Here is a 67,094-nt window from a genome sequence, read left to right as displayed (position 1 = left end):
CACTAGCCACCAGTCAAAGTGGACAAATGCTCCGAGAACCTAAAGCCCCCACATTCCCTCTGAGTCAGTTGGCTGTAATTAGTCATTAACAGTACGTTTGAGTGGGATAGAATTTGTGCCACAAAGGACGACGTCAACTAAAGAGGAACCTGCGTGATAATCCTCTCGGTCTTGTAGAGGGGTCATGTGTTTTTTAAGACTTAAAGCGGCTATAATCAATACGTTTATATTAACAATGTATCAAATGACAATGAGAACACAAATGCAGGAACTTTCCCCCCAGAACTAAGAACTTTTTGAGGAACTCATTGCATTTTGACTGCAGGAACCAGCGTCTAAATCAAGTTCTGGGGGCATTTTTACCCCCCAAAAAGGAAAGTAAAGTTAGTCTCTGCTGTCGGCTTCCTGACTCAGAAAAAAAGGGAAAAGAGAGAGAGTATATATGCAGCAGTAAATAATGTCACAGTGAGACGAAACCCAACGACAGTTTATTTTTTTTCTAAGGTTTAATTTTTTTCCGCTGTGTTTACTGCTGTGACCAGCAGCAGCCCCTCGTCCCATATCGTGTTGCTTCTTCATATGTTGGCAGACTAATTTGCCTAATCTTCGCAGGTCTTTAGACCGCGGTGGAAACGCAGACAACAGTGAGCTGAAGGAACCTTTTAGTTCCTTGAAGGGACTAAAAGTCCCGTGGAAACTTTTGGTGGAAACCCGGCTAATGTGACAAGGTGAAAGCTGCCGCTCATAGTGATGAACCTACGGAGAATTGTCATCTGAACCTGCAGCTCCTCTCAGCTCTACAGAGCTCTGTCTTGAGTTTCAGCTCATTGTTCAGCTGTCCGGCCCACACCTCTACTGTTTTAGTTCACTCTCACTGCTCTCTAGCGTCGCTTTCAGCCGCAGCAGCAGTAGCAGCAGCAGCAGCGGGCAGCTGTTTTCAGTGAAAAAGCTCTTAAGTCCCACTGACCCAGTCAGCAAATAGCTGGTGAACATAATGGAGCATTTAGCAGCTAAAGAACCAGATATTTCCTTCGGGTGTTAGTAGAGACCAAAAACCGAGCTAAAAGAGAGTGAATGTTGGACATACATGTGCCAGAAACCCAACTCCAAATGAAAGCTAATGTCACTGGGTGGTATGCCGCATGCGCGAGAGGCGACACAGTTCCATGCACGTCTCTGTATGTCTGTTTGTTTTAAGTATTGTTTAAGTACTTGTTTTAGGAGTCGTAATGTTTGACCGTGTTTCAGACAGATGAACGTGGAGGTTAAAGATGAAGTCGGCTCCAGTGCTTTTGCTGCTGTTTTTTTGTCACTTTTTTGACCGAACGTGCCAAACTTGCTGCGGGGCACATCACATACACAAACAGCGGCTCGGAACTTCGGCTCACCTACACTCGGGATGTTTTAATCAATCTAAGACCCTCCGCAACACGTCTATGCTACGATGACACAAAACTGTTTCCACCTTAAAGCAAGGAAACGCGGCAAGAAAGGTGGGCTCCGGGAGCGGACTAAAAAGGCAGCCTTATAGACGACCACTTTCATCTATTATGCTCGGCAATGTTCAGAGCATAAGAAATAAGGCAGACGAGCTGCAGGCTTGCACCCAACACCTCTCTGACTACCGACAATCCTGCCTTATCTGCCTGACTGAAACCTGGCTCACGGAGACGGATCCTGACTCAGCGGTCGACCTGGAGGGCTACACCCTCGTGAGGAGGGACAGAAACCTGAACTCCGGGAAAAGTAAGGGCGGTGGAGTGTGTGTGTTTGTCAACAATAAGTACTCTTAACCAGCGCATATTACAACCAAACATCAAGTTTGCACAAAGGACATTGAATTACTGGCACTTAGCCTAAGGCCTTATGACCTGCCTCGCGATATACACCAAATAAAGTGGTGGACACACTGCCCGCATGAGACGCGCGTGCCGGCTGCGTGGCATGTTGTTTTTTTATTTCGGCGTCCATGTTAACAGGTTAGAGTGGACACACTGCCCGCATGAGACGTGTGTCTCACGTGCGTCTATTTTATAGAATAGAAAGCTCGCCTATTTTACACGCGAGCCGCTCGCGTCTCGGCTGCGTGTCCCAGCAGCAACAGACAGTGAAGGTGATCTATTGACAGTATATGGACATCATATCAGTTACATAATACAGTTTACATGTCTAGACATCTGTAGAATATGTCACAGACAGTGAAGGTGATCTATTTACTGTATATTAACTTCATACCAGCAAGACGTTACTACAGTTTCGAGGTTTATCTGTAGAATATGTTACGGAGATGAAAAAAAGTAAAGTTAAGTAAACTTGTTTTTAAATCAACACTTCCTGCTTTCATTTAAAAATAAAAGCCCTCTGGCGTTTTTTTCTATAGACAGAATCCCTTCATTTGTTAACACGTGGCTTTTATTCTGAAATATGAATAGTCAGTGCTGTGGAACACGCAGTCACTTTGAGAGCGCCAAGAATTGATAAAGTTTGGGGTTTAAATCAACACTTCCTGCTTTCATTTCGAAATAAAAGCCCTAAAGCGGGTTTTCTTTGCACAGAATTCCTTCATTTGTTAACACAAGGCTTTTATTCTGAAATATGTGCCGGACAGTGATGTATGCATCATAAATGAATACAGTAAGGAGTTTTAATTGTGGATTATTACTATTATTTACTATTTACCACACGTTTCTGAACCTTTCTCTGTCTAAAATAAATATAAATTATATTTATCATGAAGTTAAATGGCCATTAAAAGGCAAGCTCTATGCAGAAAGAAAGGGCTGACAGCAGCAACAGTAACACAGCTGACAGGCAGCCGACACGCAGCCAACAAGCGTCTAGTGTGAACACCAGACTCCTGCATCACGCAGCCGCGACGCAGCCGCGACGCAGACGCCACGCGCTCCCGATGCGGGTAGTGTGCCCACGGCTTAAGACTTTTTGTTGTTTGCATTGCTCCCTCTGCGGACAATTAGGCGGCTGCCGCTGTCATACATGACCTAGTATCCCAAGCTGAGGCAGAGGCTCCCGACTCGGCCAAATTCATTTTGGGGGACTTCAATCTCTGCAGCTTGAAGGACCATTTACCAACGTTTCAGCAGTTTGTCACCTGCCCCTCCTGCAATGAAGCTTGCCTTGACCATTGCTATGGAAACATACAGGATGCCTTCTATCCTAAGGCACTGCCTGGTCTGGGGAGCTCGGATCACAACATGGTCAGGCTGATGCCCGCCTATAAGCCCCGCTTACGGCGAGCGAAGCCTAAAAAGGTGGAGGTTAAAAGCTGGACCCCCGCTGCGAACGAGCCCTTCCAGGATTGCCTGGAGTGCACGGACTGGGACGTTGTGACAGGACAGGACTGATAACATAGATGACTCAGCGCTCGCTATCTCAGGATACATCAAATTCTGCGAGGACATGAGTATTCCCAAAAAAGACTATCAAGGTCTTTTCGAACAACAAGCCTCGGGTGACCCCAGAGTTAAAGCAAATTCTTAATGAGAAAAAGTGCCTGTTTAGGTTGGCTGGAAGCAAAGAGGAAAAGAAGTTAGTACAGAAAAAGGTTAAAAGCAAGACTATTGAGTGCAAGACAGCATATAAACATAAATTAGAGGGTTTCTTTAAAGAGGACGCCAGGAAAGCATGGCAAGGGCTACAAACAATCACAGGATATAAGCCTAAGAGTCACAGGATGATGGTTGATAATGACCTCGATATGGCACATAGTATTTTGTTGTATTTTTTTTGTGGGGATGTGTGTGTGTGTGTGTGTGTGTGTGCATGGGAGTGTGCAGGATCCTGGGAGTGTGTGAGGTTTTATATGTTTTTTTATTCGACGCGTATGACAAAATGAATTTCTCCTTGCGGGATAATAAAGTTGACCTTTGACCTTTGACCTTTGACTCCGTAATTGCTGGATGTGTAACAGGGTGATAATAAATCAATGTTGTGTTCACAACTTCTGCTGCTACCCACAAGTGGCAAAAACCCCCCAAAAAAAACAGTTATTTGCAGGTTTAATTCCAGTTGCCTCAAATAACGTACAGCAGGGGTTCTCAAACGTTTTGGGACCAGGGACCCCTTAAAGGGGAGGAAATATTCCAAGAACCCCCTCAAAATCATAACACCGATTAAGCATAAAGCTTACTACTATTTGTACTTTTAGTTCACCTTGAACACTTCAGACCTGTTTGATAGTGATAGACAGAAACACATTCCAATTTGAATCATGTTCAGATAAGATGAGATCATCCTTTCTTAGTCCCGCCGTGGGGAAATTTGCAATGTTATTTAATATTAATACCACATATACCTTTAAACAGAGGGGTGATTTTATCCAAATTGCATTAGGACTGAACTTGACAGCATGTGCAGCCTACATTTTATGTAATTAATCTTGAGCTGTGTGTCACGATCATATCAGAGTTTCTGTTGGCCCAAAGCTGGGTCGGAGTAATGGACACCATATGCTTGTTTTGTTGGTGCAAATGATCCCCATCTGTAGATATGTACTTTTTAATGATGCAGCACATTTTTATAATTTATAGCTAATTATTTTGCGGACCCTCGGAGTGAAAGTTTCCTGGAAAAGCACCATTTGGAACTAATTAGGTCAAATAAAGACAGTAACTCCAATCTCTATGGACAAACATCTACAGTAAAGCATAGGTTCAACATATAGCCTACGAAGAATACATTTTCGAGGGCGGGGGCACGAAATGTGTCAGTATGGTAAGATAATGGTGAAGTAATGAGGGTTTAATAGGAACTTCTCAGTATGATGTACCCTTTGACTTAAAGGAATAGTTCAGGTGTTTTGAAGTGTGGTTGTATGAGGTCCTTATCCATAGTCAGTGTATTACCTACAGTAGATGGCGATCGGCATGCCCCTAGTTTGGAGAAACAGACAGGAGTACCAGCACAGGAGCAAAGCAATGTACTGCTGTGGACGGGGCCAGCAGCAAAACATATTTTAGACACCTAAAATAATCAATATCAGTTTAAGTATACGGAGAACTGAACTGAAAGTGCAATTTATCTATACCGTTTTTGTCAATGGAGTCTGGCTGCTTTGATAAGAGAGCATATATAAGTTTCACTTTCAGTTCAGCAGTTTGATTCGATTTTTCTTTCATAAACGGATATTAAAAAACAAAAAATGTGTGGTTATTTGATTTTTGTTTTAAAATACAAAATTAATATTGAAATACAAGGCGTTTTTCTTCATCAGGGTCAAACAGGGATGAACTAAACTTAAAAAAGGGTTGATTTTCATTTTTTATTTCTAAAAACAAAAAATAAAATCACTAAAAGTCAGAAACAAAGGAAACTCCTGTTTTTTTTTTATATTCTGCTACCGGAAGTTGCCATTTACAAAGTAAGAGCGCGTATGAGGACGGTGCTGTGACATGTCTTCTTCCCTGAGACACACTCTCTTAATGTTTCAAAAAACTACTTACTGATCCATGTCCATCACCTTCAGTCACACGGCAGCACCGTGCTTCTTTTTCTCTCATACACAGCACTGTCCTCATACGCGCTCCTACTTTGTAAATGGCAACTTCCGGTCGCAGAAACTAAAAAAAAAGAGCGTTTTTTTTGTTTCTGTCTTCCAGTGATTTTATTTTTTGTTTTTAAAAATAAAAAATGAAAATCAAACCGTTTTTTTTTAAGTTTAGTTCATCCATTTTTGACCTTGATAAAGAAAAACGCCTTATATTTCGTTATTTTTTGTATTTAAAAAAAAGAAAATCAAATAACCACACATTTTTTTGTTTTTTTAATATCCGTTTGTGAGAGGAAAATTGAATGATCAAAAGATACACTGACCGGTCATGCACGCCTGGAAGAAAATTGAAAACATTTTAAAGTTTAATGCATCAATCTGGAGCACTTTGAGAGTAAAACTACGAGGCCATGAAGAACTTGGTGCTCTGGGAAACAATTTAATCATAAAGGTTGTCTGGTTGTGAATGCTGATGGCGAGAAGTCACACAGCATAAACATGGTAAACAAGACGTCGCTGCAGACCACTGAGGACAGTCCGCCATGGTTGACAGTTGCACCGGGAATCCCCACATGGAGAGAGAGGGCGTACTGCGTACCGAGAACTCCTTGGCTCCGGGCAGCGGCGAGGTCCGGGCGAGGGGTGCTACAAAACTCACGGTCTCACCTTTTCAAGCATACCTTGTTCACGGTGCACCGGACGATATGCCCGGCGAAGGTCAGCCTACGAGTTGAGAAGGGTACAAATATTTTCGTTTCATTGTGAATCCGTAGCGGGCTGGACGTCAGATCACTGTGATTTCATTTGAATTAGGCTACACGATGGTTGATTGTGACTGGATAAAGATCACAGCAGACTCTGCGCCGCCGATTGCATAACGTGGATAAATATGTCATTCAGTGTTTTTTTTGATTGGGCAACAACCTTGCGTTTAGACATGTATTGTCAAAGAAAAAGAAAAAAAAATAGACTTGAAGCGCAAACAAAGGCTTCAGTTCAGGTTGCGGTTACATCTGTGAGACACGGCTGAGATGAAGCCGTTCACACATCTGCTGCACAGATTCAAATTATAGGTTTATCTGTGGAGTAAAAAACACCCTCCGATCTTGAATGTTGTGAATACAATGATGAAAAGATTCCAAAGAAAAATCAGTCACCGCCATGCCATTAGTTTTGGTCCTCTTGGGGAGCTGGTCTGGAGCTAGTCAGGAGCGACTCATGGAGAAAGAAGCCAGCATGTGATATCGAATAATTACACAGTAATTTATTCATGTTTCCCAGTCTGTTCCCAAGTAATACTCATCATTCCTTCCTGTGAGTAACCTGGTTTTTAAAGTTCAGGTAAAATGTAATGTTCTGATCCACGATTCCCGGGAACTTGACACACAGACCTGTAAAATAAAGCGTTACCAAAATCTGTGGCGCCACAACATGTTACGCAACCGTATGATCAAGGACTGTAAAATGTGTTTCAACTAGTCCTAACTAATCCCATTTCAGGCTAAAATGAAGAAGAGAAAGAAAGCTTTCATTATGGTATATTACCATATTTTACTCAAAAGTACTTTCTTCAACTTTTTAAATAATCTGATATTCAATTACAACAGTGCTTTAAATACTTAAAGGTCCCATATCGTGCTCATTTTCAGGTTCATACTTGTATTTTGTGTTTCTACTAGAACATGTTAACATGCTGTAATGTTAAAAAAACAACTGTATTTACCTCATGCTGTCTGTCTGAATATACCTGTATTTACCCTGTCTGAAACGCTCCGTTTTAGTGCATTTCAACAGAATTGCGTTGCTAGGCAACAGCTTGCGTCCACGTTTACTTCCTGTCAGCTGATGTTATTTACATACACTGCAACCAGGAATAAACTGGGACACATTTAGAATGTTTATGTTTAAAACTTTGTAATGATCTATATATTGTATATTTGTGACATCACAAATGGACAGAAATCCTAACGGCTTGTTTCAAAAGCACAATTTCTGAATATCTGAAAATCTCACTTTTTACAATAAGTCCATTGGAACCATGGGACCTTTAAGGTAGAGCATTTAAGTGCAAAATCCAACCTGAGCTGACCCCGAGTCTGTGAGGTCCAGCTGAATCCTGTTGGGTTTGGGAAACACACTTTTAGTAATGACAGACATATACAATACATCCCATTGGACTTGCAATATAAATAAGAACTCTTTTGCCATTCATTTCTCAAAGGATAACCCACAGTATTTTATTGTCAAATGAGAATTATCTTGATTGCACCTTCACAATTGAAATCAGTGCAAAAACATTTACCTTTCAAGTCACTGTCAACGCCTAATGCCACCTGGCATTAAAATGTGTTTAGGGTGAATGGATTGTAATCGGATAGCGCTTGACATGACGGTACAGGTGGAAATGCACCCGAAAACACATCGAGGACGGATTGTGATCCGATCGGCCAAATCACCTCCGGTGGCGGTCAGGGACGCGCTGTGACCATATTGAACAACAGTGTAAATGCAGTCGTGTTTTCAATCCAGATACAACTATGTGGGCGAAAATACCTAATGCTGGGGCTGGTCCAAGTATGTTTTTTTGGGCCCCGGAGCTTACGTACCTTAAAGTTTTGGGGCTGATGTGTCCGCGCATGCAGCCGTCCTCTCAGCCCTTTCAGACACAGTGATCGGATCTCAATGTGGAGACTGGAGACACATATAAATACCAGGTGTAAATGTAATCAGGTTAAATCATATCTACATTAGGGCTGTCAATATTAACGCGATAACGCCTTAAAGCAAATTAGTTTTATTGCAAGTAATTTCTTCAACGCATTAACGCGATTTTTAGGTTGTAGCGGGTCAGTTTTAAAGCTAGGGGGAAAACTGGCATGGCCATTTTCAAAGGGGTCCCTTGACCTCGGACCTCCAGATATGTGAATGAAAATGGGTTCTATGGGTACCCACGAGTCTCCCCTTCACAGACATGCCCACTTTATGATAATCACATGCAGTTTTGGGGCAAGCCATAGTCAAGTCAGCACACTGACACACTGACAGCTGTTGTTGCCTGTTGGGCTGCAGTTTGCCATGTTATGATTTGAGCATATTTTTTATGCTAAATGCAGTACCTGTGAGGGTTTCTGGACAATATCTGTAATTTTTTTGTGTTGTTCATTGATTTCCAATAATAAATATATACATACATTTGCATAAAGCAAGCATATTTACCCACTCCCATGTTGATAAGAGGATTAAATACTTGACAAAGTGGCAAAGTGGCAAAAACCCCCCAAAAAAAACAGTTATTTGCAGGTTTAATTCCAGTTGCCTCAAATAACGTACAGCAGGGGTTCTCAAACGTTTTGGGACCAGGGACCCCTTAAAGGGGAGGAAATATTCCAAGAACCCCCTCAAAATCATAACACCGATTAAGCATAAAGCTTACTACTATTTGTACTTTTAGTTCACCTTGAACACTTCAGACCTGTTTGATAGTGATAGACAGAAACACATTCCAATTTGAATCATGTTCAGATAAGATGAGATCATCCTTTCTTAGTCCCGCCGTGGGGAAATTTGCAATGTTATTTAATATTAATACCACATATACCTTTAAACAGAGGGGTGATTTTATCCAAATTGCATTAGGACTGAACTTGACAGCATGTGCAGCCTACATTTTATGTAATTAATCTTGAGCTGTGTGTCACGATCATATCAGAGTTTCTGTTGGCCCAAAGCTGGGTCGGAGTAATGGACACCATATGCTTGTTTTGTTGGTGCAAATGATCCCCATCTGTAGATATGTACTTTTTAATGATGCAGCACATTTTTATAATTTATAGCTAATTATTTTGCGGACCCTCGGAGTGAAAGTTTCCTGGAAAAGCACCATTTGGAACTAATTAGGTCAAATAAAGACAGTAACTCCAATCTCTATGGACAAACATCTACAGTAAAGCATAGGTTCAACATATAGCCTACGAAGAATACATTTTCGAGGGCGGGGGCACGAAATGTGTCAGTATGGTAAGATAATGGTGAAGTAATGAGGGTTTAATAGGAACTTCTCAGTATGATGTACCCTTTGACTTAAAGGAATAGTTCAGGTGTTTTGAAGTGTGGTTGTATGAGGTCCTTATCCATAGTCAGTGTATTACCTACAGTAGATGGCGATCGGCATGCCCCTAGTTTGGAGAAACAGACAGGAGTACCAGCACAGGAGCAAAGCAATGTACTGCTGTGGACGGGGCCAGCAGCAAAACATATTTTAGACACCTAAAATAATCAATATCAGTTTAAGTATACGGAGAACTGAACTGAAAGTGCAATTTATCTATACCGTTTTTGTCAATGGAGTCTGGCTGCTTTGATAAGAGAGCATATATAAGTTTCACTTTCAGTTCAGCAGTTTGATTCGATTTTTCTTTCATAAACGGATATTAAAAAACAAAAAATGTGTGGTTATTTGATTTTTGTTTTAAAATACAAAATTAATATTGAAATACAAGGCGTTTTTCTTCATCAGGGTCAAACAGGGATGAACTAAACTTAAAAAAGGGTTGATTTTCATTTTTTATTTCTAAAAACAAAAAATAAAATCACTAAAAGTCAGAAACAAAGGAAACTCCTGTTTTTTTTTTATATTCTGCTACCGGAAGTTGCCATTTACAAAGTAAGAGCGCGTATGAGGACGGTGCTGTGACATGTCTTCTTCCCTGAGACACACTCTCTTAATGTTTCAAAAAACTACTTACTGATCCATGTCCATCACCTTCAGTCACACGGCAGCACCGTGCTTCTTTTTCTCTCATACACAGCACTGTCCTCATACGCGCTCCTACTTTGTAAATGGCAACTTCCGGTCGCAGAAACTAAAAAAAAAGAGCGTTTTTTTTGTTTCTGTCTTCCAGTGATTTTATTTTTTGTTTTTAAAAATAAAAAATGAAAATCAAACCGTTTTTTTTTAAGTTTAGTTCATCCATTTTTGACCTTGATAAAGAAAAACGCCTTATATTTCGTTATTTTTTGTATTTAAAAAAAAGAAAATCAAATAACCACACATTTTTTTGTTTTTTTAATATCCGTTTGTGAGAGGAAAATTGAATGATCAAAAGATACACTGACCGGTCATGCACGCCTGGAAGAAAATTGAAAACATTTTAAAGTTTAATGCATCAATCTGGAGCACTTTGAGAGTAAAACTACGAGGCCATGAAGAACTTGGTGCTCTGGGAAACAATTTAATCATAAAGGTTGTCTGGTTGTGAATGCTGATGGCGAGAAGTCACACAGCATAAACATGGTAAACAAGACGTCGCTGCAGACCACTGAGGACAGTCCGCCATGGTTGACAGTTGCACCGGGAATCCCCACATGGAGAGAGAGGGCGTACTGCGTACCGAGAACTCCTTGGCTCCGGGCAGCGGCGAGGTCCGGGCGAGGGGTGCTACAAAACTCACGGTCTCACCTTTTCAAGCATACCTTGTTCACGGTGCACCGGACGATATGCCCGGCGAAGGTCAGCCTACGAGTTGAGAAGGGTACAAATATTTTCGTTTCATTGTGAATCCGTAGCGGGCTGGACGTCAGATCACTGTGATTTCATTTGAATTAGGCTACACGATGGTTGATTGTGACTGGATAAAGATCACAGCAGACTCTGCGCCGCCGATTGCATAACGTGGATAAATATGTCATTCAGTGTTTTTTTTGATTGGGCAACAACCTTGCGTTTAGACATGTATTGTCAAAGAAAAAGAAAAAAAAATAGACTTGAAGCGCAAACAAAGGCTTCAGTTCAGGTTGCGGTTACATCTGTGAGACACGGCTGAGATGAAGCCGTTCACACATCTGCTGCACAGATTCAAATTATAGGTTTATCTGTGGAGTAAAAAACACCCTCCGATCTTGAATGTTGTGAATACAATGATGAAAAGATTCCAAAGAAAAATCAGTCACCGCCATGCCATTAGTTTTGGTCCTCTTGGGGAGCTGGTCTGGAGCTAGTCAGGAGCGACTCATGGAGAAAGAAGCCAGCATGTGATATCGAATAATTACACAGTAATTTATTCATGTTTCCCAGTCTGTTCCCAAGTAATACTCATCATTCCTTCCTGTGAGTAACCTGGTTTTTAAAGTTCAGGTAAAATGTAATGTTCTGATCCACGATTCCCGGGAACTTGACACACAGACCTGTAAAATAAAGCGTTACCAAAATCTGTGGCGCCACAACATGTTACGCAACCGTATGATCAAGGACTGTAAAATGTGTTTCAACTAGTCCTAACTAATCCCATTTCAGGCTAAAATGAAGAAGAGAAAGAAAGCTTTCATTATGGTATATTACCATATTTTACTCAAAAGTACTTTCTTCAACTTTTTAAATAATCTGATATTCAATTACAACAGTGCTTTAAATACTTAAAGGTCCCATATCGTGCTCATTTTCAGGTTCATACTTGTATTTTGTGTTTCTACTAGAACATGTTAACATGCTGTAATGTTAAAAAAACAACTGTATTTACCTCATGCTGTCTGTCTGAATATACCTGTATTTACCCTGTCTGAAACGCTCCGTTTTAGTGCATTTCAACAGAATTGCGTTGCTAGGCAACAGCTTGCGTCCACGTTTACTTCCTGTCAGCTGATGTTATTTACATACACTGCAACCAGGAATAAACTGGGACACATTTAGAATGTTTATGTTTAAAACTTTGTAATGATCTATATATTGTATATTTGTGACATCACAAATGGACAGAAATCCTAACGGCTTGTTTCAAAAGCACAATTTCTGAATATCTGAAAATCTCACTTTTTACAATAAGTCCATTGGAACCATGGGACCTTTAAGGTAGAGCATTTAAGTGCAAAATCCAACCTGAGCTGACCCCGAGTCTGTGAGGTCCAGCTGAATCCTGTTGGGTTTGGGAAACACACTTTTAGTAATGACAGACATATACAATACATCCCATTGGACTTGCAATATAAATAAGAACTCTTTTGCCATTCATTTCTCAAAGGATAACCCACAGTATTTTATTGTCAAATGAGAATTATCTTGATTGCACCTTCACAATTGAAATCAGTGCAAAAACATTTACCTTTCAAGTCACTGTCAACGCCTAATGCCACCTGGCATTAAAATGTGTTTAGGGTGAATGGATTGTAATCGGATAGCGCTTGACATGACGGTACAGGTGGAAATGCACCCGAAAACACATCGAGGACGGATTGTGATCCGATCGGCCAAATCACCTCCGGTGGCGGTCAGGGACGCGCTGTGACCATATTGAACAACAGTGTAAATGCAGTCGTGTTTTCAATCCAGATACAACTATGTGGGCGAAAATACCTAATGCTGGGGCTGGTCCAAGTATGTTTTTTTGGGCCCCGGAGCTTACGTACCTTAAAGTTTTGGGGCTGATGTGTCCGCGCATGCAGCCGTCCTCTCAGCCCTTTCAGACACAGTGATCGGATCTCAATGTGGAGACTGGAGACACATATAAATACCAGGTGTAAATGTAATCAGGTTAAATCATATCTACATTAGGGCTGTCAATATTAACGCGATAACGCCTTAAAGCAAATTAGTTTTATTGCAAGTAATTTCTTCAACGCATTAACGCGATTTTTAGGTTGTAGCGGGTCAGTTTTAAAGCTAGGGGGAAAACTGGCATGGCCATTTTCAAAGGGGTCCCTTGACCTCGGACCTCCAGATATGTGAATGAAAATGGGTTCTATGGGTACCCACGAGTCTCCCCTTCACAGACATGCCCACTTTATGATAATCACATGCAGTTTTGGGGCAAGCCATAGTCAAGTCAGCACACTGACACACTGACAGCTGTTGTTGCCTGTTGGGCTGCAGTTTGCCATGTTATGATTTGAGCATATTTTTTATGCTAAATGCAGTACCTGTGAGGGTTTCTGGACAATATCTGTAATTTTTTTGTGTTGTTCATTGATTTCCAATAATAAATATATACATACATTTGCATAAAGCAAGCATATTTACCCACTCCCATGTTGATAAGAGGATTAAATACTTGACAAAGTGGCAAAGTGGCAAAAACCCCCCAAAAAAAACAGTTATTTGCAGGTTTAATTCCAGTTGCCTCAAATAACGTACAGCAGGGGTTCTCAAACGTTTTGGGACCAGGGACCCCTTAAAGGGGAGGAAATATTCCAAGAACCCCCTCAAAATCATAACACCGATTAAGCATAAAGCTTACTACTATTTGTACTTTTAGTTCACCTTGAACACTTCAGACCTGTTTGATAGTGATAGACAGAAACACATTCCAATTTGAATCATGTTCAGATAAGATGAGATCATCCTTTCTTAGTCCCGCCGTGGGGAAATTTGCAATGTTATTTAATATTAATACCACATATACCTTTAAACAGAGGGGTGATTTTATCCAAATTGCATTAGGACTGAACTTGACAGCATGTGCAGCCTACATTTTATGTAATTAATCTTGAGCTGTGTGTCACGATCATATCAGAGTTTCTGTTGGCCCAAAGCTGGGTCGGAGTAATGGACACCATATGCTTGTTTTGTTGGTGCAAATGATCCCCATCTGTAGATATGTACTTTTTAATGATGCAGCACATTTTTATAATTTATAGCTAATTATTTTGCGGACCCTCGGAGTGAAAGTTTCCTGGAAAAGCACCATTTGGAACTAATTAGGTCAAATAAAGACAGTAACTCCAATCTCTATGGACAAACATCTACAGTAAAGCATAGGTTCAACATATAGCCTACGAAGAATACATTTTCGAGGGCGGGGGCACGAAATGTGTCAGTATGGTAAGATAATGGTGAAGTAATGAGGGTTTAATAGGAACTTCTCAGTATGATGTACCCTTTGACTTAAAGGAATAGTTCAGGTGTTTTGAAGTGTGGTTGTATGAGGTCCTTATCCATAGTCAGTGTATTACCTACAGTAGATGGCGATCGGCATGCCCCTAGTTTGGAGAAACAGACAGGAGTACCAGCACAGGAGCAAAGCAATGTACTGCTGTGGACGGGGCCAGCAGCAAAACATATTTTAGACACCTAAAATAATCAATATCAGTTTAAGTATACGGAGAACTGAACTGAAAGTGCAATTTATCTATACCGTTTTTGTCAATGGAGTCTGGCTGCTTTGATAAGAGAGCATATATAAGTTTCACTTTCAGTTCAGCAGTTTGATTCGATTTTTCTTTCATAAACGGATATTAAAAAACAAAAAATGTGTGGTTATTTGATTTTTGTTTTAAAATACAAAATTAATATTGAAATACAAGGCGTTTTTCTTCATCAGGGTCAAACAGGGATGAACTAAACTTAAAAAAGGGTTGATTTTCATTTTTTATTTCTAAAAACAAAAAATAAAATCACTAAAAGTCAGAAACAAAGGAAACTCCTGTTTTTTTTTTATATTCTGCTACCGGAAGTTGCCATTTACAAAGTAAGAGCGCGTATGAGGACGGTGCTGTGACATGTCTTCTTCCCTGAGACACACTCTCTTAATGTTTCAAAAAACTACTTACTGATCCATGTCCATCACCTTCAGTCACACGCAGCACCGTGCTTCTTTTTCTCTCATACACAGCACTGTCCTCATACGCGCTCCTACTTTGTAAATGGCAACTTCCGGTCGCAGAAACTAAAAAAAAAGAGCGTTTTTTTTGTTTCTGTCTTCCAGTGATTTTATTTTTTGTTTTTAAAAATAAAAAATGAAAATCAAACCGTTTTTTTTTAAGTTTAGTTCATCCATTTTTGACCTTGATAAAGAAAAACGCCTTATATTTCGTTATTTTTTGTATTTAAAAAAAAGAAAATCAAATAACCACACATTTTTTTGTTTTTTTAATATCCGTTTGTGAGAGGAAAATTGAATGATCAAAAGATACACTGACCGGTCATGCACGCCTGGAAGAAAATTGAAAACATTTTAAAGTTTAATGCATCAATCTGGAGCACTTTGAGAGTAAAACTACGAGGCCATGAAGAACTTGGTGCTCTGGGAAACAATTTAATCATAAAGGTTGTCTGGTTATGAATGCTGATGGCGAGAAGTCACACAGCATAAACATGGTAAACAAGACGTCGCTGCAGACCACTGAGGACAGTCCGCCATGGTTGACAGTTGCACCGGGAATCCCCACATGGAGAGAGAGGGCGTACTGCGTACCGAGAACTCCTTGGCTCCGGGCAGCGGCGAGGTCCGGGCGAGGGGTGCTACAAAACTCACGGTCTCACCTTTTCAAGCATACCTTGTTCACGGTGCACCGGACGATATGCCCGGCGAAGGTCAGCCTACGAGTTGAGAAGGGTACAAATATTTTCGTTTCATTGTGAATCCGTAGCGGGCTGGACGTCAGATCACTGTGATTTCATTTGAATTAGGCTACACGATGGTTGATTGTGACTGGATAAAGATCACAGCAGACTCTGCGCCGCCGATTGCATAACGTGGATAAATATGTCATTCAGTGTTTTTTTTGATTGGGCAACAACCTTGCGTTTAGACATGTATTGTCAAAGAAAAAGAAAAAAAAATAGACTTGAAGCGCAAACAAAGGCTTCAGTTCAGGTTGCGGTTACATCTGTGAGACACGGCTGAGATGAAGCCGTTCACACATCTGCTGCACAGATTCAAATTATAGGTTTATCTGTGGAGTAAAAAACACCCTCCGATCTTGAATGTTGTGAATACAATGATGAAAAGATTCCAAAGAAAAATCAGTCACCGCCATGCCATTAGTTTTGGTCCTCTTGGGGAGCTGGTCTGGAGCTAGTCAGGAGCGACTCATGGAGAAAGAAGCCAGCATGTGATATCGAATAATTACACAGTAATTTATTCATGTTTCCCAGTCTGTTCCCAAGTAATACTCATCATTCCTTCCTGTGAGTAACCTGGTTTTTAAAGTTCAGGTAAAATGTAATGTTCTGATCCACGATTCCCGGGAACTTGACACACAGACCTGTAAAATAAAGCGTTACCAAAATCTGTGGCGCCACAACATGTTACGCAACCGTATGATCAAGGACTGTAAAATGTGTTTCAACTAGTCCTAACTAATCCCATTTCAGGCTAAAATGAAGAAGAGAAAGAAAGCTTTCATTATGGTATATTACCATATTTTACTCAAAAGTACTTTCTTCAACTTTTTAAATAATCTGATATTCAATTACAACAGTGCTTTAAATACTTAAAGGTCCCATATCGTGCTCATTTTCAGGTTCATACTTGTATTTTGTGTTTCTACTAGAACATGTTAACATGCTGTAATGTTAAAAAAACAACTGTATTTACCTCATGCTGTCTGTCTGAATATACCTGTATTTACCCTGTCTGAAACGCTCCGTTTTAGTGCATTTCAACAGAATTGCGTTGCTAGGCAACAGCTTGCGTCCACGTTTACTTCCTGTCAGCTGATGTTATTTACATACACTGCAACCAGGAATAAACTGGGACACATTTAGAATGTTTATGTTTAAAACTTTGTAATGATCTATATATTGTATATTTGTGACATCACAAATGGACAGAAATCCTAACGGCTTGTTTCAAAAGCACAATTTCTGAATATCTGAAAATCTCACTTTTTACAATAAGTCCATTGGAACCATGGGACCTTTAAGGTAGAGCATTTAAGTGCAAAATCCAACCTGAGCTGACCCCGAGTCTGTGAGGTCCAGCTGAATCCTGTTGGGTTTGGGAAACACACTTTTAGTAATGACAGACATATACAATACATCCCATTGGACTTGCAATATAAATAAGAACTCTTTTGCCATTCATTTCTCAAAGGATAACCCACAGTATTTTATTGTCAAATGACAATTATCTTGATTGCACCTTCACAATTGAAATCAGTGCAAAAACATTTACCTTTCAAGTCACTGTCAACGCCTAATGCCACCTGGCATTAAAATGTGTTTAGGGTGAATGGATTGTAATCGGATAGCGCTTGACATGACGGTACAGGTGGAAATGCACCCGAAAACACATCGAGGACGGATTGTGATCCGATCGGCCAAATCACCTCCGGTGGCGGTCAGGGACGCGCTGTGACCATATTGAACAACAGTGTAAATGCAGTCGTGTTTTCAATCCAGATACAACTATGTGGGCGAAAATACCTAATGCTGGGGCTGGTCCAAGTATGTTTTTTTGGGCCCCGGAGCTTACGTACCTTAAAGTTTTGGGGCTGATGTGTCCGCGCATGCAGCCGTCCTCTCAGCCCTTTCAGACACAGTGATCGGATCTCAATGTGGAGACTGGAGACACATATAAATACCAGGTGTAAATGTAATCAGGTTAAATCATATCTACATTAGGGCTGTCAATATTAACGCGATAACGCCTTAAAGCAAATTAGTTTTATTGCAAGTAATTTCTTCAACGCATTAACGCGATTTTTAGGTTGTAGCGGGTCAGTTTTAAAGCTAGGGGGAAAACTGGCATGGCCATTTTCAAAGGGGTCCCTTGACCTCGGACCTCCAGATATGTGAATGAAAATGGGTTCTATGGGTACCCACGAGTCTCCCCTTCACAGACATGCCCACTTTATGATAATCACATGCAGTTTTGGGGCAAGCCATAGTCAAGTCAGCACACTGACACACTGACAGCTGTTGTTGCCTGTTGGGCTGCAGTTTGCCATGTTATGATTTGAGCATATTTTTTATGCTAAATGCAGTACCTGTGAGGGTTTCTGGACAATATCTGTAATTTTTTTGTGTTGTTCATTGATTTCCAATAATAAATATATACATACATTTGCATAAAGCAAGCATATTTACCCACTCCCATGTTGATAAGAGGATTAAATACTTGACAAATCTTCTTTTATGGTACATTTTGAACAGCTAAAAAAAGTATGATTAATCACGATTAAATATTTTAATTGACTGACAGACCTAATCTAGATACGAGACATATTTTAATGAAAGGTGTAAAGGGGGTCTATGTCACAATCAGTCAGATAAATTGTTGTTAAAATGACAACTGGAAGTCACTTTGAGGGCTAACTGGACCAACTTTAAACAAACACAGAGAGCGGTGCCAATTACACAGAACATGATCACCGTTTGTACAAGAAATGACAAATGGAAGTTGCATTGGGTTACAGTGAATTCATGATATGAGCCATTTAGCTTCAGATTACATAAACATTTTCTCACCGCGGCAGTGTCTGCTCAACATGCCGAGTTCCCGGAATCAACGATGAAAAACCCCTTTCCCGCAAAACCAGACAAAACTAAATAAATGAGTAAATTTTCGACGTAGATAGAGGCAATTGTTTGGTCACTAACTCATACCCAAGTATTCTCTGTTGTGCAACACCACATCCTTCTGTAGAAATAATCCCCCAAACAAGAGAACACATGGGGGTCACACATTAAATTGTCTTTTGGTCCTGATCAAGTCAAGATTTGTAGAAAAAAAAGGTTTTGAGTGGGTTTTCCAAAATGAATAAGTGACCCCTAGACAATTTAGACCTGCGCAGGTTGGTAATATTTCTACAGCGAGTCCGTCTTTATCAATCTGTATAGCAATGGGTCATGTTTCCAAAGGCTCAAAGCCAATTCACTACCGTACATATCCTGTATGAAAACTGGAGTACAAAAGCGGATTGTTTTTCGTGTCATAACCCAACCTAATCCGTTTGGAATAAAGCTCCTAATGCAAAACAGATATTAACAGTCAAAATAAACAGTTGCACAGATATAGTCTCTCCACTGAATGCACAGTGAGAAAACTAAGTGCTACATACATATACAGCAAAATGTGGTACAACTTCAAACAGCTGCACAAATTCAGTTAAAGGGACTGTTTGTAACTTTTTAAGCGTATAAATGTACCGGGTCGGGACACATGCGCGCTCGCATATGCGCGCTCGCGTGTTGCCGGCGTCCCCGCTCCTCTGCCCGTTTGCCTTCACTCAGACAGCGCGCGCGTTCTCGCATACTCGCATACTCGCTCCACCTCTAGACGTGAACGCGCGCTCACTCCACATTGCAGAAGAGTTAGTTTAGCTCCGAGAATATCTAGTGAATGTACAGTGGACGTTTGTGCAGAAATAAATGCTGCAGCTTCACCAGACAATCAGAGGTTTCCCGTGTCTTGTGAAGTGACGGGGCTCCGCAGAGAGAAACCTTGTCGTCTCGTTACCGACCGGGTGCCGGTGTCTTCCTGCTCACTCCGGCTGCGGGCGGAGGGAGACGAGTTTCTTGCTGCGGAGCCCCGCTGCTGAAGCCTGCGCTGAGGCAGGAGAAGCAAACGCAGTATCAGCATTGATTCATGGAGACCATCGTCTGGACAGCTAACATTACTGCCAAGCAGCTGAAATATAGAGTGATATTGTGGTTTTAGCTGACTTGTGTCGCCTCACTGTTTTGAAAGATGCTCGTTCAGGTATATTGAGAGCGAGCAAGCACGAGCCCGACGCTGACTTTCGTTGATTTCACGGCCACAGGTGTCACTGTTAAGAAGCATTTCTGAAAGTTACAAATAGTCCCTTTAATATTCAACAGGTCCCCTGTGCTCAAAAGAACTTTTTTTTTTTTTTTACAAAAACATGAAACAAAGAAATGGAGTGATGCTATTACATCCGACAGGCAGCAGCTACCACAGTACATTCATCATCCCTGTGTTTGGTCTACAGTGACATATCTGGTTGCGGGCCTGTATTTTTCAAGCAGTTCAGAATAAAAAAATCACGGCCTACCATCCTCAGAGCGACACATATTTGGTCCTTTTTTTTTCAGCAGAGGAGTACCAACATTTTAATAACTTTCTTGATCCTGTCGTGTCCTTCCATTTCCTCTCGGATTGAGCAGAGCTGCCCTTCCCTGGACTCTCTTTTTTTCCTGGGATGCAACCGCTTCATTCACAAAACGTGAAAAAGTTGTTGCTATTGACCGTTCGCTAAATCCCTCCATTGGACAGCAATTGTCCTTTAGTGGTGTGCATTGGACTGCAAAAAGAGTGACACTTTACATTTAAAAAGCATGGTAAAACTTTTGTATCGTCTTTTCAAAACCAAAAACACAAAGAATGGATTGAACTTTGTGTTTATCTGTGCTAATGTAAGCTGCAATTGTTAGCAATTTTGATTGTAAATCTGCCATTGTTCTCATTGTCTACTGCAGTGATTATCAAAGTGGGGTCTGGGGAACCCCAGGGGTCCGCACCACTCTGTCAGGGGGGTCCGCAAAATAATTTGCTATAAATTATAAAAGTGTGCTCTATTAAAAAGTCCAGATGGGGACCATTTGCGCCAATAAAACAAGCATAGTGTCTATTACTCCCACCCAGGTTAGCTTTGGGCCAATAGAAATTCTGATATGATTGTGGCACATCACGTCAATCTGTCACTTCACTCAAAACTGTTGCAGCTGCTACTTAGCTTAGCTTATTAACCAGCTAGCTAGCTGGCGAGCATGGAGAAATATCTGAGTCAGTCCACATCGTCCAGTGACGCTAAGCCCAAACTAGCTAAATTGAGAAAATATGACGACAGTTATATCGAGCGACAGAAGACTAAAATGAGTCACGTGTCTTCACGTTGCTAGCGAACGAAGCCATGAAGCCGACCAAGCTAAAGCGACATCTGATTACAAAGCACCCGGAGGGCAAAACAAAGTGGTGTTAACATGATTCAAACTGAAATGTGTTTCTGTTTATCACTATCAAACAGGTCGGAAGTATTTCGGTTGATAAGTTTTAGAATACAAATAGTTCCGATGGCATGTAAGAGTACAAATGGCAGTAAGCAGGGTCTGAAATTGTCTGGCCACCCGCCACTTTGGCAGACAGGGAAAACGCTGGTGATGGGAATACAGAACCGGTTACCGGTAGGAACGGATTCTTATATTCCTTGGTATCTCATGCCTCCGTGACTATCAATTCATCTGTGTTGAGGCTTTCCCACAGCAATTTGGATGCACGCTTAAACATGTTTCAGTTTGTTTTGGACCAGAGCCACAGCATGGTGCTACTAAACCTGAGGTGGGCACCCTATTTTTTCTCTGACAATGCTGCACCGTGAACAACAAACCTGAGTTGAAATCAGCAGTAAGAGAGTTAGTAACGTTAGCTGTTAAAAGCCGGTGGGCAGCACAGTCCTGCTTGGCTAAATAATGGAGCTACTAACGTTAACGGAGGTGCCATTGAGTTATTATTATGAGGCGTTCAAACGCTGCTCAGGAAAAATTACTATTGAGTGGAGGTAAATTACAACATTATCATGATGTGTTCAAATGTAGTCTTGTAAAATTACGTTTTTGGCGAGAAACTTGAATAAATCCAGTTGTTTGAAGGAGATGTTTTCACATCAATATAAAATAGATATTAGAGAGAATTATGACCCGTTTAACTTCCTAACACTAGCTCTAAGCAGCTTGCCAAGATTTTTTTAATCAAAGCAAATATTTAAATAATCATAATCATTTGAACTGTGTGTTTTTAATGCAACCATTATAGATGACAATAACAAAGTGCAGTACAGTACTGTGTACAGTACCCTCCCTGCCCCGAAAGATAGGGCTCCCCCGGAAGCCACGGTGTAATTCGAACACTGTAATTTACTGTGTATATAATGTTTTTTGTGTATAAAATATTAAACATTGAATGACATCAGATCTAAAAAGTGGCAGATAACATTTCTGAGTGGCAGACAAAGAAAAAAAATCGAGTCTACTGCATTTATGCAGTGTGAGAAATGAAAGCTGGACAGGCATAGCAACAGTAACTAGGGGACAGGGGTTAGCGAACGGCCAATTGATGTTAACAAGAACAACAACTCTGAATTAAGATGATCTTAGTTAAGATGATCAGTCATTTCCCCGTCACTGAATAAATATCACTGCTTCACATGCTCAATGAGGACACATGCACGTCAATGGATAACAGTATAAACATACCAGTAGTGATGGATTTGTGATCCTTGATGTTGTGGCTAAATGGACTTGGCACACTTGATGCACAGGCCACAAGAGCTGAGCAGCAGCAGCAGGGAAAATTCCTTTAAATGAAGATAAAGGAGGGATGATGATGATGACAAATAAAGGGGGATAATTATTCACCAACGGGTGAAGCTATCTCATCTAGTTTTACTTCCAACCAATTTACTGTAGTCTAGACGATCTCATTCAGTAGAAGCGTAGGAAGCTATATAATATCTCGAGTCCTCTGCTCTGAGGCAGGAGAATATTACATCCTAGTCAAACCCTTCATTGTGATTTTCTAGCGGTTATTCTGAGGTGTTTGAGAAATACAGGCCCTGGTCTGCAGAGCTTCTCCAGGTCAGAGGGAGAAGATGCCAGCCGAGCCTGTGGGCCAGGCTCCTGCCCTCCAGCAGTCCTCCACCCCTGGGTGGTCCTGCGGGCCCCCACTACTTCCCTCGCTAATCCAGGTCCAGGAACTGCTCAGCAACAATGTCCATGGCTGCAGAGGCCTTGATAGAGCTCCCTGCAGAGCCAGAGTCCACAAACATCTGGGGTATGTCGTTCCCAAAGTAGATTTTGCTGTTGGTTGAGATGGCCTTGTACTTCATTAGCTGCAGGTACTCCGGTGTCAACTTCATCTGCAAGAGGCACAACAGAATTCAAATTCCAGTCCCCATTAGTCCCGGCTATGGTGGGTGATGTGTATTTGTGTTATCTTGTTACCTTATTGGCCTCTGCAGCTTTCTGTGATGTATAGAACTCTGCATCTGCCCTGGCTCTCTCCCGGGCCAAGTAAGCGGAGTCTATGAATCAGAACAAACAAACAAACGGTCAGAGTTAACAAGCTGTAATAAAAGAAGTCCAAGCTGCTTTACTGCTCAGAAAGTAGGAGGGCTGGCGTAAATGTTGCGAGTTCCAGCTAAACAACTAGTTCCCAAGCTCAAACAGCAAACCAGTACTAAAAACAAACACGCTTGGAAATAAAGCAGTTCTGATTGTTCTTAGTTTAAGTGCTCAGCATGTTTGGTTCGTTCTTAGGAATCACACATTTTGACTTGCCCTAGCAGGAAAAGCACACGTGGTAAAACGGTGTCAATAGCTGTTTCATAAGTGGCCTTGTCAACATAAGCCCTGGAATAAGCACATCGAAAAGGCATGTAGTGATTATTCATGTTATTACATGTGAAGTGAAAAACTGAGCCTGTTTAGGATACAAACAGTGGTGGGAAGTAACTAAGTACATTTACTCAAGTACTTTATATACGGACTGTACAATTTTGAGGTACTTATACTCAGGGTCTGACATTTTTCTGCACATATTTCAGACGTATTTCCAGACTTTTATTCAGACATATCAGCCTTTTTTCTGACATATTTCAGATGTTTTCAGACTTTCATGCAGACACATATCAGCCTTTTTTTGCATGTATTTCGGCCTTTTTTGGGCCATATTCCTTATTTTTCACACTTTTTTGGGGATATTTTGCAGACATTTTTTCTACTTTTTTTGGACATTTGCCAGACGTTTTTCAGACTTTTATACAGATATATATCTGCCTTTTTTTCTGACATATTTCAGCCTTTTTCGGCCATTTTTTCGGCCATACTTTGGCATAAAATCATCAGGACAGGACACCCGCCACTTTGGCAGACAGGGAAAACGCTGGGGATGGGACTAGAGAACCGGCTCCTAGTTGTCTGAGTTCTTGGCATCTCATGCCTCCGTGTCCATCGATTCCTCTGTATTGATGCTTTCCGACAGTTACGCATGCACAATGGCGCATACGCACGCTGTGTCATGTTTCAGTTTGTTTGGGACCGGAGCCACGGCGGAGAGAAAAAAAGAACAGCGTGGTGCTAGTAAACCTGAGGGGGACGCAGTTTAGTTTTTGGTGAGAAACTTGAATAAATCCAGTTGTGTGAAGGAGATGTTTTCACAACAATATAAAATAGATATTAGAGAGAAAAATGATGACCCTTCCTAACACTAGCTCTAAACAGCTTGCCAAGATTTTTTTTAATCAAAGCAAATATTTAAATAATCATGATCATTTTAATTGTGTGTTTTTATGCAAATAACCACTACAGATGACAATAACATAATACAGTACAGTACTGTGTACAGTACCCTCCCACCCCCAAAAAATAGGGCTCACCCATAAGCCACGGTGTAATTCCAACTCTGGAATTTACCAAGCATAAAACATGTTTTTTGTGTAAAATATATTTAACATTGAATGACATCAGATCTAAAATGTTATTCCTTCATTTAGAGCAGAGATTTCAAAAGTGGCAGATAACATTTCTGATTGGCACACAAAAACAAATACTAAAGTTAATTTCAGACCCTGATTGTTCTACTTTACAATTTATCATACTTCACACTTCTACTTTTACTCCACTACATTTATCTGACAATAGTTACTTTTCAGATTAAGATTTCACATAAGAGCTTATATAATATAATAAGGGCTGTCCAAGTTAACGGGATAGTAACGCGTTATTAATGCAATTTACGATTTAAGGCGGGCTCAGTTTTAAAGCGAGAAGAGTGAGGATACTGGTATCATATGAAACTAGATAACTTAGAAAAACCTAAGGAATCCATTGGTGCCAACCAGGTCATACTAGATATGTTGTGAAATCGACGCTAAATTCTGGCAGGAAAAACTGTCATGTCAATTTTCAAAGGGGTCCCTTGACCTCTGACCTCCAGATATGTGAATGAAAATGGGTTCTATGGGTACCCACGAGTCTCCCCTTTACAGACATGCCCACTTTATGATAATCACATGCAGTTTGGGGGCAAGTCATAGTCAAGTCAGCACACTGACACACTGACAGCTGTTATTGCCTGTTGGGCTGCAGTTTGCCATGTTATGATTTGAGCATATTTGTTATGCTAAATGCAGTACCTGTGAGGGTTTCTGGACAATATCTGTCATTGTTTTGTGTTGTTAATTGATTTCCAATAATAAATATATACATATATTAGCATAAAGCAGCATATTTCCCCACTCTCATGTTGATGAAGAGTATTAAATACTTGACAAATCTCCCTTTAAGGTACATTTTGAACAGATAAAATATGTGCGATCAATCCCGATTAACTATAGACAATCGTGCGATTAATCCCGATTAAAAAATTTAATTTGACGGCCCTAAATACAATGCATTGTGAAGTTTAAACCAGTGGTTCCCAACCTTGCTGGTTTGTGACACCTTACAAAATAGTTGCACAGTGTGTGCTTGGGGCACTACCTTACTTCAAACTAATTCCTTTTTCACGTAGTGTTTACATTATTTTGTACATTCCCTCACTCTCTCCCTAGTTGGCATCAGTATTAAAGGACCAATATGTAATATATTTACTGTAATAAATCATAAAATGATCATGATGTGTCATCAGAGATTAAGGAAATATGCTACATTGACATACTGGCTTCTCCGACAACAATGCTACAGCCTGGATGTTCTCCTTTGAAATTTCCATTCTGGTCCGGAATGTCTGTTTTTTGTTTTGGATCTGTGTGATCTCGTCCACTGCCCATTTCAACACCCCGTTACCGCATATGAAACAGTTTGGCACTCAAACACAGCCTTCAGTAGCCATGGAAGCAAGTAAACCAACTGGATCAACAGAGATAACGTTAACGTTAGATTCTACCCGACCGGCCAAAAGCCTCGGCACATCTCTCTGTGGTCCGTGTGCAGCTGGTTTTCATGGCAGCGAGTATTTGAGACACACAGCCGCTGAAGTGATTCCGACTGCTGCTGCTGGCCAGAGACTAATGCGGTCGTGTCTAGAAGGTAACCTTCAAGTTAAGAAAACTTGCACTAACTGTTATCAGTCACACCGGAGAAGCGGACGGAATGAATTTGGACTGCTGTTACCCATTTTAAACGCTAGCTGTCAGTCCTACATATTGTTTCTTTAAAGGGGACATATCGTGCTCATTTCCAGGTTCATACTTGTATTTTTTAATTTTCAAAACACAGTATTTTTCTGATACTCTCTGTCTGAATATACCTGTATTCACCCTCTGTCTGAAGCGCTCCGTTTTAGCGCCCGTCTCTTTAAGCCCCCCTCCAGAAAAAGCCTGGTCTGCTCTGATTTGAAAAGGTAGTTCTCAAGCTGTGGGAGGTATAATCTAATGAGTCTGCATGTGATATAGAAAGGGGAACCAAATCTGAATGGGTTGTTGAATCACATATTTTCTGATCCAGGCAGCCCACAAAAAAACAGACAGGGCACTCCAGATACCCAAATGCACAAGCACTGAAAAAGGGAGTTTTTCATGCCCTTTACGAAACAAACAATGTGAGATAATATTTTAGTTAGAGGGGACATTTACTTTTACTTGTAATAAGAGTATTTTTACATTGTTGTACTGGTCCTTTTACTTCAGTAAACGATCCGAGTACTTTGATACAAACCTTCGATTAGAGAAATCTTTTTTTCCGTTTCCTTCTCCATGACTTTCTGTTCGAACTTGATCTCTGCCACTTGTGCCACTTTCTCAGCCTCTGTAAAACAAAGAAGCATATTTCCATGTTTCAACCCATAGTGTGTATGAGACACTTCTCCTTGATTGTTTGCTTTTTCTCTCTCTCACCTATCACAGCTTTGATCCTTTCTGTTTCTGCCTCCTTCTCCACAACCTTCTGTGTCTGTTGAGAGATCAGCAGCTTTGTCTTCTCGCTCTCCCTGCAAACATTAAAGGTCCCATTTTGTAAAAAGTGAGATTTTCATGTCTTTTATATGATAAAGCAGGTTTGAGTGATATATAAATACTGTGAAAGTATCAAAACACTCATCCATGGAGAAATACGAGAATCAGAAATGCTTGTTAACAGCGACACCTGTGGCTGTTAAGTCAACGAAAGTCAGCGTCGCGCTCGCTCTAAATATACATGAACCAGCATAGCTCGTAACAGTGAGGCGACACACGTCAGCTAAAACCACAATATCACTTTATATTTCAACTGCTTGGCAGTAATGTTAGCTGACCAGATGAAGGTCTCTCCATGAATCAATGCTGATCATAGTGTTGGCTTTTCCTGCCTCAGCCTCCCGACCGCGGCCGCAGGAAACAGGGGAGACACCGGAGTTTTGGTCGGAGACGATAACGTTTCTCTCTGCGGAGCCCCGTCACTTCACAAGACACGGGAAACCTCTGTTGGTCTGGAGGAGCTGCAGCAGTTATTTCTGCACAAACGTCCACTGTACATTCACTAGATATTCTCAGAGCTACTAACTCTTCTGCAGTGTGGAGTGTGCGCGCATGCACGTGAGAGTGGAGCGAGTGAGAACGAGCGTGGTGTGTGAGTGAAGGCAAGCAGGCAGAGGAGCAGAGACTCCGGTCCTGGAGACCAAAGCTACGGTCTCCCCCGCGTCCTCAGACAGCGGCAAACACAGTTTTGCAAGACGGGCTTCACTAGATAGAACTTTGCGGTTTTGGTGCTTCCGTGTAGTTTGTGTTGGAGTCTGAGTATGAACAGCGTAGCCACAAGCGAGCGTGTATGGGACACCGACCCGCAATGATTTATACGTGTAAGAAGTTACAAACAGTCTCTTTAAAGCATGTAAACATGGTCTAGTAGAAACCCAAAATACAAACATGAACCTGAAGATGAACATATGTCCCCTTAACACACACTTTAACATTAAAACATCCCCCCCGACCCCCCCCACCCACACACCCACACACCCACACACACATACGGTGTTTCCACTACTTTCACCGACATCTAAAACTTTAATTTTTCTGTGTGGTGACATCATTTCCAGAATAATTCCTCCCAACTTCAACATATGCAGAGGTGTCACCTGTGTGGGTGTGCAGGACCTTTAACATTTGTATTTATATTTAAGATGCATCCTTACGCCTGGGGCACACAGCCCGCTTCAGGCTCGCCTGACGGCAGCGTCACGTCGTGGCCGCGTCATGCCCACCTAGGGTGTTCACACTAGACGCGAGTTACCCGCGTCTCGGGAGCCTGTCGGCTACCTGTCAGCTACCTGTCAGCTGTGTTTTTGCTGCTGCTGACAGCCCTTTCTTTCTACATCGAGTTTGCCTTTTAATGGCCATTTAACTTCATAATAAATGTGATTTATATTTATTTAAGACAAAAAAGGGTAAGAACTGTGTGGTAATTTGTAAATATTATTAAAAACAAGCAAATAAATTCATACATAAATATTAATATATAGCCCATAGAAATCCCTCTTTTCTGTCAGTGAAGAGGGATTTATATATATTAAATATATATATAAATATATATATAATATATATATAAATATATATATAAATCCCTCTATATTAAATATATATTAAATATATATATAAATATATATATAATATATATATAAATATATATATAAATCCCTCTTCACTGACAGAAAAGAGGGATTTCTATGGGCTATATATTAATATTTATGTATGAATTTATTTGCTTGTTTTTAATAATATTTACAAATTACCACACAGTTCTTACCCTTTTTTGTCTTAAATAAATATAAATCACATTTATTATGAAGTTAAATGGCCATTAAAAGGCAAACTCTATGTAGAAAGAAAGGGCTGTCAGCAGCAGCAAAAACACAGCTGACAGGTAGCCGACAGGCTCCCGAGACGCGGGTAACTCGCGTCTAGTGTGAACACCCTAGGTGGGCATGACGCGGCCATGACGTGACGCTGCCGTCAGGCGAGCCTGAAGCGCGCCGTGTGGCCGGGCGTTAGCCTCCCGCACTCTAGCCCTGTTCCTCGGAAAAAAACGTCTAAAATAACTACCAAAAATGCATCAGGACCAGCTCCTAAACCATATATGCATACATGTGAAAGGTCAGAAGCTAAGATTTATGACTAGATTTTACGCAGACTAAACTATAATACCATGGGGATAATCACAATGGATCAGCAATAATGTTTTTATCCTTGTCTAGTATAAAATCTTAATTTCAAAAGGCAATATCACCATTAAAAGAAAAGGTCCCATGATGCAACTGAATGTATCCTACTACTCTTTGACTACAACTGTAACTATAAATTTGATGAAAACACACGAAAATATAACATTTTTGATACAATTTATAAAGATATGTTCAGGCCCTCTCCATGTTTACATGCTTATCGTTGACATATTGACTGTTTACTGGGAGTTTTACTAGATATTTCCATATAGCCATGTTACAAATAACATAAGCATCCCCAAAACATTGAAATAGTATTTAACACAGTGAAGACTGATCAATGAGCAAAGAGATCCATGCTATACGGCAGATAAATGCAGATTGCAAAGGTGGAAAAGGGCACTGTAATCCTCAGACACAGGAGGACAATGGTGTATTATTTGTTTGTGTCCGTCTCTAGTGGCTGAATCAAAGGGCGAAGGGCAAAACCTCCCCTGACACCAAACTACTCTTCCCCACCCCCCCAGGATGGCGGCCTGGCCTCCTTCACCGTCTTTCATTCTGGCTGTCTAATGTTTCATGATGATCGCTGCAGAACTGTAAGAAACTAAAATCTGCCGTTTTGGGGCGAAAATAACGCTAACATGCTTTAGTGAAATACTTTGACAAGAACACAGATTTATGTCAGTGTGACTGTAAAATGTGAAGTTTCACCGTTTCGTTTTGCCGTCCCCGTGTGTGAGCCGAGTCGAGGTGTGTTCAAGTGCGTTGGAAAGCTTGGAATTTCTAGTTATTCAACGATATCAAGCATAATATTGTAGCCTTATGAGAAAATGATCGCGGATCTTTTGATCCCAACTTAGGAAGTTTATTTCTGTACAACTTTATTGTTAAAATACTTCTAGAGGTTAGGAGCGTTATTATTATTTTAGTGTGATTGTGAGGGTCTTTAATTAAAACTCCTGGACCACCTATGGAAATCAGTGCTTCTATGGTGCATTTACAACATGGCACTCTACCCGTGACTTTAATTACTTTCAAACGGTGGACTTTGGCTGACCTGAGGGATCCGGATTTGTTTTCCTTCTCAGGCACCAAGTTGGCTACGTCGGAGCTTTCCGAAAAATCGGAGTAATCCTTTGTAATTATGACTTGGATGCTGATGTGAATGGTACATATTTATGGTATGGTCAGAAAACGCAGCATGAACCCACCAAGCACTGCACTCACAGATTTGAAATGACATGCGTGATCTGGACTGAGGCATTTCTTTGGCGATGATCAGGACTTCATATAATAAAGAGCTAGACACTGTGTTTATTACTATATGCATGTTAGCTTGTTCTTGGCAGCTCCGGTGTTTTGTGTTTAGATTTCTGCCAACATTTTTAACATCACAATGAAAAAAAAAAGAAATTAAGCAGATTTACTGAAGGTGTGCAGAAAGCAGCTTAAAAAAAAGTCCTTGAGAGCGCCCTGAGGCCTGGCAACATGCCCTGGAAATCTTTGCTTTGCATCTTCATGCCTTTGCCTCATTGGAAGCCGTCCTATTACTATGTGAACCACATTAATCGGGTTCATCTCTCGAGTGATCCTTCTAAATTAAAACAATATCACTGCTGGTTTAAAGGGAAATTGTGTTTCTTTTACAACCCTGGGCTTATTTCCATAGTCTGAATCATCTTTTCTTTAACTGATAAAGCCTGTTTACATCCGATAACGTCCGATCGTGTCACTAACGCCAACGCTCAGATTGTCTCACAGGCTGTATAAACAACACTGAGTTTAAACATGACTGTCAACTTAGAAGAAAGTGAAACCAAAAGTATGCTCATCCAAAGACTAGTTGTTTACCTATTCAAATTGCAGTAGATCAAATTTAAGTCAAGATGTAGCTCTGAGAAAATCTAATGCTGTTTTGCAGGATAAAATGGATACAGATAAGAATCTTAACGTGGGAAACCGGCAACGACTTCTGTGATTGTCTGACAGCTTGTGTTGCTGCCCGCTGAACAATCATTTACAGGAAATGATGACACTACCTCCCCAGATTACAGCAATTCAGTTGGTGAGTAATTGGTACCATAGCCCTCAGGAATGATGACAAAATTGACAAAAAAACATGTAAAGGCCAGATGATGAAATATTTTTGTGAAACAGCTGATTGGTGACGTGTGTACAAGAAGTGATTAGAGAGGAAAGCGCAACTCCAGAGCTGCTGCAGCTTATTTTTATATTCCCTCTAGTCTCAGTTCATCACTTGTGACTGTGTGAGTGTCTGATTCATCACTAACAAAGACGGTTGCTCAACAGGAAGAGAGGGAGTTTCGAAGCTCTGATGAAACAGAGTGAGTGTATGTATAGACATTTGAGTTCATTTTTAACGACAATTGGCGAGAAATTCAACAAGTGTGTAGGTAACAGAGTAGACCAGTTGACACATGCATGTTGCATCAATCAGGCTTTGTGTAGGTTTTGGGCCAGAAGCCAGACACACAAGTCTGACTTTAAATTTAACAATATCGAAATTCTGTCCTCTGACTTCTGTCACTTTCCACGGTGACCTTTACTACATCTCACTGTAAATCCTCAGTTTCCTCTCCTTATCACAGTTGATGTAACAAAGCACATGCTGTTGATTTATGAGGCCGGAGTAAGATGCTCGCAGACTGACATGAAACAGCAGAGTCTTGCAGGACTTGGCAGGGCGAGAGAGTTGGATGAACATCAGGTCCATCCACTTGGGAGGGAAAGTTACACAACACACGATTCAGGGATTCGGGGGGGGGGGGGGACATTCCTTAAAAAAAGAAAAAAACTCACATGAGCTCGTAGTTCCTGCGAATGCTCTCTGGGATGTTGGGTTTTGTGACACGGACCGCCTGTGGACCAGTGAGACAGACAAACAAAGACAGAAATAGAAACAGTCAGACCCTGAAGTAGCCAGATAAAGGCAGCGGGAGAATTTAAAGCAACACAACGATAAAGAGGTTTTCACCACCAGGGGATTATCTAAAAAAAAAAAAGGAAGGCATTTTGAGAGGAGCCCCGAGACAAAGGCAGTCCTGTTTAAAGGCCCTCTGAACTCTGTGGAGATTATTGGTTTCCCGGAAAGTACAGAAAAAACATGTTATTCCAACTGTGTCTAGAAATTTACAGGAAACACAAGGCCAGAGTATTAAAGCCCAGTGGAGCCTTTAACACCCAGGAGTGAAATGTGTGCATCTCTGTGGGTGTGGGTGTGGGGGTGTGGGGGGGGGGGGGGGGGGGGGGGGGACCACTCAGGCTCCTTTCAAAGTCAGTCATGATGTTGTCCTTTATAAAAACTCCTCGGACAAACAACGTTTTGTGTTGTTATAATAGACTCTACAGGAGAGAGGCTTTATAGAGGCTGTGAAGGTCAATACAAGGTTGAAAACTGTAAAAAGACTCAAGAACTCTGTATCCAGTTTCATTAGGTTGACATTACTATTAATATCATCAATACCCCGGTTCTGTACCGCAGTCCAGTCTGAGTTTAGATGTCTTTTAGCTGTTTTATAAGTATCATTCTGAAGAGAGACAACAAGGTGACAAAGGTAGAAACTAGGGCTGTCAATTGATTAAAATATTTTATCGTGATTAATTGCATTAATTCCAATTAAACTTATTTTTTACTTTTCAAAATGTACCTTAAAAGGGAGATTTGTCAAGTATTTAACATTCTTATCAACATGGGAGTGGGCAAATATGCTGCTTTATGCAAATGTATGTATATATTTATTACTGGAAATCAATTAACAACACAAAACAATGACAGATGTCGTCCAGAAACCCTCACAGGTACTGCATTTAACATAAAAAATATATGCTCAAATCATAACAACATTAACAGCTGTCAGTGTGTCAGTGTGCTGACTTGACTATGACTTGCCCCAAACTGCATGTGATCATCATAAAGTGGGCATGTCTGTAAAGGGGAGTCTCGTGGGTACCCGTAGAACCCATTTTCATTCACATATCTGGAGGTCAGAGGTCAAGGGCCCCCTTTGAAAATTGACATGACAGTTTTTCCTGCCAGAATTTAGCGTCGATTTCACAACATATCTAGTATGACCTGGTTGGCACCAATGGATTCCTTAGGTTTTTCTAAGTTATCTAGTTTCATATGATACCAGTATCCTCACTCTTCTCGCTTTAAAACTGAGCCCGCCTTAAATCGTAAATTGCATTAATAACGCGTTACTATCCCGTTAACTTGGACAGCCCTTATTATATTATATAAAAAAAAATATTAACATAAAAAAATATATGCTCAAATCATAACAACATTAACAGCTGTCAGTGTGTCAGTGTGCTGACTTGACTATGACTTGCCCCAAACTGCATGTGATCATCATAAAGTGGGCATGTCTGTAAAGGGGAGTCTCGTGGGTACCCGTAGAACCCATTTTCATTCACATATCTTGAGGTCAGAGGTCAAGGGACCAAAATTTTGCGCAAGTTTGGAGCGTTATTTAGCGTCCTCCACGACAAGCTAGTACGACATGGTTGGTACCGATGGATTCCTTTAAGTTTTTCTAGTTTCATATGATGCCAGTGTCTTCACTGAGCCTGCTACGACCTAAAAATTTCAAGTAGCATTAATGCCTTAAAGAAATGAGTTATTATCGCGTTATATTTGACAGCCCTAGTAGAAACGTAACCTTCTTAGTAGTTAACCTCTTCCACTCCTCGAGGACGCTGGCACCCTCAGCTGTCTTTACTGTCCATCAGAGGCTGTAGCAGGCTCAGGTTTTATAGCTAGAGGGGAAGGTACTGGTAGCACAACCACAACAAGGTCCCTTGACCTCTGACCTATGGTTCTATGGGTACCCACGAGTTTCCCATTTACACTAATTCCATACAGTTTTGGGCATAAACCATGCAGTTTTTGACTGCAGTATAAATGTCTTATTTTCGTCTATTCTAAAAATGGTTTTAATTGTATTCACCTGTGATGATGTTAGTCCCCATAGTAGCCATTTCAATGTAGTGAGATTTTTTTTTAAATTTGACCTCACTGTATAAAATGACCTGTGGTGACCTCTAGGATAATCACAGCCTCATGAAACTTTACAACCACAAACTAGAGACCTAGAGCATTCAGAGGATGGATGGCTCTCCTAGCTAGATTGACAATAAGGGGGTTTCTGAGCAGTTTACACAAGAGAAGTGCTCGCCATCCAATCGCCGAAAAATACAATTCTTGCAGAAATCTCCAAATGGCAAAAGTTTTTGACACCAAATCACAGCATGGCTTTTTCTATGATGTTCTTAATGTGGTATTTTGGAGGGATTATTGATCATTTTTTATCAATTCTTGAGAGGTAAAAAATACTTTACATTTAGCACCAAATCTGTGTAACAAATGGTATCAACCCAAAAATTGCAACTTTTGAGACTTAATAGAGCATGGGGATGACCATCATATACTTCTATGATAATGTTTTAAACACTTATACACTACATACAATTTATTTATTTTAATTAATTAATTATTTTTTATTCCTGATTTATGACTAGAACATCTTGACACACAGTGCTCAGCTGCACAGCAAATTAATCTTCCCAGCTTTCAGATGATGTACTGTACATCACTTCTATACGACATCTACTGCTGACCTGCTATCTCCCCCTAGAGACACCCTGTACCCCCCTAAAAAAGAGAGGAATGGGTCTATGTTAAAGAGGGGTGGAGTGGAAAAGGTTAAAGACACAAGTTAAACAGAAAAATGCAAGCAATACTTTGTCAGTCCACTGTATCTGGATTTGATCACAAACCGTGTCACAACAATAAATTAATAAAATAAATTAATAAAATAAGCTGCCAGAGCTGGAAGCAAAAGCCTAAAATATTGATAATAAAATGGTTGTAGATAATTTGAATTTATATGGCGGCCTTAGTTTTGATCAATAGTTGGAAGATGATGAGAAGGACACAAAATCAAAGAGCTCAATCACTTAGAGAAGTCGAGGCGGTCCTTAATGTGGTCCAGGACACATTCGCGTACGCACCGCTAAAAGAATGTGGCCCAGATCACCTCTGGATGTGGTCTGAGCGATCGCATCTCAATGTGTCCTCAATGTGTCTTGGAGTGCGTTCACACCTGAATTTAGAGCTGTCCACTTGTGATCGGATCACCCGGGACGCGTGTTAATACCAGGTCTGAAAACCACCATGAAAGAGATCGTTTAAAGCAGAAGAGGGGTTTGAAGACCCGGGGGGGGGGGCTAAACTGTGCCCAGTTTAATCTTTTGAAACATACCGATCTCAAATCCCTAAAAAAGGCTAAAGCTTTCTACATCCATCCAAAGAGAGGTGTTAAAAGTTAAGGGAGGTGTGGAACTCTTTGGAGCTAATGGGTGTCAATTACGTGGATTCCATGCTGACACGTTATTTCATCCAGTATATTCTCAAAACTTTTTATAATATCACTGCCCCATCCAGACGACTAAATCTGACTTTTGAGTGTTTCGTTAAATGAATAAGTCTTAATTTACGCATTCACACATTGGCAATATTTTCTTCTGCCAGCTGTCCTTCCTGCATTTGGCAGCCTCAGCTGTGTTACTGTTAGTCTGGATTGTGTGTTTAACTTCTTCGTATTTGTCTAATATTATAGTTTGCTCTTCCTTTGTAAAATGTGCCTCTCTGCCTGTCTGTCTGCGAGTCTGTAGACTTGTCCATGTTTGTGATTGGTCACATGCTGCAAACACCGCCCCGTTTGTGTGAACGCGCTCGTGACCAGACTGAGAAACCCTGAGTTGATTTACCGAGTTGATAACCAGTGTCGTAGGACCGTTTAGCGGGATCTCGTTTGTTAGGGTTAGTGAAGCCAGATAACGAGAAGGTACTCTGGGTATGTTGAACTTGCTTCGTAGTACAGGCCTCTGATGTCAGATGAGATGAGATGTGGCTACGAGCTCCAAAAGCAAACCTCTGAGCTTAGATGTTGTTATACATCCATGTGATGACATGAATACATCCATCCAGCATCTCTCAATGTAAGGTCACATCAATCAGTTTTGCAAAGGAATAAAAAAAAAAATGTGCATCAATTGTCAAAAAACGGTCAGGGGCTTAGTTTTGGCCCAAATGGACCCGAGACGGTCTTGATCTCAGCTGCTGGACTTGACTAACTTGTCTTGTCTTGTCTTAACTTTTGGTGGTTTTACTGTACCTGTATGATGAGTCCGGGTGCCATGTTTGTTAGGTCCTCTTGCAGTGTCAACTTCAAGTTTTCATCAATTTGGTCTGTGGGGGTAAAGCACGAGAGAGAGAGAGAGAGAGAGAGAGAGAGAGAGAGAGAGAGAGAGAGAGAGAGAGAGAGAGAGAGAGAGAGAGAGAGAGAGAGAGAGAGAGAGAGAGAGAGAGAGAGAGAGAGAGAGAGAGAGAGAGAGAGAGAGAGAGAGAGAGAGAGAGAGAGAGAGAGACACACAGAAGGCGGGTGAGCTGAACTCAGTAGAACTGGTTTAGTTTGATTAATAATTGTAGAGTATAGAGATTCTGAAAAACATTTTGGATTTTTAGTAGTTTAGTATTTTAATAGTTTACGTGTAAAGATTAACTTAGTCAGTACTTTATTTCATTTACAAAGAGATGCGTCCTCAGTGTGTGTTCCCTTTCAAAGTAGTGCTGAAGATGTTAGATGTAACAGGGACTGTGATAAATACAAATGTAGATCCCATTGTCCTGATTGCATAAACTTTTTTCCCTGAGATTTAATGCATATAATGTGTTCTTTATACTATGACAGTTTTCCTAAAATTATATTTTTTTTAAAAATCACAATATATCGCCTTGCTTGGGTGATGTGATGTAGATTTAAATTTTTGGTATTCGGATATTCTTTGTTGTTTTTGTTTTAACCCACCAAGATTAAAAATATGCATAAAACACACCAAACCAATTGGAAAATGCTTCTTATTCAATAACAAACAACAATACTCTGGAATAGCCGAATCCTTAAAAATGAATGCATTTAATTAAACCGAAAGACGTGTTGCAGCGCTATGCCGTCCATCTCAGCCGAGAAAAGTCTGGCTGAGTGCTTCCCGAGTCGTGTCGTAGAGACGAGCCAAGAGCCTTCTTCGCCGTTGCTTATGTCAGAGCGAAACGCACGCCAGGCTCGGGCCTACAGGGCAGAGAGGAAGCCTCCGCAGGCCGCATTACGCAACGGGCTCGCAGACGGGCACTGCCGGGGTCTGCAGCCTCAAAACGCCACTGTTTAGGAGGGGAGGGCTCGCAAGACGCGGAGCGCGGACAGAGGAGTGTCACATTTTTTTGTTTGAAAAAAGCATGTGTGTGGGGAAGCCTCTGACTCGGGATTTGTGCTGCTTTAATGACGTGAGTCCGTGCTGCCTACTAACAGAGGTTAAAACGGTCATGGCAGTACCGAGAGGCCAGACACACAGCCGTCCAATGTTCAAAATCAAAGTGAGCACTACAAATATTGAGCATCACATTTTCTTGTAAAAAGTCTGGTGTAATTGGGAACACCGGTCACAAGTTATTTAACCAGTGGGGAAATTTCCACACTGTGGCCACCGAAATCTAAACGAATGGAAGTAAAAACATGAGAGCATTCTGCATCAGGATCCCCATAAGTAGAGATTGATACCAATGAACGATTTTAAATTAATACAAGTTCTTTACTGGTCAGAACTGGAATACCGATACACTATCAGTATTTGAACGTGACTCACTTTAAGTCATTGTAACACAGCTAGAAGGAACTTTTAATGTGCTTACTGTAAATACCCCTCAAAATGATGATGCGTATGTACACTGTAAGTGTCTCATCATCATTACGCCACGGTTGTGTTTACCTTCTGTGGACTATGGTTAGATAGATAGTTTATAACATTCACAAGGAGTGGGCTCACTTAAGTAAAGTGCATATGCATAGCAGTTGTTGTGTGTAACAGGGCACTGCCCACATAATGAGACAAGCCATACAAATGTAGGGTGGTTTGAAGCCCTCGGCTGTAGGCCGACTACATCCTGTTTATGCACATGTACCTTTAATAAAAGCTGAGACGAGGTGTTTCCAATTAGTAGTTAGGTTACGCCCGGTCTGCAGCACTTACCAAACAAGCCGATGTAGACCTCCTGCAGCGAGTGAACGCTGCAGAACTGGTTGAGCTCATGGTGAACCTTGTTGAATATCAAAGCTTTGTCGTAGTCGGCTGTGAAGTTCCTCACTATGTCGAACACTGCAGAGAGGGAAAGAAGTGCTCAGTCAGTTCAGAGATGACAGCAAACACAGAACACACATATAGTACAGTATGTAGGGCTGGGACGATACACCTATCTCCTGAATCAATATCCGATACTTAGGTGCCAATTCAATATGTATTGCGATTCTACAAGGATTGCGATTTGATATTACGATTTACTATGTTGTTTTTTTGTTTTACTTTTTTAACACTAGACCACAGGAACAAATGTCATTCTTCACTTCTAGGGACTTTTACTTTGGAAAATATCTAAACTGGTACAGTAAAAATGTTTGATTTTCAGTATGTATGTAGTCAGAGATGTCCTGAAGTCAAATATTTCAGCCATTGTCAGGAATTATTTATACATTATTTCCAGCAGCACAAAAATCAAAGAATAAAGACATTTCTCCTCACAAATTAGTGGTATTTTCTTTTTAATTTATAAGGGAAATGTAATGTTTTATACTTCTGGTGAATATAATCTAAGCAATCTTCCATTTCCATATATGTATTTTATAAATACAGTTCCCTTTGTTAACACCTTATTTTGAAAACCGGACGTAGTCACAGGTGTAACTTAGAGAAGTCCGTCTCTAGCTATCCCATCAGCTCCGTTCTCTTTATCCATCCATGGTCAGCTCCATCGGGGCCGTTTGAATGTATTTAACATAAATGTCAGTATATGGGTGCTCTACAGTTGTAGCGTCGGCTGATTTCACCACGGAGATGAGTGACGGCTGGCTTGACCGCACGTTACTGCAATATGATAGCGTTTCCTGTCTATGACAGAGTTAGCATGCAGCTCTAGCCATGATGTCTAGCTCTGCTTTTCCTGTCAATGTGTGAAACCCAAAGTGTTTCCATCCTTTACTGGATGTGTAGTGTTTACCATGCTGGATTTAAAATGAAATGTGAGGGTGGACCTTCCGTCGTTTTCTACTTTCTCATTTCAGCTCCCTGCAGCTCGCTGCGGTTTGTTTTGTTGACGGATACGGAACGGAGATGACATCACGTTACTCAGACTACAACAATAAAAGCGGTAACTTCCTGCTACCTTTACATAGACTCAAATGAAGCAAATATATCACTTCTGGCATTAAAAAATGTATTTCAAAATCCAAAAGAAAGAAAAAAATAGTGATACAAAGAAGAATCTGTATGTGAATCTGCTGGAGCCAGCTGCAACAAAAAACAATCCAACATGCCTGTCAGTGCCAAGTTGCCTTCAGATGTGAAAAGAAATGAACAGGGAGTTACTTTGACTAGAATACTTTGTTTGATGTTTTTGGCCCGTAGAACACTGGCGAGTTTACCTGCTGTTGGAACGAGGTAGTTCACCACTTCTATACGGTCAAAGTAAATCATCACTCCTCCACTGAAAGAAAGCAAATACATAACATGAACTAACTGACAGGAGCTTTTATTCAAAACACCAGTACAAGATAAGATAAAAGGGCTTGTATTTTCAGTCTGGATGAGGCCAGCGTTGGTGTAATACTCCACCCGATGTACTGTGTGGGAGTGTGTAGGGTACAAGATGAATGCTCATTGTAATAAGTAGAGTGTAATGTAGATACCACTTAAGCCAATCAAAACAGCAGACCTACCCTGTGCCGCAGGGTACATTCTTCACCTCGTCTGTCTGCAGCGTCGTCTGCGAGACAAAAACAAAGATTCACGTTTTAATTAATTTTTCCACGTCACAAAAACGTGCTCCTGAAATCACAATAAAAACACCATAATAGACACACACTAGCAGGACTGGGAGTAAATCCATCAACACCGTATGAAATCAGAGAGTTCAATATGTTCAACTGAAGAAACCTGGATCTCAGTCGTACATACAGGACAAATGCAGTCACAGGAAGTCCTGGTCAGTATCATGGATTGCAATGCGACACCACTAAGAGCTGAATCAACATCTCTACGACACAATGTGTCGACACTAACTCAAAGTTATAACCTTCACAAACATTACAGGGCTGTTGCACTGCATTCGTACGTCTGTCCTTAAAGGTTAGTAATGGACGAGGAGATATCGATAATGACGCAGGTTTACGCACATTTCAAGACATTCAAACTTCCGCCATCCTGGATCCTCATTTGTTTTTATCTGTGGTTGAGATCAGCTATGACCTTGGTGACTGATACGGACTGGTGTCTAATTTCCTATTCAACACAATTCCATGTAGATCAGGTTCCAAAAGTCTGGTGGCCAGAATAACGTTTTAATGAAGGCTTCTTATAGGCTTCTTTCTTTGGACAGTGTTTAGAGAAACAACATCTGCAACTGGCAATCAATGTGGAACAATATTTCTTTTTGCAGCCCCAATCAGTTTGTTCATTATACATTTCTACACAGAGCTTATTACTAAGCAAGTAGACCCTCCCCAGAGTGCTCTTTCTGTCAGTTTTATGAATGGAACTCCACTATAAATATGATTTGGTAATGTCCTGCAGTCCTCCTCTTAATGGAAGGAAGTAGTGACTATTTTAAAAACAGTCCTGAGCAAAACTACCACATGTTCACTGTGTGCAGCACGTGATAGTGGGCATAAGCACTTGTGGATATTTTAAATCTTGAATTTGCAACTGCTAGAATGCATTGGGGCTAACATGCCCAATATTAAATTCATACATCACACTATGTAGAGGGGTTTGGACATATTTATGTCTATACTTATCTTTTCCTTTCAGAGTTTCACTTACACACCCACATTAAACAACAAAACATCCACCCCTCCGAAACTAGTGAACCAGTCTAACAACAAGAGTAAGGATATTTGCATATTACTATCAAACAGGAAAGTAACAGATGAAGCATACACTTCCTAATATGCGTATATGTATATATACACCATAACATACATATACTGTATATATTTACAGTATTATGGCTGTCAAAGTTAACGTGATGACGCGTCGTTTTAACGAACTTGGGATTTTCAGCTTGTAGCGGGCTCAGTTTTAAAGCTAGAGTGAAGATACTGGTATCATATAAAACTAGAAAACCTAAGGAATCCACTGATACTAACCAGACTAGCTTGTCATGAAGGAGGCTAAATATCGCTCCAAACGTAAACTAAATTTAGGGAGGAAAAACTGGCATGGCCATTTTCAAAGGGGTCCCTTGACCTCTGACCTCCAGATATGTGAATGTAAATGGGTTCTATGGGTACCCACGAGTCTCCCCTTTACAGACATGCCCACTTTATGATAATCACATGCAGTTTGGGGCAAGTCATAGTCAAGTCAGCACACTGACACACTGACAGCTGTTGTTGCCTGTTGGGCTGCAGTTTGCCATGTTATGATTTGAGCATATTTTGTATGCTTAATGCAGTACCTGTGAGGGTTTCTGAACAATATCTGTCATTGTTTTGTTTTTGACAGCCCTAATCTGGAATAATATTCATTTCTTTTTGCAACCCCAGTTTGTTCACTATACATTCATGCACAGAGCTTATTACTCAGCAAGTCGACTATTTCTAATGAAGGACAGAGCCTCCCCCAGAGTGCTCTTTCTGACAGTTTTGAAGAACTGCTTGCAGGTAGTTTGTCAAGTAGCAAACAACAACAGTGCGGTGCCGGTGGAGAGTGTAATGGCAAGATTTCACGGTGGATAATCCAACATATAGAACGGCGATATGTACAGTATGTAAGGCTTCGGTTTCGAGGGGTGACGGAACCCTAAGAGGGTGTGTGAATATTGCACTCTACACAGGCTGTCCGCTGAGGAGACAGCTAAGAGAATATTTATTCCTAGCTTTATTTATTTATGTTCTTTGTAACTGACAAACTGAATAATAAAATAAAGATCTACTGCATTCATTCTCTGGATGTATTTGTTCATGCTTTACAAAGGGTTTAACCTGAGCCAGGCCATGCAACAAAGATAGTAATCGTATCATAAACATACATGGTCAGGAGTAAACAGCTGTTAAATAATAAAAACAATGACGATGTTTTTTTATCACGCGATACCAATTCCGATACATTAGCATGCGTTATCGGCCGATACCGCATGTTCAGGTATCAGAATCGGTATCGGGAAGGAAAAAAATTGTATCGAAAATATCTAAATAATATATATATACTGTATATACACACATATACATACATCCTCATGTGTCTACATACAGTACATACATTCTATGATTTTAGGCTATAAAAAAAAAATGACTTCACTTGACTCACCTGAACTGGTTTGTAGGTGGTGATGAATGGAAGCATAAGATGGAAACCAGGGCCGCTGGTGGTGGTCAGGAGAGCCCCTCCCCTGTGGTACACACACACACACACACACACACACACACACACACACACGCACGCACGCACACACACACACACACACACAGAGACACACAGTTGATAGTTATATCTTAGAATTAAACTCCTGGGGGAATTTTAGCTTCTATCTATTAAAGACTCGGGCCTTTGCCAAAATCTGTCAAATCTTCGCCTGAGCCTTTATTTAGGAGAGAAGAGGAGCAGTTATGGTATTTTAGACAACGTTAGCAGTCAGGACTCAGGGGCTTTCATTGTCCTTTATGCTACTGCTGACGGCATGTACAGATATTCCTTCCTTTCTGCCCACATACTCGGGGTTAAAGATAAATTTATTTTCCCAGAGGAACTTCTTGATAAAGAATCAGTCTTTATTCTTGGATGTCGCCATTATGACTCACAAGAGACCACAGTCTTAATGGCACCTTATCATTTGTTTAAAGCATTCCACTGAAAGGCGATAGCTGATCGTATCTTGTTTGTTATGAAAACTCTGATATTTATTACATGTCTGTGCAAGTAATAAGACCTTAAATACTCTACCCTAAGAAGACACAGAACCACCGCTGGCTTTTTTGGCAATGTTAATGCTCAGGTATTTATGGTAGTCGCTGTTTAACAGTTAAGTTGCTCATGGCGAACACCTTTGAAGCAGATGCTAACCCTTTTTTATAGACTCAGTTTCACAACAGAGCACTTTAACACTAATGTTTCAGGCATAAAATAAAAAAACAACATGTGCTGCAGTCTCACCTGTAGTAAACTCCAGTGTGTCCCTCGTCAATCTTGTGCACGGAGGCTAAGAGCGCTGCTCCACCGAGGGCAGCGATTATTGAGAATATGGCACCCCACTGTGCCATCCTGGCAAGCAGACAAAGAAGACAGCATGGGAAAATGAGCAGATGGGAACAGAGTTTCTCGTTTGGTGTTTACACAAAGTCCTGCCTTAATTGCAATCAAATGCTCCCAACTACAAGTACTAATAGATTCTTTCTATCTACCCAGTCAGCGGCTTGTCTCGTACTGTAGTAACACATTGGAATTGGCTTCCTGCTCCCTGGGTTATCTCCTCTCAGCTCAGGCTTAGCCAGGCATCGGCTGGTACTCAGTGACCTTGTCACACTTTAAGAGGATTGAGGCTAAAGTGCGAAAACATTGTAACCTCTCTTCACACATGAGATGAATCTGCCAGTACCATCTTCAACAGTATCAACATTCACACATGTATGATAACGTTTACTTGAGGTAGTTTAAGCCGATGAGCGGGATGAGGTGCTGTCTTAGTTAAGGATTTGCAGAGATACAATCTGGTGCCCCTGCTGGTTCAACACTGGACCTGTCTCAGAATCACACTGTTTATACAACAATGTTTATAAGATAGTTGTATGTTAGATCCAATTAAATATACTGTAACATCTTCTTCACTGATGGTTAAAACTATAGGCCAGCACAAAAATCACAATTACTGACATAAACTAACATGTTCTGAACAGACATATTACAAACACCAACAAAAAGCAATATTTGCATTTTGGAACATAAAGCAGCCAACTTAAGCAGCAGTGGGCAGAATTCAGGTAAATATGATTTAAAAAACGTTATTTTTTATAAAATATATCGTGACAGTAGTGCATGACAGGTAATCTGAAAAAAAAACATGTGCATCCGTGTCCTCCGGTGCTCCTTATGGCATCTGAACGATTTCACAGAGAGAGTTTGTGACCCTGCAGCCATGTTGAGATCAGTTGAGGAAATACTAATCACCGCCCATCAGCCGCGTCACAAACTTTCTCATTTTAAAGCTAAACAGTACACTACAAGATGTTTCTGAAAACATTTTACGCAAGACATAGGCATTACAGTAACAGAATATTGATTCATATTTGATCAGCGCTGCCTAGTTTGACTGTTTAATAGGAGTTTGCAAGTGATTGACAGCTGCCTCTGTTGAATGAACAGCCAATGAACAGGTCTCTGAAATGACCTGTGATTGGTTAAAGTCTCCCGTCACAGGCTAGATTTTCAAAAGCCTGAAAACAGAGCCATGAGGAGGAGCAGAAGTCTAGTTTTCGCTTTCCTTCTTTGTAACACACTGGTCTGCAACTATTTGTTTTGATGCTGGTCTGCTGGGAAGTGATTCTAAATTTGAATGGAAACAAACAAAGATACAATTAAGTGAAATTTTAACTTATAATCAACTTACTTGCAACAATAAATGTATGCCCTGACAATAACACGTTAGATAATGTGCAGCATGTATAGCTCTACTGACATCCTGAATAGACAGAAGGGAAAGAAGTGAACACTCAAATGTGGAAACGATATCGTGTTGAATTAGAACAGTGTTTAAAATCTGGTATAAATAGAAAGCTTCATATGGCAGTTTCAGAATAAAACTAAATCATCGACCAACAGAACCGGTCAGAATGAAATCTCATGTTTTCGTAAAGTGACGGACTCAGTTTCCTGTGCTTCACGGAAACGACCGCAGCCTATTGCAGGTCAAAGTTCAACATTAACACATCATCAAAACACATATCATGTTGGGTACAGACGTACATACACACGTATGCCGAATGACAGGGGTGAATCTGAAGATCTGTATACAGTCGTTAAGTAATCAAGTTATGACCGATATGTATGATTTATTAAACAGACAACTTTAAATAGCCATATATGTGAACCTAGTTTGGTTTCGATGGCTCCTGAGCTAACGTTAGCTATGATAGCATAATGTATATTATTGCTGCCTAAGTAAGACCAGTCTTCTCCAACAGCGGACCCGTTTACCGACACTATCAGTCCCCTGATGTCACACCGTAACGATAGCAACACTTCACTGTTCCCGTCAGAGCAGCAGACAGCGACTCATATTGACTCACCTCTGCTAACGCTGCAAGTTAGCCAAACAATACCAGCACCGTTTATCTCCCTTTGCCGTGCAACCGTCACATTAAACGAGACGGGCGATAGCAGAGCGCTTGTTTACATAGACGGTGGCACAATGTCCTTGTTGCTCTGAAGGTCTTACCTGTAGATTAACCCGTGAAGACTCTGAAGACTCTGTAGCAACAGATCACAAGCAGGCAGCACAAGGCACCTGCTACTTCCGCTTCTGCGTATTCTTCTTCGGTGGTAGACTTCAGTTTGGCTTTTTGGCGTCCACTTGTCGCATTAGCGCCCCTCGTGGGCACTCCACTAACAGCTTCTGTTGTCTGCATACATTATTTTCAATACATTATTTAGAAAATCTAGTACAGTAGTTCAGCTTTTTCATTACATATCAATATATATATATTTCACAGTATAAAAATAATATGAAAATAAACTAAATTACACAACTAATAAAATGTAAGAAAAGGAAAGGAAGATTAATAATAAAAAAAAAACAATCAGGGTCTGTCAGACAATTAAAATAAATTTGAAATGTCTACATAATCTTATAGTTTTTGCCAATTTAGAATTTTTGAGTTTTAAGTTTTCAATCGTAATCAAATATGTTTTAAAATCAGTATCTTTAAAAGTATAAAAAGAGGGTAGTTTTTTAAGCCATATCACAATATTTTGCTAATTTATTAATCAAATTAATTATGTGAATTTGTCGTTGGCATACATAGACACACACGATTACGTTTGGGCCCCCTTTTGGCCACAGTGGCTTGAGCAGCCGTCTGGCCTGCTTCAGTAAAACCGAGGCAAATATGATCGACGTGTTTATTTGAAATTAAATAAACTATTTACAGTACTTGCAAAACAGGATGGACAATTTAGATTTCGCAGTTCACACTGCCTGTATGTCTCTGGAGTGTGGGAAGAAACCAGAGTATTCAGAGGAAACCCACAGAAACATGAAACTCAAGACAAATGTGCAAACTCCACACAGAAATGCACTGCTTGATTTCCATGATGAGCCCCAGGCTGGATTGGGCCTTTTTGTTGACAGAACTGTACTGCAAAACAGCTGGTTAGGAGGACAGAGACCAACAGGAACACCAAGTGTGAAGTATTCCATTTATTGTCTGTCATAATGGAAGCAACATGCACTGTTTTTGTTCTTCCCATAAAAAAGAACATAACATACTTTGTTCAACAAGGTTGAGAATACACACTCTAAGGCATCCCTGTGGCTAAGGGGTTAAAGAGGATGACGATGAAGAACACTGTCCCTGCTTCAAGTCCAGCGGGAGATCTTTTTTTTGCACCGCTCTCTCCTACATCTCTCTGCTGCTATCCAAAAAAGGCATAAAAGTCCCCAGAAATAATGATGAAAAAAAAACACTCACACACTCTGTGGTTTAGTTATGTCACCCAATAGCAATCCTGAAATGTGGCATTCATGTATTCCTGGTTTTCCCACCACTCCTTGAAACTAGTTTTTTTTGTTGCAGATGTTTGTTGTTGTTGTTATTAGGTTTCTTCTACTATCAACCTCAGTTTCCTCATGAGTTTATGAGCTGGAACCCACAAAACCTGAGCTGAAAGTCTCTTGTTAATGAGCCTCCGTTGGTATTTCACTACAGCATGTCCAGCCTTGCTTGACATGGAAGTAATTCTATACCTTTTATTGCTGAACTTGAATCACAACAACTTACCATAGCGTCTCCTGTCTATTATAGTGGCATTAAAATGTCCATAATGTGTACACAAATTTGTATCAACAACTTCCAGCTACAGATGTTAAGAATACAAAACTAGACCGTGGTTCATTGGGTTTCACCTATCTGTGAATACTGATGACTCCTGCTTGTTAGTGTTCTAAGATCCAACACTAAACACTGTGATCTTAGTGTGATCAATACTTAACCCCCTGAGATCTGCGGGGTCGCGTGCAATCTCGACGGACTTTACTGTCTTTCAGAGGCTACGGTAGTTTCAGTTTTACAGCCAGAGTGAAAATATCATTTGAAACCAGAAAACCTGATAAGCCATTGGTACCAACATTGTCATACTGTCAGGAAGGGGGCTAAATAATGCTCCAAAGTCAGGCTAAATTTTAGCAAGGAAAAACTGGCATGGCCATTTGCAAGGGGTCCCTTGACCTCTGACCTCAAGATACGTGAATGAAAATGGGTTCTATGGGTACCCACGAGTCTCCCCTTTACACACATGCCCACTTTATGATAATCACATGCAGTTTGGGGCATGCAGTATAAATGTGTTATTTTGGCCTATTCTGAAAATGGTGTGTTTGAATATGTCTGCATACTGGGGACCGTAAATGGAATTACTTAAATTGGGTATCACTATAAAGCTGAGACTCTTGTGGATCCAATGAGCCCAATTGTATTCATGTGTGATGATGTTAGTCCCCATAGTAGCCATTTCATTGTAGTGACTCCATTTTTTAAAATTTCACTGTATAAAATGACCTGTGGTGACCTCTAGGGTAATCACAGCCTCATGAAACTTTACAACCACAAACTAGAGACCTAGAGCATTCCGAGGATGGATGGCTTTCCTAGCTAGATTGACAATAAGGGGGTTTCTGAGCAGTTTACACGACAGAAGTGCTCGCCATCCAATCGCCGAATAAACTGCAATTCTTGCAGAAAAACTCCAAATGTCAAAAGTTTTTGATCCCAAATCACAGCACGACTTTTTCTATGGTGTTCCTCAAGGTCTTTGTGTCTTAATGTGGTATTTTGGAGGGACTATTGATAATTTTTTTATCAATTTTTGAGTGGTAAAAAATGGTTACATTTAGCACCAAATCTGTGTAACAAACTGTATCAAACCAAAAATTGCTGCAACAACTTATGAGACATAATAGAGCATGGGGATGGCCATCATATACTTCTATCATCATGTTCCAAGCCCTAATACACTTTCACAATTTATCTTAATTAATTAATTAATTCATATTTATTTCTGATTTATTACTAGAACATCTTGACACACAGTGCTGAGCTGCATCTCAAATTAATCTTCCCAGCTTTCAGATGATGTACTCCACTTCTATGTGACATCTACTGCTGACCTGCTATCTCCACATAAAGACTCCCTGTACCCCCCTAAAAAAGACAAAAACGTGTCTATTGTGGGTCTCAGCGGGTTAATGAGCCTCCATGGCATTTGCTTGACTGGTATTTCACAGCATGTCCAGCCTTGTTTGACATGGAGGTAATTCTATATACTTTTTATTGCTGAACTTCAATTCAATTCAATTCAATTCAATAAATTTTTATATAGCGTCAAATCACAACAGAAGTTATTTCAAGACGCTTGAACTTGAATCAGAACAACTTATCATAGTGTCTTCTGTCCATTATAGTGGCATTAACATTTCCATACTGCTAAAAGTATAATATAATAATACTATAATTTTTATCAACAGCTTCTACTTCAGGTATTATAAATACGAAACATTATTCACCTATCTGTGAATATTGACGACACCTGCCAACTGTTTAGTGTTGTAAGATCCAACACTAAACACTGTGATCTCAGTGTGATCTCTACTTAATTTAATTGTTTCCACTTGTTAATTTCATTGTGATTGGTGTAATTTTTGTTGTATAATAAAGTATAATGCATGTTCTTGACCCTCATGTTATTAATTTCTTTCAGAAAAGATGTTAATGCTGATGAGAAAGGTGTTTCACCCACTTTCCTAATGTGGACAGCAGATGGCGACACAGACCAGCTAAGATGCACTGCTTCATTTCCATCAGGAAAACTGGAGAAAAGGCTGCATTATCCTTCTACTACCTCGGCCTGCCATGATTTTAACATTTTGGGGAGACTTACGCTGTTTTCTTGCAGCAGATGTTTATTTCATTAATTTGCAGTGGATACGATTGGCTGTTAGCCGAAGCAACAAACAGAAAGTTGGACATTTGTTAAAGGAAATTAGGCTACAATCTGCCTTTTAAAAAGGGCAATCACTGAAAAACTCAAACTCAAAAAAGTCAATTTATTTCATCTTCAATCTGCAATAAGCCACTGGAAGTGACACACAACTAAGGGTCTCGACACTAAAGTAGCTGTGGTGCTTTTATTTTTAGACGTTGGCCTCTTGAGAAATTTACAAAGGACCAGAGCTAACCCCTAGGTGCTGCAGTGGCAGCTCTGTGCCGTGCATTTTAAACAGGGAGGGGTGGGGTGGCGGAGGGGAAAGGGAACAACAGAGCAAGGGAAAAGAAGTTTGTCAGAGTTCATTAAGTATCAAGGGAACATCGCTGGAACTGGCAGCGTAAGCCGCGCCGGGGCCCTAGTGCCATTAATCACGACTGACAAGAAACCAGGGGCCGTGGGAGGAGGTGGAGGGGAGGGAGGGCAGCTCTGCCAGAGACTCTGGTAGTGATTATAGAACGGGGTCCAAGCGGTCCGGGCCAGGGATGTCGAAGGTAAAATACACCGCAGCTAAGGCTATAAAGTTCAGGTGCCTTCACACAGATCACACTCACATAATCACAGATAGACTGAGAAGACGTGTGACTCCGGGCTTTTAAAAACATGACAGGGTAATTGTAGAAAGAGTGGAATATTTGGGTTTGAGAAGAGACGTAGAGGCTGGATCTCTCCCTTTGTGTATTTCACCCTCTCTCCCTCATTTATATGAGCTGAGCCTCTGGCTTAATAGCATGCAGGAGGAGGAGGAGGAGGAGGAGAGTGGAAGTGCTGCAGTAACAGAGTGTCGCCCATATATCTCTGTCGGCATGCCTTATTTTCTCCCCGCACCCCCAGAAACCTCGAGGTAGCTCGCCACACTGCTGCCACCCTGGAAGAAGAAATAAATGGGAGAGGGAAAGAGAGGGGAGAGAAGAAAGAGGAGAGCTCGTGACTCGTGAAGATGGAGGCCTCTGTTAAGTGCTGTGCTTGAAAGCCCGTCCGGCCTCATTAGCTGTCAGTTGTAACAATACTGAGCTGGCAGCGAAGACTGCTCCCAGTCTCGGTGCCATAAATCACAGGCTGACAGGGCCCTGACAGGGCTGGGAACCAACACACATGCAAGACTCGCTCGCTCTCTGTCTCTCCGCTGTTCCCTTTTCTTTTCTCTTCTCTCCCACTTTTTTCCACTGCTCATTCTTTTTTTTCTTCCTTTATCTCCCATTTCCCTCTCTCTTTCTTTGACAGCCCTTTCTTTCTCTCTCTCTCTCTCTCTCCCTCTCTCACACACACACACACACTTACAGCACATTGCAGCATGTCAGCACACAGTCCAGGAGACGAATGCTCACACCAACACACACTTGCCTTTAGCAGCACTTTTTCTTTTGGCGTTCCATACTGTACATAAGTGTTTTTGACAGGACCGGTTTGGAAAAGTCTGTGATTCTTTGATGGATGAGATGTGTTCACCGGGTCTGTGTGTGCATGGGTAGTTTGTTCTTTATCCCTATTCTTGGCCTCTCGATAAGCATACGTGGCCGTAGCAGGGATATGTTGTTAGCCTACATATTGTCTAGTGCAATCTATGTTGTTCTTTGTTGTTAAAGGACCAGTGTGTAGCATTTCGGGGGTAGCACAAATGGAATATAATATTCATAACTATGTTTTCATTAGTATATAATAACCTGAAACAAAGAACTGTTGTGTTTTCGTTATCTTAGAATGAGCCCTGCATAGCTACATAGGAAGTCCTCTTCACGGAGTCGGAGTCGGTGCGACCGACGCATCGATCGATGAAAAAGTTTGCTCCGGCTGGTGGGCGGTGCTTGGTATTTCCTCAACTGATCTCAACATGGCGGCCGGGTCACAAACTTTCTCATTTTACAGCTAAACGGTACACTACAAGATGTTTCTGAAAACATTTTATGCAAGAAATAGGCATTACAGGAACAGAATATTGATTCCTATTTGATCTAGTTTGACCGGCAAGGCTCCAGCTCGGTTCTGATTGGTTGTTCACTACTGTCACGATAAAGCGACCATTTTATAAAAATAACTTTATTTTTAAATCATATTTGCTCCAACATGCCTACCCTAGCTTTAACATAAAAAGGTGTCTTAAAACAGACATCATAAAGCTGACCTCCACTTGAGGTCAGAGTACAGGGACACAGTTTACATTGTCACATTATCGGGCTACTGACATGCAAAGTCTCCCAGAGCAGCTTCGAATGTAAACGTATGGGTGTATTTGCATGTGGAGGATGTTATGGTCTGTTTGTGTCCATGAGGCCGAGCAGGAGCTGCTGCAGCCGTCTGCCGGCCTCTATTATGGTGACGCGTGATGATGTGTGTGACACGACTGGAGAGGAAGGAAGTTGAAGAAAGCAGGGTCATTAATCATTGGTCGGTGACACACACACACACACACACACACACACACACACACACACACACACACATATATATTTCTACATACACACATGTAGCTATAGGCGTGGTGCTGAGCTTGCCGCTGGAATAAACCCAACTTAACATGTATACACAGTAAGTGAATATATACAGTGTGTACATACACAGAGAATGAGCTCACAGCTGGACTACATGCCTCACATTTGGATGGACTCCACGTTTTCCAGCTCCCACACTCCTCCCCCGTTCCAGAGCTGCATACTCTTACCCAAACCCAACAGGATTCAGCTGGACCTCACAGACTCGGGGTCAGCTCAGGTTGGATTTTGCACTTAAATGCTCTACCTTAAAGGTCCCATATTGTAAAAAGTGAGATTTTCATGTCTTTTATATTGTAAAGCAGGTTTAAGTGCTTTATAAATACTGTTAAACCATCAAAACGCTCAATATACAGAGAAAATGCGTTAGTGAGTCCAATGTAAGCTAAGGTGTATTGCTAATACAGACGTAGGCAAAGTTGTTGGTAACGTTCCGTTAAAGAGAGAAAAACCAACAATGGTCACTGAAATAACTTGAAACTGACAAAAGTAATAATAAATAAAAATTCACTGAAAATTAACTAATGAAAATCAGATATTGTTTTTGAATTATGGTTCAACAGAATCATTTTAAAAAACAAACTAATGAAACTGGCCTAGACAAAAATGATGGTAACATTAACTTAATATTTTGTTGCACAACCTTTTGAGGCAATCACTGCAATCAAGTGATTTCTGTAACTCTCAATGAGACTTCTGCACCTGTCGACAGGTATGTTGGCCCACTCCTCGTGAGCAAACTGCTCCAGCTGTCTCAGGTTTGAAGGGTGCCTTCTCCAGACAGCATGTTTCAGCTCCTTCCACAGATGTTCAATAGGATTTAGATCAGGGCTCATAGAAGGCCACTTCAGAATAGTCCAATGTTTTGTTCTTAGCCATTCTTGGGTGTTTTTAGCTGTGTTTTGGGTCATTATCCTGTTTGAGGACCCATGACCTGCAACTGAGACCAAGCTTTCTGACACTGGGCAGCACATTTCGCTCCAGAATGCCTTGATAGTCTTGAGATTTCATTGCACCCTGCACAGATTCAAGACACCCTGTGCCAGATGCAACAAAGCAGCCCCATAACATAACCGAGCCTCCTCCATGTTTCACATTAGGTACAGTGTTCTTTTCTTTGGATGCTTCATCTCTTCGTCTGTGAACATAGAGCTGATGTGACTTGCCAAAAAGCTCCAGTTTTGTCTCATCTGTCCAAAGGACATTCTCCCAGAAGCTTTGTGGCTTGTCAATATGCATTTTGGAAAATTCCAGTCTCGCTTTTTAATGATTTGGTGTCCTCCTCGGTTGTCTTCCATTAAGTCCACTTTGGCTCAAACAGTGACGGATGGTGCGATCTGACACTGATGTACCTTGACCTTGGAGTTCACCTCTAATCTCTTTGGAAGTTGTTCTGGGCTCTTTGGTTACCATTCGTATTATCCGTCTCTTCAATATGTCATCAATTTTCCTCTTGCGGCCACGTCCAGGGAGGTTGGCTACAGTCCCATGGACCTTAAACTTCTGAATAATATGTGCAGCTGTAGTCACAGGAACGTCAAGCTGCTTGGAGATGGTCTTATAGCCTTTACCTTTAACATGAAGGTCTATAATGTTCTTTCTGATCTCCTGAGACAACTCTCTCCTTAGCTTTCTGTGGTCCATGTTCAGTGTGGTACACACCATGACACCAAACAGCACAGTGACTACTTTTCACCCTTTAAATAGGCAGACTGACTGATTACAAGTTTGAAGACACCTGTGATGCTAATTACAGGACACACCTTAGTTTAATATGTCCCTATGGTCAAATTATTTTACATCTTTTCTAGGGCTACCATCATTTTTGTCTAGGCCAGTTTCATCAGTTTGTTTTTTAAAATGATTCTGTTGAACCACAATTCAAAAGCAACAGCTGATTTTCATTAGTTCATTTTCAGTAAATTTTTATTTATTATTACTTTTGTCAGTTTCAAGTTATTTCAGTGACCATTGTGGGTTTTTCTCTCTTTAACGGAACGTTACCAACAACTTTGCCTACGTCTGTAAGTCACCAAATACAGCATTGTATACCAATATGTTTCAATCACTGATTTTTTGGTCACTTGAGGGCGTTTGGTGGCGTTAGCGGACTCCATTTCTAACCGAATGTTAGCTATGGTTGCACACTGTTAGCTCTGTAGCGGAGCTGCAAATAAAAATGACTGCGCATGATGTCACATCCGTTGGAATTTCCCGGAAAAAACGTCCCGCATTCTTCACATTAAAAGCAGTCTACAGGGTGATAGAGGAAACCCAGAAAGTCGTGGAAGGTCTTATTTTTTAGGTTAGGTTACAACCTGTTCACACATTGGCAATAAAAAACTATCACAAAACGTTTATACGTGTAAAAACGTACAGTTCGTTTAAGATGTAGGCCAGAATCAGGTGATAATTCTCTGTGGGTTTGTCACTACGAGCGACCTTTGTCATTAGGCCTACACGTCATAATCTCATTATTTATTATAAAAAATATTGATCATAGCAACTTTAAAGGTGCTCTATATCTAGAGCATTAATATAGCAGCAAACAAACTAATTTGCTATGTAAAGATATAAAGGAGTAATGTCTACCTGAGCAGAGAATGAAGTTGCTAACTCCGTCCTAACTGACAGCGCCATTGCGGAAGTGTAGCGTCCACCCTCCGGCCCCCCCCCCTCCAGGTTAACACTGTTAGCTCTGTCAGCAAGGTTGCGTTGTTTTCACTGATAGCGCTGTTAGCATCGTTCCCTACGAGCCGCCAGCTCGGCTGTCGCCATGTTGAGAGCCGTGCAGAGGCAATAGAAATCTCGCATTTAGCACCTTTAAAATAAAGTGAGAAATGCATCCAGTCAGTTGCACCCAACACAATAAAGTCATGTCAGCAATAAGTCATGATTTAACTTTAAAGGTTTGGACGCCCACTCTCATTCCCCTCTCCTCTTGTCTTCTTTTCTCGGTATCATCTGTTACCAAACCTGTTTGAGAGTTTAGGATGTCGTGCTCTTCACTGTACTGCAGAGTCCCAGAGGAGGTCCCGGCACAAAGTTACACAACTGGCCTCTCTCTGCGGCGCTACATTAATCTTCCCCCTGGTTGCAGAAATCTCCTGTTAACATTTTCCTCATGCCTGCTTTGTCTCATGGTGAAATTTATTAGGGGATGTGTGTGTGTGATTATGAGCATGCATGCCTGTGTGTGCATACATGTGTGGGTGGACAGGGTAATTGGTGCTGTGAATGTGCTCGGGTCCGCTCAGGCCAAACGACGCTGCACTGTACGTACAGTGTGGTGTGCTGCTGAGCTGTGGGGGTGTGGGAAAGCGATCAGAGTGGACTTCAGAGGGAACTGAGGAAGAATGAGGAAATTGCAGACAGATAGGCCTAATGGTTGTGCTGAGGGAAGAGGTTGAAGGGCCAACAGCTGCTAGCCATCCATCTGGACCAGCCTGGAGAGCTGGACCGGACCGCTCCACGGTGACGTATTTGCCTTCTGGGGACGAGCGCACCGGGACTTTCCATCAGAGCAGAGCCAATAAGGATTTGCAATAAATTCATGGAGTTTGTTTTAAAATCCCTTGAAGGGGCAATTTATTCAGATACAATAAGATGAAACTTCAGTTATGGCTGTGGAGAATCTGGATTGTTGCAGCAGCAAATAGCAAGAAGTTACAGGAAGGAAAACAACATGAAAAAACAGAACATATGGCTTTTGTAAAAGTGCAGCTATCCATTACAATTTATTAAATATGCATACTACACAATTCCTACACAGAATTTGGTAATGAAAAGTAACACCAGCTCATTTCAGATACCAGGAAAATGAATTCACAGTAATGTTTTTATTTCTTCTCTTGTGCTCGTTGTTCTTCAGTTCTCAGAGTTCTCCTATCAGACAGATAGGGAGACCTTCTGTGTTTGTGTTTATCCTTGATTTCTTTTGTTGAGAAAGTTTTAGTTTCTGTCTCTTTTTCAGTGATTTTCCTAGAGTTTTCCTAGAAATTGCATTTATCAATTCCTAGAAAACTGATTTTACGGTGAAAAATGAGTCATTAATGTCATCGATCTTTTCTCCCCAGAAAGTTTATAGCGAGGTTTTATCACTATGATGTTATGTCAATGGCTGATACAGTGTCAAAACACACGTACATATGTGTATATATAGTGTATATATACTGTATATATTACTGTGAGCCGTATACAGAATGCAATACATCATCTAAACTGAGTAGAAATCTTGGAAACCTTCCAGTACACGACAAGACTGTGGACAAGAAAAAGCACCAACATACTGCAACAGAGTATTCCCTCTGAAACAGAACATATATTATATTTTGGACATGAGTCAAATGAACACTATGTACCTACGTAACAACAGAAGCAATTAGACACGTCATTTTCACCTGTTCGTCAGGGTGACAGGGCTAACAGGTTTGGGCAAGTCAAGGAACTTTTGTTACAGTTAGAAGGAATGGTTTTGGTTGTCATTCATGCACAGGAAATTCCACAGAAATTAATACTTTATTTTACTTTATCCTAAAATGTACTCATATGAGCTAAACTACACCTGCTGGGCTATTTCTATATGAAACTGCCTATATCTTTCAAAGTAAGACAAGTTCCTCTCTGTGCACAAATAGAGCAAGTCATTTGCGATTTAAAGGAATTGTTCGACAAATACAACTACGGGCACCTCTAAATCTCACTAATCAACACCTTATATCCCGTTATATAAACCAAAGTATAAAACCATCAAGTTGTGGTTTTACGGGTGGTTATGTGGCAGACTATTTCTTGGCTGTTAGCTGTGACTTCTTGAAGTTCTGTCATCGCCATCAGTGGAGACTCCAAATATAACATGTTATTAACAGTAGGCAACCTTCGGGTCTGAAAAGTGAAGCCAAAACGTAAGTGCTTTAAACTTGCATTCTTTCTAATAGCCAACAGGGGGCGACTCCTCTGAAAATGAGCCTACTTCTCACTTGATTCATTACCTCAGTAAACATTGTAAACATGAGTTTATGGTCTCAATTGCTTTTTTCAAGTCCTCTTCAATACAGCATGATGTTCATTTAGTAAATTATGGTCCCATTAAGAGTCAAACAGACCATAAAGCAGGGGATGCTTTAGGGCGTGGTTATCTTGTGATTGACAGGTCGCTAGCTCGGCATTGTCCAGTCTGGGTGTTGTCCGTGTTTTCGTCTTACAACTTTAACCCTTTCACAGTGTGTTTTCGGTTTATCAAAGTTAATTGTAACATTTTGTTCTTCTAAAAATTGGTATTCAGCGTTTGATGTACTTAGCTTCACCCTCTCGTGTCACTTCCCGCCTCAAGACCCATCTTTTCTCGTCTGCCTACTCATAGCCCCCCCCCCCTCCCCTTACCCATTGTCCGTGTGTTTGTATGAGAGTGCGCCTGTGTATGTCGTTTGTCTCACACCGTTTTCCCCCCGATAGTGTAAAGCGTCTTTGAGTTCTTTAAAAGCGCTATATAAGTTGAATGAAAGTTGAAACAAGATGGCGACGGCTAAATCAAAGAGAAAAGAAGCAAAGAGACAAAACTCCTGTGTTTTTTTGACAACAGCTGCTGCCGCCATTTTGGACTGAAAATGCTTATTATGTATATAATATTTTATTATTCAACACAGGCCATTTCAGTAGAATATGACAACAGAATAGAAATCATTTTGTTTTACTTTTGTACGGCACTTTTTAGGTGGACGTTTTACTGGTGTCCGGTAGTCGTTTTCAGTCCAAAATGGCGGAAGAGTAGCTCTGCTGCACGGTGCTAACGTTGTAATGGAACAAAAAATTTAATTTTACTTCTTGGAAATATACGTTCTTTGGCCAAATAACAAAATGGCGATGGCCAAAATGCTGAACTCGAAGCTTCAAAACAGCAGTCCACAAACCAATGGGTGACGTCACGCGGTGACTACGTCCACTTCTTATATACAGTTATTAATGAGTAAGCTTTAGAGGTGCTGGTGGGTGAATGTTATGTACTGAGCCATGCTAACTGTTTCCCCCTGTTTCCAGGCTTTGTGCTAAGCTAAGATAACTATTTGCGCTTCATATTTACCGGACAGATATGAGATTGGTATCAGTCTTCTCATATAACTCTTTGCATTAAAAATTGCTCCATGTGTGCAAACTTTTCCCACCTCAAAAGGAACAGGCAGTAGTTTGATACAGAAATAGCACCACGGATTTAACATTATGGGCGCATTTTCCAGCTTATATTTTAGACCGAGCAGAGTTTTCATTTCTGTGAAAGTTCCCGTTCGTTAATGAAAACCAAACACATTCACTCTAACCTCAATAAAGGTCCCTTCACTTGCACAAACTTAAATAAAATTGAGCTTTTTTACGAGAGTCTTTACGCTAAGCAAAGCTAACCGGCTGCTATCTGCAGCTGCATATTCATAGCAAACAGATTCAGAACGAGAGTAATATCAAATCTTCTCATCTACCTCTCGGCAAGAATGTATTTGCCAAATTAAAAACATGTCATGACACCGTGCTTGTTTATTAAATTATAACTGACTATTGCTTTGCCCTACAAAGAGGTGCTGTTACTGTAGGTAATGATATCTACACCACAGGGCCAGATAAACATCAGTTACAGTTGAGCAATGAGAGAAATATTGCTTATTCTGTTCCAATCTCAGCTGTGAGGAAGGATATTGGCAAGTGACAGATGAAAGCGCAAGTACCTCTGGACAGCTGTTTGATTCATTCTGGATGTAACATCGATCCTGTTGTTGATGTTCAATCATGGAGCCATAAAGTAAAAAAAAAAGAAAAAAAAGGGCTCAGCTAACCTTCTCGGGTTTGTGTAGCTGATTTGTCAGAGCAGGGGGTGAAAGCCGATGAGGGGAATTTACTCACTGCTCTCCTCTGTTGCCTGATCCCTCCTCAGCTCCTCCGGTCATGTGGACGAACACGCCGCCACACATATGCACACATGTGCACACAAACCCACAGTGAACACGCACGCACAAACTCTCACACACCCCCTTTACGCACACACACACAAACACACACCCTCTAACCTCACTATGGTCTCACACAGCAGGCCTGCCATAAATCAATGGGCAGGATCGTGTCTGCCAGTTAGACTAAACAAGAGCATTTGTGAGGATTTGCTCTCACCCATTAATCATCTTGACAGCTTGAAAAACACATTTCCCCTTTAATGACTGTATTTGGATAATCAGCTCTGTTTCCCTTCCCACCCTCTCCCTGGCTCTCCCTCCTATCCCCTCCCCATTTTCTTCTCTTTTTTTTTTGCCCCAAGCGCCATCATCGACACGAGGGTAACTCACTACTCGAGGAGCAGAAGGTGGAGGAGGGACCGCGGAGGTGAGGGGAGGGGTCTTTCAACGTCCAAAAGAGTTCTCCGAAAAAAGTAAAAATAATCACGCTGCCTGTGGAAAGAAATTGTTTGTTTTTTACCCTCACTCAACAAACCGCAAGGTCTCTGCTAATATAAACTTGTGTATGCGAGTGCACACGCTCACATTGACACGGTCCTGCTAAATGAAACAGAGAACTCATGGATGGTGCAGAGCTGCAAACATTAACCATGAACGTCTTAATGTGTGAAGGTTGTCAAGAAGGGACTTAAAGACATAAACCGACCCTGCGATGTGAAAATGTGACACAAAATGTTTGTTGTGAGATTAGTAGTTGATTTGACCATGAGCTCCTAGATGATGCAATCAACAGACCCACCTATATAATTTAAATGCAAAGCCACAAGGCTAAAACAAAATGAGTGACTTTATTTCAAAGGTCCCTCTATTGTAAAAAGTTAGATTTTCAGGTATTTTATAATATAAAGCAGGTTTAAGTGCTATATAAATACTGTGAAAGTATCAAAACGCTCAATATACGGAGAAATACACACAGCCCGTATACAGGAATTGCGCTTTTGAAACAAGCCGTTAGGATTTCTGTCCATTTGTGATGTCACAAATATACAATATTTAGACCATTACACGGTTTTAAACATAAACATTCTAAATGTGTCCCGGTTTATTTCCTGTTGCAGTGTATATTAATGACATCAGCTGACAGGAAGTAAACATGGACCAAAGCTGTGGCCTAGCAACGCAATTCCGTTGCAATTCCATTGAAATGCACTAAAATGGAGCGTTTCAGACAGAGGGTAAATACAGGTATGTTCAGACAGACAGTACGAGGAAAATAATGTGTTTATTGAACATTACAGCATGTAAACATGTTCTAGTAGAAACATAAAATACAAATATGAACCTGAAAATGAGCACGATGTGGGACCTTTAAATGTTTTAAAATAGAATTTGAAAGTGTATCATTAAACTTGTTGTGCTTTACTGCTAAGTTCAGTGCTCGAAGTGGGCTGGTACGCACTTCTACATTTTACTCCTTGGCGTACTGTGACTTTTTCTTGAGTACCGGCACTTCTCACAAGCTGCCGGTACTCTTTTCTGCCCTCTCCATATCAGGTTCTCTGGGATATTCATAATGGTGATTCATAACGGCGCAGTTCAACGGAATGGCAACGGAATTGCGTTGCTAGGAAACAGCTTGGGGCCATGTTTACTTCCTGTCAGCTGATGTCATTCACATACACTGCAACCAGAAATAAACTGGGACACATTTAGAATGTTTACGTTTAAAACTGTGAAATTGTATAAATATTGTAGATTTGTGACATCACAAATGTACAGAAATCCTAACGGCTTGTTTCAAATGCACAGTTTCTGAATACGGGCTATGTGTCTTTATTTGTGGATTGTGTGTTTTGATACTTTCACAGTATTTATATATCACTTAAACCTGCTTTATAATATAAAGCCATGAAAATGTCACTTTTTACAATATGGGACCTATAAAGAAATAATAAATAAATAGGAATAAGTCACAAGAGATTGCTGATACCGGCCGATACACACGCCAACATGTGAATAAGAGGAGAACTGGCACTTGTTTTTTTCCACTTCAAGCACTGGCTAAGTTTAAGCTGAACTCGAAGTGAAAAGATAGTCGAAGGAAGTAGTCAAAACCAAACTGCATGTTTAACATGGCGGGTAAAAGGATTTCTGTCTAATTTCTTGTCCGTCTGTCTATTCGTCTGCACTGCAGGACAGAATCTCAGAACACCTCATTACGTTCACAGTGAAGGAATCAGGCCACTGTGTCACACTGGACCAACAGTGTCCAGGGACTCTGGAGCTGTCAGTGCAGCACCTTAGGGAGACAAGGGAAGCTGAAAGAGAGAAAGAGTGAGAGGTACTAAAATCTCTTCAGTTTTAACAGCCTTTTCTTTGAGTTCCAGTTTAGCTAATTGAAAGGATTGAGAAACTATTCCGATACTCAACATTTGCCCTTTATTTAAACCCGCGGTTACAGATTTTTTTTTGGCCGTCTGCTGTGGCTGAAAACAATATGATGAAGAGTGAAAGTTGTGGCCTGGTAAACCAGAACAATGAGCTGAAAGATGCTAAATCACTCAATACAGCTGAGGGGGAAATCTGGTCGCAAGTGCTTTTAGTGCATGTTCGTGCATGTGAGCGTGCATGACTGGCTAGCTCACCTCCGCCGCTCTGCACTGCTCTTATATGGCGGTTACGGCTGATAACGCCGTTAGGACCAACAGCGTCGTCGCAGAAGTGTAGCACTCACTCTCCGCTTCCCTGCCTGTTAGCGCTGTCAGCACTTATTTTGAACTATTTAGCGCTCTTAGCACCGTTAGCTGTGAGCCGCGGCTCGCTGTCGCCATGTTGAGAGCCATTCAGAGACAATAGAAATGACTCCTAAGCTCATATTTAGCATCTTTAAGTATGTTACATCACGTAAATTTAAATCTTTTGATTTCACATGGGACGCGAACAACGGTCCCCTGGCTGAAAGTCATGTGTTTGTTTGACACGTCCATCCACTTCCGTTCTCTTCATTACACTGACAATTATCAGAAACGTATTTGTGATGCGTTACAAACAAAGGTAATCCTGGAGTGATAATGCAGTTTTGTTGTATGGAAACATAATTCTGGGTTCTGTCACTGCAAGCATTGAGTAATTACAGTATATTTACTGTAAAACTGATCAATATAAAACAGGGAAATCCTTAGAGTGGCACTGATCAATAACATTAATGGCTTTTTCCTTACTGATATTACTTTTCCTACTATGACACCTTTACTTTTAGCTACCTATTTGAACCATTCATCCTTTACTTTTAGCTAACTGTTTAACGTTTTAGCCATTACCTTTAGCTAACTATTTGAACCATCTATCTATTACTTTTAGTTAATTGTTTTAACCATTTATCTTTTACTTTTAGCTAACCTTTTAACCGTTTAGCCATTACTTTTAGCTAGCTATTTTAACCATTATGCATTACTTTTAGCTAACCTTTTAACTGTTTCGTCATTATTTTTATTTAACTATTTGAACCATTTATGCATTATTTTTAGCTCAAAATGTCTGCTATGAAAAGCTGCATTTGCACTGATTTTATCATGATAATAAGTATTATTGTTGATAGTTGCGGGTTTTATGGACCCATAATGGTGAAGTGCTGTTATTTTTCCAAAATGGGAGGACGAAATAAAACTTAAGACATAGATACCTAAACAACTTGATCATTGAAATATTGTAGCTTATTTTAAAAATACAAAATCATTGCTCAGCCCAAGTGTAAATAACCATTGTTGTAATATACACAATTCAATTCCCCGTTACACAAGCTGAGAAACACAGCTCATTTGTATTATTGAGTGAATGTGTTTTGTATACAGATGTGTAATGCATACAGCAAGTGTGTGTATGTGTGTGTATGGGCCGTGTGTTGACATTTGGAATAATGTATCTGTTTGAACAGTTGTGTCTGGATACCACACAGCTGAGTGATGGCGGCGCACAGACACACTGAAGACTGTTTGTCAGCTGAAGTCACACTCAGCTGTCTTTCAGCTAACAAACATCTCATGTGTGTTAAGTGACTGAAGAGAGAAAGTGTGACATCTGTGATTTTTTTGAATGCTTGGCTAACTTCAGTTTACACTACACACAATTACACTCGCATAGTGATATGGGCAATTTATGGGTAATTTAGCCGATTCCAAATTACTTAATCAGCAATTTGCTCTTGTTTCAGTGGGGACCATTGTTGCATTTCATCCTCCCTATTCATTTATCTTCAGAAAGGTACAGTCTGCCTTAATGTGGCTGCAATAATACTGCAAGAAAAGTTAAGCATCTGATATTTAAGTGGAGATAAACTGTGTATCCTGGCCTGCAGTGCAGCGGATAAGATGAGTGTAATCATCATAATGGCAGCCTCTGAGTCTGGATGCCCATCCAGGGAAGACATAAAACAGACATAAGGCCCATGATGCTTAAAGTGAGTACATTATGACCACAGGCCGTCCCGAAGTGGAAGAAAAAAAAAAAGTTGTCAATCAGAGCATGAATCCCGACCGTCTGAGCTGCTCCTCGTTCCCCGCCAAGGCACGTTCAATGCCGCGGACGCTCGTGGCATCTTCGCCGGCGATCTCCCAGCGCGGCAACAAATGGAATCCAGCTGGACACGCAGTCCAAGTGCTATTAGCAGTGCACCGTACTGTAATTGAAACGTTCATTTCTCCACCGGTGGTTAGGGGCGGTATGTCTATTAACGGTGCTCACTCACACCACTGGAACTTTGGAGAGACCACAGCGGCTCTGGGCAGCTTTCCATGTCGAGGCCAAGTGAGGTTTGCCAAGGTCAGGGCTGGCTGGAAATTAAATCAAATGCACTATTTCTCTATCTGTGAAACTGCAGCTGAGCTGACAGTCCTTCTTTGTTACCAATCAATAAATGAATCAACCCAAAAGCTGGAGTTATACGACCAATTAGATATTAGGTACATTTTTATTTGCAGTCGACGTGTTAGACTTCGGATTCACAGTGCAAAATAAATATATAGCGGGGCCCCATTCATTCCTATGAAAGTTGCTCAGTGGTGCATGATGCTAAAAACCTTGACTTTCCGCGTATAAAATTACCCAGATCTTCCGGCGAGCTTCCGTGTCCATTGGGCACCATAAAGAAATCATTCTTCGTTTCCTTTAACTCCCTCGGTGCAGCCTCAGTCTGAGTCTCATTCACATGAACGGAGGAAGAGAAATAACTCTGGATTCAGCTATTACTGCATTTTCCAACTTTTATTTACCCTAATGATTTAAATAAGGGCTATTCACTTGAATGGCCTAGGTCTATGGGAAAAAGTATTTTTGGACCCAATGACACGGAAGTTGCAGGACCACCGTTTGACATCTACATAAGATTTGCTTCAAAACCCGGCGCTCTTCCTGGGGGCTTGCTTCCTATACCCCCCTACTTCCTGCACACTTGCTCGGACCACACCTATCTTCGGACTCGACCTGCATTTTGACCTCAGCTACACACTTGTAAAGTTTCGTGACTGCATCTTGCACGGTTGTGACGCTATCGCGGTAACAAAATCTGTCGACGGAAATATAAACACCTGGCGAAGTACTCGAAATCACTTCTGTGGTAGTTCCTGATACAGTAGGTGTCTCCAAGGCCACATTTTGCCATGAATCAGAATCAGGTTTATTTGCACAAAGTACATACGTACAAGGAATTTGACTCCAGTTTTATCCTTCTCTCTCTATGTACTTACACAGAAATAGAAATAACAGCTAGGAAATAGGACAGCAAAGCTGGACAAATAAAGATGAGGGACAGACATGCACACAAGCAGCAAAGAAAAACATGTGTACATATGAAATTATATAAACATATCTAAAAGGCACCAATAACCACCAATAAAATAAGAACAAAATGAAACAAAACAAAACATTTACACTAGGTCTGTCAGTTGATTAAAATATTTAACCGCGATTAATCGCCTGACTGTCCATAGTTAATCATGATTAATCGCAAATTAATCACACATATTTTATCTGTTCAAAATGTACCTTAAAGGGAGATTTGTTAAGTAATTAATACTCTCATCAACATGGGAGTGGACAAATATGCTGCATATACAAATGTATGTATAGTTATTATTGGAAATCAATTAACAACACAAAACATAATATAATATGACTTGCCCCAAACTGCATGTGAATATCATAAAGTGGGCATGTCTGTAAAGGGGAGACTCGTAGGTATAGAACCCATTTTCATTCACATATCTGGAGGTCAGAGGTCAAGGGACCCCTCTGAAAATGGCCATGCCAGTTTTTCCTCGCCAAACTTTAGCGTAACTTTGTAGCATTAATTAGCCTAATTCGCAACAAGCTATTATGACACGGTTGGTACCAATGGATTCCTTAGGTTTTGTAATTTCATATGATACCAGTATCTTCACTCTATCTTTAAAACTACAACCTAAAAATCTCAAGTTGCGTTGATGTGTTAAGAAATTAGTGGCGTTAAAACAAATTTGTGTTAACGTGTTATTATCATGTTAACTTTGACAGCCCTAGTCTATATACAAGTCAAGTTCTCTGGATGTCGTAAACAACACAAACAACACATGATGACACACAAACAGACTCGCAAGGTGAAAACAATACCAGCGTCGCTCGCTGTCGTGGCTGTAAATATCTATTTTAGGATTGGTGCCAATGAGTTGTCCAGGACTGTTGTTATGAACTTGGCCTAATTAAAAGACGGCGATCACGCACAGCAACTGGTGTTGCGACACATTTCAGCCCTGAAGGTTAAAAGGTGACTAAGCTTTGTTTAAAGGCTTTAAAATAAATTACAAGACAGCATTGCTGTTGTAAACCTCAGCATCATAATTTATTGCATATTCAGTAATTATAGGCATCATTTACTGTGTCATAGAGCTGTCAATGTCTGTGGTTACTGACAAGGGTGGAACTGATTTAGATCAGATGCCAAAAACACATCAGGCAGCATCAAAGTGCAGCTCGCCGCAATAATTAAATCTTTCTGCGGCTGGGAGGCGTGTCCGCGTGATTCAGGCAGGAAGAAATTCTTTGTTACATAGGTCAACATGTCACAAGAGTCACAGGATCTGTTTACTGATTGACTGCGGGTACTCTTTGGCTGTACTTTGCCGCTAAAAATAAAGGGACTGTTTGTAAGAATCAGAAATTGCTTGTTAACGGCAACACCTGTGGCCGTTAAGTCAACGAAAGTCAGCGTCCTGTTGCTCGCGCTTGTGCTCGCTCTACATAGACATGAACGAGGATTGCTCAAAACAGTGAGGCGACACACGTCAGCTAAAACCACAATATCACATTATATTTCAGCTGCTTGGAAGTAATGTTAGCTGACCAGACGAAGGTCTCTCCATGAATCAATGCTGATACTGTGTTGCCCTGCTTCAGACTCCCGTCTTCTGCAGTGTGTAGTGTGCGCGCCTGCACGTGAGAGGTGGAGCGAGTGAGAACGAGCGCGGTGTGTGAGTGAAGGCAAGCAGGCAGGCAGAGCAGCATCGACTCCGGCCCTGGAGACCAAAGCTACGGTCTCCCCTGTGTCTTTTGGCTGCGGTCGGTGGGCTGAAGCAGGAAGAGTTGACATTGTTTTGCAAGACGGGCTTCACTAGATAGAACTTTGCGGTTTTGGTGCTTCCGTGTAGTTTGTGTTGGCCACAGGTATGGGACACCGACCCGATTTATACGTGTAAGAAGTTACAAACAGTACCTTTTAAACAAGTCTGGCCTCATTTCACCACAGAATCAAAATGGCCGCAGCTCATTGAGCTCAGAGTGGCCGCCGCAGCTTTCCATAGAAATTGCATGGCAGCTCACCGCAGGCCGCACTTCGCAAATATAGACTAGTGGCTAATGCTATAGTATAATGGTGGCTCATGGTATGCTCAGT

The 67,094-nt window shown here is 40.9% G+C and overlaps 1 protein-coding gene across 2 annotated transcripts; it reads right to left on the bottom strand.

Moving 5' to 3' along the window:
- Positions 1-18,521: 18,521 nt before the first annotated feature.
- Positions 18,522-46,089, bottom strand: erlin2 (ER lipid raft associated 2). 2 transcript variants are annotated; one of them, XM_074637226.1, is made up of 12 exons: positions 45,929-46,088; positions 43,651-43,758; positions 42,808-42,889; positions 40,218-40,264; positions 39,924-39,985; positions 38,479-38,604; positions 36,570-36,643; positions 32,191-32,249; positions 27,071-27,162; positions 26,892-26,981; positions 23,178-23,257; positions 18,522-23,092 (listed from the first exon to the last, which is right to left on the bottom strand). In XM_074637226.1, the coding sequence occupies exons 2-12, from the start codon at positions 43,755-43,757 to the stop codon at positions 22,913-22,915; spliced, it is 999 nt and encodes a 332-aa protein (XP_074493327.1). In that variant the 5' UTR covers position 43,758; positions 45,929-46,088; the 3' UTR covers positions 18,522-22,912. The 2 variants fall into 2 exon arrangements, with proteins under 2 accessions (XP_074493327.1, XP_074493328.1); XM_074637227.1 differs by lacking the exons at positions 18,522-23,092; positions 23,178-23,257; positions 26,892-26,981; positions 27,071-27,162 and adding an exon at positions 28,964-32,107 and having other exon boundaries at positions 45,929-46,089.
- Between the last annotated feature and the right edge of the window lie 21,005 nt (positions 46,090-67,094).

Source organism: Sebastes fasciatus, chromosome 6 (genome assembly GCF_043250625.1).
Source record: "Sebastes fasciatus isolate fSebFas1 chromosome 6, fSebFas1.pri, whole genome shotgun sequence".
Taxonomy (NCBI): Eukaryota; Metazoa; Chordata; class Actinopteri; order Perciformes; family Sebastidae; genus Sebastes; species Sebastes fasciatus.
This window is presented reverse-complemented; position numbering and strand designations above follow the sequence as displayed.

What these genes read in the sequence shown, in the direction of transcription:
- erlin2 (XM_074637226.1), bottom strand. Translation starts at nt 43,757, where the DNA reads ATGGCACAGTGGGGTGCCATATTCTCAATAATCGCTGCCCTCGGTGGA. An exon ending in AATGTACCCTGCGGCACAGG is followed by an intron (nt 39,986 to 40,217) that starts GTAGGTCTGCTG and finishes GCTTTCTTTCAG; the next exon opens with TGGAGGAGTGATGATTTACT. An exon ending in GGTCTACATCGGCTTGTTTG is followed by an intron (nt 36,644 to 38,478) that starts GTAAGTGCTGCA and finishes TTACCCCCACAG; the next exon opens with ACCAAATTGATGAAAACTTG.